At 46.2% G+C, this 67,820-nt stretch overlaps 1 protein-coding gene across 1 annotated transcript; it reads left to right on the top strand.

The window, feature by feature from the left end:
• Positions 1–10,705: 10,705 nt before the first annotated feature.
• On the top strand, positions 10,706–35,794 carry VANGL2 (VANGL planar cell polarity protein 2). Its single transcript, XM_060197671.1, has 8 exons — positions 10,706–10,937; positions 22,715–22,975; positions 23,084–23,204; positions 24,622–25,229; positions 26,230–26,366; positions 26,742–26,877; positions 31,762–31,993; positions 32,463–35,794. The coding sequence occupies exons 2-8, from the start codon at positions 22,905–22,907 to the stop codon at positions 32,721–32,723; spliced, it is 1,566 nt and encodes a 521-aa protein (XP_060053654.1). The 5' UTR covers positions 10,706–10,937; positions 22,715–22,904; the 3' UTR covers positions 32,724–35,794.
• Positions 35,795–67,820: the final 32,026 nt, after the last annotated feature.

Below are 67,820 nucleotides of genomic sequence, written 5' to 3'. Positions count from 1 at the left end.
AGCTAAGACCCTTGACTATGCCTCCAGCCCCTTGTGCTGGGTGCTGAGTCCTGTCTGTTGTAACTGTCGCCCTCTTTTCCCTTTCTCAGTACCTTACTCAGAAACAGCATTTCTTGGGGGGGGGGTGAGAATGAGAGAGGGGCTCTCATTCACTCCTCCCTGCTCCCCCCACATACAAAAACAGGCGTACACATGCACACACACACACACACACACACACACAGGAGCCTGTTGGGCATATGGTCCTTTGTGCCCACACAATGGGGGTCCCGTCTGTGCCCTTCTCCAGTCTGGGCACAAAGTGGGGTGGGGCTCCTTCTTTTATCTCATTGGCCCCCTCAGCCGTCCCCTGCAGCTCATCTCACTCGATAAGCCTTCTCCTCCATCTGGAAAGCTCTTTAACCCCCTTTCCATCTCTCTGCCCCTTGCTTTTTTCTTTCTTTTCTGAGCCCCTGAAACCTAAGGGGGAGGGGGAGACAGAAGCAGGAGAAAGAAGCAGGGTCATAGCCTGCCAATGTCAGTTCAGAGGAGCAGAGAGAGGTGGGGTGAGGGGGTCATCAGCTGCTGCAGCAACCACTATGTGACAGAGAGGAGACACTCCATGTGGAAGCCTCACCTTGCATCCTAGCTGTAGCATCTCTGCTCCTTGTGCCCTTGTGTCCTCTCCTGGGCTTCTTAGCTGTGAGACAGAAGGCCTGCTCATAGGTCAGAAGTATCAGATGGACAGCTGAATAACCTGTGCACTGTCCCTGTGTCATGTGGCATCCAGCACTGGCCCTGTCAACCAGTCAAGATGCCTGAACCCCCAACATGCCCTGAGTTCTAGTCCCTCACATGGACTCTATAGCAGGTGGAAGGAGTCAAGGGCCTTGGCCACTCAGAAACAAGAGAGAACAGGGCTGGGGAAAAAGAGTCTGTGGGGGAAATTCTATGATTATCTTCTCTGGAGAGTTAGGTACAGCCAGACTAGGAAGTCTATTCTGAGGGTGTTAAGAGGAGGGCTGTCCCCATCTGTCCTCATGATTCAGATCACTGCTGGATGGATGTCTCCCCCTGCTGGTCATAAGTACACATGCATCAAGTTTCCTTTGGAGAAGCCACAGGGAGATATGGGAATCAGGTGGAAGCAGTGGGGGCTAGAGGAAGGGGATTTACCCACCAGAGTTCTGTTCTTGCTGGAGGTCAAGATCAGTAGGGTCAATTGCTGGCTGGGGATAAGTAGAGTTTGGAATTAATTTTGGTTTTATTTACCTGTATTAATGTTACAATCTTCTTTCTGAAGTCGCTTCTTGGCTTCTTCTTTCACCATTAATTACCTTGCATTGTGTTAATTTAGTTTCCAGGTATTTGGAGACTTTCACGTAGAGTTCTGTTATGGCTACATAATGGAATACTACTGTGGTTAAAAAATATATTTTTCATTCCATTCAATTTTATCAAGACTTTGTCAGGGATGTGGCTCAGTGGTAGAGTGATGCTTCCTATGGATTTATTACCTGCCACCAAAAACAATGAGGAAGACTATTAAAATAAATATTTGTTTGTGCCAGAGAGTTAGTATAACATCTGTGCAAAAAACAGTTTCACGACTGAGGTTCTGAGGTACCAGGTTCAATCCCCAGCACCAGCATAAGCCCTGGCCAAGCAGTACTCTGGTTTAAATATATGTATATGTATGTGTATGTGTATATATATGTGTACGTGTATATGTATATGTGTAAAAGAGATAGATAGATAGATAGATAAATAGATAGAGAAAATGACCAGAACCTCACTCCAGCATATGTAGTGTGGGGATGGGGAGCTTGGCTTTTTTTTTTTTAAGGTTTTATTTATTCATGAAGATAGAAGGAGAGAGAAAGAACCAGATATCACTCTGGTACATGTGCTGCCGGGGATTGAACTCAGGACCTCATGCTTGAGAATCCAATGCTTTATCCACTGCGCCACCTCCCAGACCACGGAGCTTGGCATCTTACTCATACATGTTTACCTTCTCACTCATCTCCCTGGATGTTCAAGACTTCATTTTTTTTGTTTGTTTAGAAGATGATATTTACTATTCTTTTAAATTTACAATTGCCATCAACTTAACAGCTTGACTTCTATGAAAATTAAATATTTTTAGACCTATTGAGTGGGTGACTATGGGAAATACAGATAATTTACCACCCTGAATCAAAATTAAAATATCTTGGTCAATTATTCCAAAGATCCTCATAAAGCTTTGTGAAATTCTTCACTGGAAGTCATTACATCTGCAGTTGTTGAGGCAGATTTAGTTATATGGTTCAGCTTAAGGCAGAAACTTAGGTTTTATTTTATTAGTGTCTACATGCAACACTTAAAAAATTTTTATTTATAAAAAGGAAACACTGACGAAAAACAAAGGATAAGAGGGGTACAACTCCACACAATTCCCACCACCAGAACTCCATATCCTCCCTCCTCCCCTGATAGCTTTCCTATTCTCTATCCCTCTGGGAGCATGGACCCAGGGTCACTGTGGGATGCAGAAGGTGGAAGGTCTGGCTTCTGTAATTGCTTCCCCACTGAACATGGGCATTGATAGGTCGATCCATACTCCCAGCCTGTCTCTCTCTTTCCCTAGTGGGGCAGGGCTCCAAGACACGTTGTTGGGGTTGTCTTCCCAGGAAAGTCCTGCTGGCATCATGTTAGCATCTGGAACCTGGTGGCTGAAAAAAGAGTTAACATATAAAGCCAAACAAATTGTTGACCAATCATGAGCCTAAAGGCTGGAATAGTTCAGATGATGAGTTGGGAGAGACTCCATTTTGTAAATAATTAGTAGGCATATTTTAGTTATATTCCAAAGGGACTATGACTATACTAGGGTTTTTTTTTTTTTTTTTTTTTTTTTCTGAGCCTGACATCTGATATGCATGTGGATCCAAGTTATTGTCTGGGAAGATGATGCCATGCTGGAAAAAGGACCAGAAAGCTGAATCAGGGAAAAGAGTAGCTCTAAAATATGGGAAAGCTGAATAAATATTGTTGACTGTAAACCCCATCAATTTGATATCTGATCTGGGGCCCATATTCAGCTTAGGAGCCTATGTGATCTCTGCATCCATGTAGATCTGAGCTCACATTCTGTGGTCATGAGTAGGAACGTTCCAAGCTGCCTCAGTTTCAGGACCCATCTTCCTCAGGTGTAGCATAGAATATTTGTCCAGCCTCCCTTCAGAGGATAGAACATTCTTTGCTGTTGTTGATCCACATTGAGGGCAAGGTCACATGGGGGCCCACAAAGGAGTTTTTATTGTGTTGTTCCTGATAGAGATGACAATGGAGAGAGGGATCTATTCAAGGTCTAAGCCCATCATATCTATTTGGGATTCTCAGGATTCCCCGACTAGGGCCCTAGCTGATTGGGTGGCCTTATAATGACTTAAAGTATGCCAGTCTCTTGCCCTTATTCAGATTTTGCAGCCCTTACTTTGATAAGGTTAGCTTTGGAGTGACTGAGAGAGATATAATAGGAAGTAGGTAAGAAGGGTATCTAAGTCTTTTTTTTTTTTTTTTAATCTGTTGGATAGAGACAGTCAGAATTTGAGAGGGAAGAGGTGACAGAGAGGGAGAGAGACAGAGAGACACCTGCAGTACTGCTTCACCACTTGTGAAGCTTTCCCTCTGCAGGTGGGGACCAGAGGCTTGAACCTGGGTCCTTGCGCACTGTAACATGTGCGCTCAACCAGTTGTGCCACCACCTGGCCCCCGGTATCTAAGTCTTAAGTAGACACTATTTCATTAGAAACTTTATGATGTCTTTTTATATCTTTCTACTTGCTTGCTGCATATATTGACTCACTGAAAACTGTTGTGTACTTTTGCTTTCAGGTATATATTTTGCCCTAATTTATGGATATATGTGAACATATGCCCTATCTCATGGGACCTGGTCTATATTTAGATTTTGGGACTTTGTTAGGAAGTGAACCACCTGAAATGAAATTAGAGAATCCTATGAAAGGAAAGGTCTTACCTGAGTAATGGGGCTGAAGGTTTGACATTCCATGCCTGACGTCTCAGGACATAGTCTGAAGTGAAGCATGCTGAGGTGGTACTCATTGCACTGATTAGGTTGGGATCAGCAGAGGTGATATCATTTGGTATGAAGTGAGAGAAGCATGCTGGAAAGTGAGCCCCACCCTAGAGGTTCCAGGACTGGGGGAAATATAGGCTCTATAGAGGAAGCAGGTGGTTCCTGCTGTTGTAGGGTTTAAGAAGGCAATAGATAGTTATTGCTGTAGTCAAATTATCTGGCAATTGGGTTAACTTTGAAAATCCTTTTTTTAGGATTTTCTGTATCATACACAACATCACCATAACTTATGTCTTTTGAGATTATTTGTATATAGCTGTGTCTTATAAAGTAATGCCACTGGTTGCTTCTGTTTTCCCTGTTCTAAGGTTTTTTTTTTATTAAAATTTTTTTTTAATATTTTATTTTTATTTATTTATTCCCTTTTGCTGCCCTTGTTGTTTTATTGTTGTAGTTATTATTGTTGTTGTCGTCGTTGTTGGATAGGACAGAGAGAAATGGAGAGAGGAGGGGAAGACAGAGAGGGGGAGAGAAAGATAGACACCTGTAGACCTGCTTCACCGCCTGTGAAGCGACTCCCCTGCAGGTGGGGAGCCGGGGTTCGAACCGGGATCCTTATGCCCGTCCTTGTGCTTTGCGCCACCTGCGCTTAACCCGCTGCGCTACAGCCCGACTCCCATAAAATATTTTTTAAAAAGAAAAAAAATCATGATTAAAAAAAGTATTCATTTTAATGAGAGAGAGAAATACCAAAGTATCACATCAGCATTCGTGCTGCCGAGGACTGAACCTGAGACTTCATGCTTAAAAGTCCAATGCTGGGGGTCGGGTGGTAGCGCAGCAGGTTAAGCACAAAGACCAGCTTAAGGATCCTGGTTTGAGCCACCCGAAGGGAAATCGATTCACAAGGGACCAGGGGCTTGAACCTGGGACCTTGTGCATTGTAACATTGTAACTTGTGCTCAACAAGTGTGCCACCTCCCAGCCCCCAGTCATTAGTTCTCTGTTCCCTGCTGAAAATGAATATGAGATTAATGCATTTCTTTGGGAGAGCCCGTAGCTCTCATCAAACTCTCACAAACGCTAGAAGAAAATCAAAGTCTCAAAGAAAGCAATACAGTGGGTTGGGGGTAGATAGCATAATGGTTATGCAAACAGACTCTCATGCCTGAGGCTCCAAAGTCCCAGGTTCAATCTCCCACACCACCATCAGCCAGAGCTGAGCAGTGTTCTGGTAAAAAAAAAAAAAAAAAAAAAAAAAAGCAATACAGTGAACACAAAACCATAAAAAAACATAAAGCAAACAGCCACCATCCTATACCTTGATTTTCAAGGGAACAATTACCCCAAGGAACAGACTACTGGGCAAGTTGGGAGCCCTAGGTGCTATTCCAGTGCTGCTTCTAAGTAGCTCATTGATTTGGCTGGTGAGTTACTTGCCTTATACTTGCTTCTTTGTGTGGAAAACAGAGAAAGATACAGCCTGGGATGTGGTGCAGTGGCAAGACCACTGGACTCTCAAGTGTAAGGTCCTGAGTTTGATACCTGGCATCTCCCCCTCCCACTCTCTCATTAATAAATAAATCTTAAAAAAAAAAAAAACAGAAAAATGTCTTTCTCTAGACATGATCATTTTACTCTTGAAGCAGAATCCTTAAACATCAGATATTGTGCAGCTAATCATTCCTAGTCTCTTTTCTGTCCTGTTTTGTTAGATGAAATCTCCCTCTCTCTTTCTCTTTCTCTATCTCTCTTTTTCCCTCTCCCCCTTCCTGTCATTCTCTGGGTGAAGTTCTGTGTGTCAAAGGCTAGATACAGTGCATCCCTCCCACCCAGGAAGTCCAATGGCCAGCTGGGCAGACAGATGCAGTGTGGAGGAAAGTGTTTGATTTTGTTTCGTCTGCCAGGGATGGTGAGTGGAGCAGGGAATAGACACAAGAGGGATGGGATAAGGAGGGAGGTGGGAAAGGACATCTGGAGGGATAATCCCAAACATCACTGGGTGGGAGGAGGGGAGTTTTCTGCCAAGAAAGGAAGAAGAAGGAGGAGGAGGAGGAGGAGGAGAAGAAGAAGAAGAAAGTTTTCTCCAGTGGCTTTCACAGTAGAATCACTGAGCTAACCAGAAAAAAAAAAAAAAAAAGCAAACAAACAAACCAAAAAACAAATAAACTTCTCTGGGTCACACACCCCAGAATTTGCTGACTTAATTAGTCTGGGATGGGTCCTGGGCAGCTTTCAAAACTTCCCAGGTGATTAGAATCTGCAGCCCAGGTTGAGAACTTGGAGTTTAATTGAAGGTGACTTTTTAGATTGGTGATAATGGAACTGGACTCAGGGAAATGACACTGGATAAATGCTGGAGGCAAGGGAGTTGAAGGTGAAGGTGGAGAGAGATGAAGAATCAGAGAAACTGGGAAAGAATCAGGAAGGGAAGGGGTTGATGCTCACCTAATGACTTTATACTCCAGGAGGCTCCTTCTTGTTCTGAGAGATCAAAGTTTGTGTGCAGAGACCTCTAACATCCCTAGAGTCAAAGTTCTTTACCAGTTCACCATTTAGGTCTAGCTTATGCTGATGCTAGGGATTGAACCTGGGGCCTCAGAGCCTCAGAGCCTCAGGCATGAAAGTCTTTGATAAAAACCACTCAGCTATCTCCCTGACTCAAAGCCAGAGTTCTTAACCAGCTGGAGAGTGTTTGTTGTTGTTTTGTTTCCTTTTTTAAAAATTAATTATTTATTCCCTTTTGTTGCTTTTGTTGTTTTATTATTGTAGTTGTTATTGATGTCATTGTTGGATAGGACAGAGAGAAATGGAGAGAGAAGGGGAAGACAGAAAGGGGGAGAGAAAGACAGATACCTGTAGACCTGCTTCACTGCTTGTGAAGTGACTCCTCTGCAGGTGGGGAACTGGGGGCTCGAACCGGGATCCTTACGCCAGTCCTTGCGCTTTGCACCACCTGTGCTTAACCCACTGAGCTACCACCCTCTACAGTCTAGCCTGGTCTCGAAATACCTTCCTAAGCAGAGGTCAGCCTTGTTAGGACATCAGCTGAGTGTATGGTGGGGAAGAGTTCTGATTCTCCAAGGAAGACATCCCTGTCTTCATTTTACCAATCCAGATGCACAAAGATGGTGGTCTGGCCTGGAGTGTGGGTCCTGGGGTCCCCTGTTCCCAGGAGGTGATTGGAATGACTAATCAACCAGAAATGCTTGGATGGTCAGCTTGATTGGGGGCTTGGGGGTGTACATAAGAGTCCCCTTTCTCAGCAACAGTGCAGAAAAAGTTCCTCCCTTTATTTATTTATTTATTTAAAAGCTTACTTTGATAAGAGAAACCAGAGCACCATATAGCTCTGGCATGTGTGGTGCTAAGGATAGAACTACAGGCCTCATGCAAGCAAGTTCTGTGCTCTCTGCTGAGCTACCTCCTTGCCCCTAGAAAACAAAACAAAACTCTCTGCTTGTTATTATTATCATTGTCATTTCAGCTATAGCATGGCTCAGTTCTAGCTTATGGTGGTATGGGGTCTTGAATCTGGGACTTTGGAGCCTCAAGAAAAAAAGTCTTTTTGCATAACCATTGTGCTGTCTCCTCAGTCCCCAAATCCTTCTGTTGACCAGAGCAATACCTGACTTGAACCACAGAAATGTTCCTACTTTGGGTATTAGCAGGATTCACCCAGAAGGAGGTAATGGTCCTGATGGGACCGGCTCTTGGTGTGTCCAGGGCACCATCCTGAGCAGACCTGACTCCTGAGAAGACCCCAGTTAACAAACTCCCTGCTGCCTGCTGCCTGGCCCCTGAGCTAGGGTAGAGCTGAAGGGGTTTTACCAAGGTCCTGGCTTTGGTGGTACTCTCCACCCTTAAGCAAGTTTCCTGAGAGCACTTGGGGGTGGGGGGCAGGTGAGGGTGGCCAGGGAGGTGACAGAGAGACGTTCCACTAGAAACTCGCTGTGTCCAGTGACTGTGCGACTGTGCAGCTGTGTAGAGCAGGTGTCTTCATTTGCCAGCTACATCAGATAGAACAGGAATTGAGAAACTAGCAAACTAGCCCAGGGGCCAGGGAGTGGCACATGCTTGATAACCCCCATTCAAGTTCCTGGTCTCTACCTGCCAGGGGTGGTGGTGGGGAAGCTTCATGTGTGGTGGAGCAGTGCTAGTGATACAGGGGTCTCTCTTCTCTTCTCTTCTCTTCTCTTCTCTTCTCTTCTCTTCTCTTCTCTTCTCTTCCTTCTCCTCTCCTCTCCTCTCCTCTCCTCTCCCCTCCCTTCCCCTCTTCTCCTCTTCTCTTCTCTTCTCTTCCTTTTCTCCTCTCCTCTTCTCTCCTCTCCTCTCCTCTCCCCTCCCTTCCCCTCTTCTCTTCTCCTCTTCTCTTCTCTTCCTTTTCTCCTCTCCTCTCCTCTCCCCTCCCTTCCCCTCTTCTCTTCTCCTCTTCTCTTCTCTTCCCTTCCCTTCTCTCTCTCTCTCTCTCTCTCTCTCTCTCCATTTTCTATCAAAAGAAAATGAAAACAAACAGATCTGGGGGGGGCAGTGGAGTCTTCATGTAGCGCTGAGCTGCAGGGATAATAACACTGATGGAAAAAAAGAAAAGGGGAAACCAGCCCACATTTCAAAGCCAGAAGCTATCCTCTGAAGCTCATTGTCACCCCATCTTTCTGGAGTCTGACACCTCCCCCTTTCGTCCCAGCTTGGCCCTTTGGGAAAATTCTGGTTGGAGGTCACCCCAGGAGACTTAGGTACGTGGGCTCCCAGGAGGTTCCCTTTGCTCACTGAGGATGAAGGAGCCTGAGTAGCTCTGCACTAGTCAGATCTGATGTCAGGTCTGGTTCCCCAAAACCTCTGTCTCCCCGACAGAGCCACCGAAAAGTCCACTCTCGCCCTTGGAGACAAGGAGATTCCATATCCTCTGCTAATCCTGAAACCTCCGATGGAGCTTTATGTGGGGGCAGAACTAGTGAAGGCTCTAAATCCTGGCGTCAGAAGCTGTGTCCCCTCTTTGGATCACTGGAGGCCTATGACACAAGCTCACAGCAAACCTGCCGTGTGGTCAATGGGCAGCCCAGAGCCACCACATAAATGACAACGGCAAATTCAGTGTCTCTCGCTGGGGTAGGGGTTGGGGTCCCGGTAGGGGGTGAAAGGACGCAGAGGGTCAGGGACATGGGGGAGAGGCAAGGGTTTAGGTCAAGGAGGTGGAAATGTTTCTGAAGCTTCACCACCATCTAGTGATGTATGTCATCTAGTGATGTATGTCTCCTCTGGCACTCTGGGGTGGACAGTGCCAGCCCAGGGGACGAGGCTAGGTCTCTGTGGAAAGCCCTCATCAGGGAGGAGCAAACTCCCCAAACAAGCAGGAACAGAGGCAGGGTGGGGTGGGCGGTGCCAGAATGGGAGTTGGAGGAAGTTGGGGGTGGGGGGGGGTGTTGCTGCCCGCGAGAGGGGAGGGGAGTAGGGGCTGTGGCACAGTTGGAACACAACTCCCGGGGTAGGCATTGATGGAAGCTTGGGTGGAGCCACTCTCTGGGGGGCTCAACCCTCATCCCAAGTCAGGAACCCTAGCTGACTTCCGGGCCTGCTGCAAGGCAAACGCCCTAATTACGAGGGTATTTTTTGCCATAGCCTGCAATCTCTGAGTACTGGCTTCAAATCTGAGGGATCCGAATCCCTCACCCCAGGCTGGAGTTAGGCGTCCGACAGGCCCGGGCTGTCTTCCTCTGGACCGTTCTGTAGAGAAGGGCCCCTCTCCCGCCAGACTGTTTCCGTCTCTCCCCCTCTCCCGTCTGTTTCCCCAAGGGCTGGGCTCCCTTTGTAATTAATCCGACGCCCAAACCAGGGGGGAGGAAAACGTGCTAATGAGGGCGCCCCAGGCGGATGGTAGAGCACCGAGTAATTAAATTATTTGGGAGGGGGGCGTGGGGTGATGGTGTCAGGGAAATCCCCGTAAGCAGGGGGAGGGGAGCCCCCCCCACTAATCACAATCACGGTTCACTCCCTCCTTTTAGGCCTGGGGGAGTTGGGGGGACTTCTTCCTTGTCCTGTCTGCTTTCCGTAGGATTTCGGGTGACCGAGGCTATGTCCTGAAGACCAGACCTCAAGCTCCTCTCACAGAGGGGTCAAGGAAAGCAGTCCCCTCCATAACCAACGTGACCAAGGCGGGAATGGGGCGTCCCAGAGTCGCAGGGGTCGCAGCTTGCAGATTTTCAGGACTTGAAGTGGGTGGTGGAGTGGGATATGTGTGTGCAGAATGTGAGAGATGGGTTATGCTGGGGGCAGGGGTGTGACAGTCTGAGGGTGGGCATCTAGAGGGAGACCTATTCTCAAGACCTGGGAGGAGGGGGGTCAGAGGCTGGGGAACCACAGGAGATACTAGTGGGTGTCTGGACTGTGCGGGTGTGGAAGCAGGGGGTGGTCAGGAGGATGTTAGAGGTTTGGGGGGCGCGGGCATGCGGGGAGAAAGACAGCAGCGGAGTACTGGCTGGGGGGACCGATCTTCCAGGGGGGAGGCAGGGGGGTGCGGGCCTCTGGGGGCTTGCGGGGGGCGGCTCTGGGAAGAGCAGCTCAGACAATGGCCGCGGCGGGGGCGTGGCTGCGGGAACAGCCGGGGGGCGGTGCCCCGGAGGCCCGCCCCGCCCCCCGCGCCCCTTCCCGCCCCTCCCCCCCGACCGGGTCTGACTCCCGGTTCCCGATTCCCGGTTCGGTCCCGCCATGGGAGTCTGAGCGCCCCCGCCGGCCCCCAGCCCCCGGGGCCCTGAGGGGCAGAGGCTGCGTGTGGGACGAGGGGGCGCACACTCCAGGCCCCCTCCTTTCCTGCCGTCCGGCCGTCCGAGCGCGGGTGGTATACAAAGGCGCGGCACCCGGACCCGCAGCGGCGGTGAGTCGGCCGGGGGGCGCCGGCCAAGTTTGCAGAAAGGAGGGTCGCGCGGGGTGGGGGATCGTGCAGGCCAGGGGGCGCCGGCCGGGGCGCAGGGCGGCTGCTGGGAGCCGGGGGCTTGGGCAGCCCCCTTCCGGTGTGTCCCGGACCCGGCGGGGCGCCCCCTGACTTTGGGGAGGGGGCGGAGCTGGGCCTGGAGAGCCGGGGACTTTCCTGGGCCCGGGCGGGCGGGGGCCTTGCGGATCCCGGGGGAACAGGCAGCAGAGACCGGGGTTTGCGGGCGGGGGGCGGCAGGAGCACTGGAGTCCGGAAGACTGGAGGCCAGGGCTCAGGGGTGCGTGCCCCCGTCTGCACGCGGGGAAGGTCGCGCAGGTATGTGTCTGCGGGGAGCTGCGATCTGGGGAGCCGGCCGGGAGCGCAGGGGTTGTGAACTGGAGGCCGGGCAGGCGGGCGGGGACAGGCACCGGCATCCGCTCCCCTTGCTCGCGTGGATCACGGCGGGCTACGGCCCCGCACCGGTGAGTTTGCAGGCGGCGCGGAAGACCCGGGTGCGTGATTCTTTGTTTTTTTGTGCCTGTGCGCCTGGACGTGGCGTGTTCCGGCAGGTGGGCCTGGGGCTGGAGGTGTGGCGTGTAGAGCTTGACTGTGTGTGTGTGCCCAGGGACAACCGAGCCCGCGGTAGGTTTGCGTGTGTATACCGCCAGGGAAGGTGTGTGTGTGCCCATGTCCTGGGAGTGGGCCCCAGGGGAAGAGGTGTGCAGGAGCGGTGCAGGGGCCTACCTGGATAGGTGTGTGCACCTGCGGTGGCAAGGCTGTGCTGTGACTCAGTTCTCCCGTGTGCAGCGCGAGTTGATAGGTAGGGTACCACTATGTGTAAACCCCCCCCCCCCATGCTGTGTGTGTTGGGGGCACCAGCACTTGCCTCTGTAGGCAGATTTTCCTGGCGGGGAGCCCAAGGGCGGCTGGTTGGAGGGGCTAGGCTTCTTGGCTAGCTCTGCCTGGGCTCTCTCCAGGGAAGTGGGTGCTTGCAGATCTGGACCTCTGGGGTAGGGGCAAGGGGGTGCCTTAGGAAGTGCCTATTTGGGTGGTGGGTTTTTCTAGAAAAGGATGTGCATTGCAGGCAGTGGAAATAGTGGCTTGGGACATAGTCCTAGAGGACCTGGGGAGCTGGAAAAAGGGAAAAAGTATCAGGTTGAGTTCTGGTGGTCAGGTTCCCTCTTCCAAGTTCAGCTGATGGACACAGTTGTCCAGGGGTTGGCTGATTCAACCCTAAGACTCACACTGCTAGGCTGCCAGGGGACTAGAAGTTCTAGGAGAGTCTTGGGATTTGGGTGTGGAATGGAGGCCCAAGAAAGGAGTGTATGGGGATAGGGGCCCAGTGTCCAGTGGAGGAGGGACCCGGTGCTTGAGGACAACTTGGATGGGAAAGGTGGTGTGGACCCCTGGGGAGGACAGAAGCATTTCTTTGGAAGTTCCTGCCTTCCTGTGTGTCTGATTGCTATGGATCTGAGACTGGGTCTGGTCTGAGGGTCGGCTGGGGGTGAGCTGGAGAGGTCAGAGGTCCTGAGGTGGGGTGGGCCCCAGGAGTTGGACCTGCAGGTCATCCCTCTCATCACAGCCAGCCTCTGGGAAGTCGCTTGCATGTTAGAAAGTGGGTGGCTGCAGCTCCTCCTGGGCCCTTCCAATTTGGGGTCCTCTCCTATAACACCCTTCAGCCACATCCTTCTTGCCGCCAGAGGTGAGATGGAGGCCCTTAGCTTTGGCACTGGAGGTCATGATCACACGTGCCCACTTGGGTCTTCTCCATGGAATTGCATTTGGGATGGTCAGAATCCCTTCTTCTTCTTCTTCTAGCGTTTGCCATCAGAATCCCTAATCTCTGTGCAATTGGAATGTCCCCCTCCTTTGCCTGTGGACTCCCCGTCATTCCCAGGGAGGTAGGAGTAGAGGCAGAGTTAAAAAATGGATTTATTTATTGCATAGAAACGGAGAAATTGAGAGGGGAGAGGGAGATAGGAAAAAAGAGAGACACCTGAAGCACTGCTTCATGCTTAGGAAGCTTCCCTCCTGCAGGTGGGGCCTTGGGGGCTTGAACCTTGGTCCTTGCACACTGTAGCAAATGCACTCAACCAGGCACACCACTGCCTGTCCCAGCCTGCACTTACATATTTTGAATCTGATTGCTTTAACCTGGCACCTTCCAAGGTGTAAGACCTATGGCGGGTGCCCCCTATAGAATGGTGTGCGTGGCACTCGCTTTCTAGGGTGACTGGGCTCCTTGCACTCTCATTGTGTGCATGGTGCACCATGTCTGTGGGGTGCTCTTCCGGGCAGGAGGCTTTCGGGCAGATAAAGGCAGTGCTTCCTCAGAAGCAACTTGTAGACTGGAACCCTGTGTCTGTAGTCCTGCTCTTTGTGTGAAGCTCCTGCCTTCTGTTTCATCCAGGTTGACTTCCATCTGCCCTTGCTGTCTCCTGTTCCTCCCCAGGCCCTGGAGCAGCCTGTTCAGTCTGAGGTCAGAGAACCAGGCAGGAACAGAACTGGAATTCCTCCATCTGCTCATTGGGTTTCTACAACACCCTTCCAGCTTGAGGGGCATAAGCTGGACTCACAGTTGTGGGGGGCCTAGGGATGGAATCTGGGACAACCCTCCTTGTCTTTGAGTTTCAGGGCCTCCAGGCTCCTCCTTTTACTTATTCTTCTTTTAAAACTCAGTATATGGGAGAGCATGGGGGCAGTATGGACAGAACAGGAGTTAGCACCTGGTGGATTGATGCAGGGCAAGTTCTTTAGCCCTTTGGGGCCTCTCCACAAAGAGCCCAGGTACCTCCACACTCTGGCGGCCCCAGGCTCCAACCTGCTCTGAATTCTGCTGCCTGGTTTTATGTCTTTAGACAGAATCGATAACTTTCTGAAGCCTCACCTATAAATCAGGAGTTAATGATAGACCCCGCAGGGGTTTATGAGGATGAAATGAAGCATTGTGGAGGGTACTTCCAGGGTGCCCCAATAAGTGTTGGTAAGTGCATGGGATTCTGCTGTGGGGAGAACCAGGGGATGTGAGCTGAGTTGGGCTGATTCTGTCCCTCCGCTGAGCCATGCTGGTCACACACTCCTGTATGCTTGATGCTGGAATTCCTGGGATGTACAGGGATGGAGGTCCGGGTCAGCCGGCTCCCACGGGGTGGCATGTGGGAACACGCTCACTCTCTAGCCCTGTGGGTGTTCTGCGGAGGTGGGCTTTGGGAGGCTCTGGAGTGAGGAGCAGAGTACCTGGCCTTGGATGGGTCTCTGGCAGGCCATGTGTCCCCTTGGCTGAGTTTTTTAAAATCTAGGGGAAATTGACATACTATCAGCTTCAGTGTGGTGTGACCATTTCTGCCTAAAAACACTGTTACTACCCTAAGAAGAATCCTGCACCCATATAGAGTGGTTGCTCCCCAGCCCCCAGCACCCACTCTTTTCTTTGCCTTCCCTTTTCCTGGATCTGCCTGCATGTTTCATGTGAATGGAATTAAACAGCCTTCTGTATTGGCTTCCCTTACTCAACATCATATTTTGAGGCTCCTCCACCCCCACTTACCCTAAAAAGTAAAGCACCCAGGGGCTGGGCATTGGTGCATCTGGTTAAGTGTACACATTATCATGCGCAAGGACCTGCGGTTCAAGCCCCTCTCCCTATCTGCATGGGGGATTCTTCAGGAGCGGTGAAGCAGGTTTGCTTCACCCTTTCTCCCACTCTATCTCCACCGCCCCTTTCATTTTTTCTCTGTTCTATCAAATAAATAGAGGGGAAAAAATAAAAAGGAAAAAATGGCTGCCGGGAGTGTTAGATTCACATTGCCTGCACTGAACCCCAGCCATAACCCTGGTGGCAATTAAAAAACAAAACAAACAACAACAAAACCCAAAGCTCTTGAAGTTGGGAAAGTGGCTCAACTGGCGGAGCACTGGACTTATGTACCTGAGGCTCCTGGTTCGATTCCCAGTACTAACATGGTACTCTGGATTTTTTTCTCACTTTCTGCCTCATCTAAAACATAAGTCTTAAAAAAAATAAAAAGAAGAAGCTGGACTCCCACCCCAGATCTTGATGGGCTGTGGGAAACAGGAGCTCTGGAGACATTGAGGGTCTATAGGATGTTGCTATTGGGTGATGGAAACTCAAGGTCCCCCCAATCACATGTATACTCCAAAATGTGGTATCTGTGCCCTGCCTTTGCTGGGTCAGATTTCACATGTGACTTGGACATGTCTAGAGTTGATGAGTTAGGGAACAGGAAGGGGACAAGGAAGATGCTGTGTCTCGGCTGTAGGGTCAGTGTGAATGAACCACTCGCAGCTGGGTACCACTGGATCTTAAGGATAAGCCCTCTGCCTCATTTTCCCTGTCTGTGGCCAGAACTGCATTGTGGTTGGTGGGGATGCAGTTATCAGGCTTAGAGAGGAAAGTATTGGTGCCACCTCCCAGGGTGGGGACTGTGGGTTTTTGAACTTGTTCTTTCCTCATGTGTCAGCTACACTCATCCCTACCCACCCATCCTCAATTCTCCTCTGTCTGAATTAAGTGGACATGCCACTCCCACCCCCACATCCTTTGCAAGTGGGTAACCTTGTTGGGGAGGGAGAGATTTGGAGAGCAGAGGGGAGGAATGGCCAGGCATTGGGTCCTACCCACCTCCTAGGCCACCCTGTCTCCTGGTGATCCCCTTGTATGCGGTGATCTGAGGAGAGATGGGGTGGCCCAAAGATAATCTTTCTGCCCCTTTGTTCCACCCTGCCTGGGGTGCTGTGGGAAGTAGGCGGGGGCATCATAAGGGGCCCTTTGGAAATGAGGTGTGGTACTGGTCTGATGCCTCTGGTGAGGCTGGTAATTACAGATGTGACAGCTGGGGAGAAGGGGCTTGGATCAGCAGGACCAAGGATATCCCAGAAGTCAAGGTGGGGCCTTGAGAGAGGGGGGCGGCACAGAGGGTAGAGGATGGGGGCAGGGCTGGAGGTGTGGGAGGGTGGCCTTCCACTGTCACTGTGGAAGGAAGAGAGGAAGAGAGGAAGAGGCTGGGGAACCCAGGAGCCCTAGAGACAGAGGCTGGACGGGAAGAGGGTTGGGATGCCTGCTAGGCGGTATGGCCTGAGTTAGGGAGGAGCTATCTTTGGGGTTGTGGAATCTCCCCACAAGCTAGGGGAAAGCCAAGTGTAGGGGTGGGCTGCATACCCCCACCCCCACCAAAATGAGGCAGAGTTGGGGGCTAGCATTTTATGAGTTATGCACATTGTTGGGAACTCTCAACCTTACCTAGTGACTCCTAGCACCCCAATTTTACAGGTGTCAGGGAGGGGACCATCTCTCCAGGCTCTATCTCTTTCATCTCTCCTGCCGCCTTTTCCTGTTAGATCTGAGTTTGATTTATTATTACTATTGCCTTTAATCTTGAACTTGAGTAATTTCTCTAAGTCCTGAGTCAAGATTTCAGAGGAGATCAAGTCATAGGCCTGGGCTACCTGTTGGGCCACCTTTCCTGTGGCATCTTCATCCCTGGGGCACTGTGCAGCTCATGGCATCTTCTTGTGACCCAAGGGGCCTTGAGTTTCTTGCACCTCCTATAATATCCCTCGTATTCCTGCTTTCCTCAGAACTCCTACATCCACACCCCCAACCAGAGAGAGAGAGAGAGAGGGAGAGAGAGAGAGAGAGAAGGTATGTTTGTGTGTGGGCCTGGGGAGGGGGCCCTGTTTTTTTCTGGGTGAGTAGGGGTGACATTGCACAGGAACAGGTGCTGAGCCTGAGGTGTGAACACAGACACTCAGAAACAGCCAGGTGTGAAAAGAACTCTGGGTTTGTCCCCATTTGCCTCCAGGGATGGAGGTGAAATTGTTCAGGAAGGATGTGGGGTCCCGCAGGTGGAGAGGGCAGGGTGGAAGTGGGTCTGAAGATTCTAGGGCCTTTTGGTGACTCAGTTTCCCTTGGTGAGCCTGGGCTGATTGGCTCTGTGGAGGCCTGACCCAAGTAGGGAGCGGATTAGGGGCCTAGGAGCCCAGGACTGCCACTGCACCCTAGTTGTTCTGCATTTCACCTCCATTAGCTCATTGCCCTGCCTCCCACAAGGCAGCTTCCATTTGGGGGTGGGGGCTCCCCATCTCCCTCCTGGAGGGTGGCTTCTCCCCTTCCAGGCCCACCCTGTAATGTTTCCTGGGTCAGGCACAACTGGGATCTCCTATGGAAGCAGGATATGAAGAGGGGGGGGTGCTTGGATTCTGGAGGGTGTCGGTGTGTGGGCACAGGGGTTATTGCATCCATCTGGCTGACCACCTTCATGGCCACCTTTGACTCTGAGGGCCACCTGAGCTGCTTATTTCCTTCCTGGCTCCTGGGTCCCTGTTCACCTGGGGGGCCAGCCGAGTAGGCAAATCCTGCACCCGATGAGCCTAGTGGGTGGAAGTGTGGTCTTGCACAGTGATGAAAACAAAGTGGGCATCTGGACAGTCTTCTCATTGCTCCCACTTGGACCCATGCTAAGGTGCTGACTCATGCTTCCACTGTGCCCTCTTACACCCCCCCCCCCCAAAGTGTACCTTCCAGATGAGCTGGGAGTGGGTTTTGGGGAGGCTGGAGCATGAGCTGCCGGCATGCGTGTGTGCACTTGTGTGTGGCGTGGGGGGCAGGGACTTCTGGGGAGCTGGTGGGGGTGGGGTGGCAAAGACAGGGGAGCAGGTCTCTGCAGAGCCTGCCTGCCAGCCTGGTGCCTCCGGGTGGGGCAGCGGGCACAGCTCTACATTTTAGGGGGAGGGCAAGTGTGGCAATGCACATGTGTGTGTCTGCTCAAGCGTGTTTGGAGGGGACCCAGCCTTACCCCTGCCTGAGAAGGCGCGAAGTGCAGGAAATGGGTGTCAGGGACTGGCTGGGGCATCTCAACTCCTTTTCAGCTGGAGTGAGATCTCAGGTGTCCTGGCTTGGAGCCCATGCCTTAACTGCCTGAGGTGCTCTTAGCCTGGGGCTCTGCAGCCTGGGGATCTGATAGTTTGGGGGTGAGCCACTGACCAGGAGGTGAAAACTGGGTTCTGGGTCCAGCTCTCCTTCCCTTCCTTGGGGCCCTGCGGTAGAGGAGCCCTCACCTGCCCTGGGGGCTGGTGAGCTCATGTCTCCTGTCTGGCCTGTCGAGGATGAGGCCTAGCAGGGTGAGGGCGGGGCTCTGGCGCCAGCTCCTTTCCAACCGACCGCCCACTGAATGCACAGGGCTGGGGCAAGAACTAGGACAGCGGCAGGGGCAGGGTAGGCCTACTATGTGCCTCCAGGCTTTCCAGGGCTGGGAACAGTGGCCTAGGCTCCTGGAGTTGAGGGTGGGTGGGTATCTTAGTGTCAGTGGTGGTGACCTGCGGTGGGAACCACTTCCTGTGCCCTTGTCACTGGTGGATTAGAGAATCCCTTGGTCCTGCACTGGGCCTGGGCCTTGGCCACTCTAGAAGCAGGTGCCACTTTCTGGGATCCTAGGTGTGGTGGCTTCTGCTCCACCTTCTCTCCTTCTCTCCTGGCCCTGCCCTCTCTTGTACCATTTGAAATACCTGAAGGCTCTTTCAGCTGGTCAGGAACTGGGTAGTGTGTGTGTGTGTGTGTGTGTGTGTGTATGTTTGTGTGTGTGTGTATATGTGTGTGTGTGTGTGAAGGGGGAGTAGCAGGTGGGGGGTGTGGTCCTCCAGGGCACCCTGATGCACATCCCTATACCCCATACTGGTGTCTTTCACTCACGGTTGTCTGCAGGGTACTGTGGATTAGACATTCTGGGTTAGAAACAGTGGAGCTGTGTGGTCAGGAGGACAGGGGACCTCACCTACCTCCCATGGTCTAGTAATGTCAGGGTGCCCTGTACGAGAGGGACATGTGTTGTACATAGAGTGGAACTGACTTAGCGCCTTGTGGGAGGGGCTCACACCCAACAGGGGAGGAAGGGGTGCCCAGGCTATACGGTGGGCCCTTGTGTGGAACGGACAGGGGATGTTCAGGACTTCCCCAGTGGCCAGGCTAGGCTACTGTCTTCTCCAAGGTAGACCTATGGGAGATCTGCTTGGGCAGAAGGTAACTCTGGGGTCTTCCCCTCCCACCTAGATTTTATCTATTAATGAGAGAGACAGGGGTACAGAGAGGAAGAGGATCAGATCATCACATATGATGCTAGGGATTGAACTCAGAATCTCATGCTTGAGAGCTCAGTGCTTTATCCGTGCACCACCTCCCAAACCAAGAGCTGTGGGGTCTTCTTTTCTTTTTAAAAAGATTTTATTTATTTATTATTATTATTAAAAATATTTTATTTCTGAGAGAAATGCAGAGAGAGAGACACACACAGAGAAATACCAGAGCACTGCTCAGCTCTGGCTTATAGTGGTGCAGGGGATTGAACTGGGGATTTAGGAGCCTCAGGCATGACAGTCTGTTTTCATAACCATTATGCTATCTCCCCCACCCTATTTATTTATTTATGAGGAAGACCGGAAGAGAGGAAGAACCAGACATCACTCTGGTACATGTGCTGCCAGGGATTGAACTCACAACTTCATACTTGAGAGGCCAGTGCCTTATCTACTGCACCATCTCATGAACCACAAGCTGTGGGGTCTTTACCTACTTCACATTCCTTTCCCTCACTGTCTAGAAGTCCAATTTTTCCCCCCAGATTTATTTATTTATTAGAGGGATGGGGAGAGAGGGAGAGAACATCAGAGCATCACTTCGGAACATGTGCTGGGGATTGAACTCAGGACTTCACATGCCAGTCCTGTACTTGACCTACTGAGCCACCTTTCCAATAGTTAGAACCCCCTTCGAGAGTCCTCAGATGTCTTGTCACCTTGCTTCCTCCTCCACACACCACTTTTTGGCTCCCATGGGACCAGGAGAGGTGGGGGGGGCGGGGTCCTGTGCCCACATAGTCTCTCATCCACCTGAGCTGCCCTTCCTAGTGGCCATGGGAAGGAGCCAGTTTTGTTTTACATTTTGGCCAATTCCCTGCAACCCCATGATCCCCATCCCATGGCTGTGCCCCCTCTGCCTGTTGCCAGGTTCCCAGTGTATTTTCCAGAGGCCTCCCAATTGTTTCCTGGAGAAACCCGATCCCAGTGCTCAGACAAAAGCTGGGGCCTCCAGAGCAGAGCCCCATTCTCTCTAACCCCCAACCTCCACAACTTCCTCGCTGTGGATGCTGGGTATGGGTTCCAGGACCTGGCTGCCATCACCTAGGCAACAGGGGGCTCTGGTTGCCATGGTGATCAATATGGGAGAAGCTGGGCAGCCAGGGACAAAAGCCCCCATGTCCCCCCAGCCCTCCCCTCCTGCCCCCTTGGGATGATACTGAGACACATTCCATTAATTTTATTTCTGAAAGGCTTTTGGCGGGGGAGAAGGGGCTCCTTTTTGTGCTGGCCTCCTTCTCTCTCTCCTGTCTAGCAGCCTTTTAACCCCAGATAATCCACGCTTGGTTTGAGCAAGGGTTCCCACTGAGGGTGTGTCTTGGGGTAGTGAGGTGAAAAGCCTTGCAGCTTTGCACCCCCCAAAGCAGGGCACCCCTTGTGCTGCTCCCAGTCTGCCTTTCCATTTCCACTTGTTGATCCCATCCAGTGGTCATCTCTTTCCCCACGTGCACTTCCTGAGAACTGTGTCCCTCAGGGCAGGGGCCCTTGAAGCCCCAGCCTGAGATGACCTTATCACTTTCACCTCCCACCTCCCTCAACACTCAATGCAGCAGGCTAGGGTCTCCAAATTTGGGTTGATCTTGGATCCCTCATTCATTGCTACTTTTGGGGCACCCTGAGTTGAGTTGGAGGGGGTGGGGGTGGGAGGAGTGGCCAAGGGCAGCAGACCTTATATTGGGTTGTAGTAGCTGGGGAGGGGGAGGTCTAGGTTGAGCTGCTTGGTACAGGGCTGCAGGCACCTTGTCTGGTTTGAAATTCCTCTGTAGGAGACACAGGTGTATTGGCTGCCCTCCTGGATGTGGGCATGTGTGTGGAAGCACATGTATGCGTCTCTCTGTGCATACCTGTATGTGTATATGCGTTACATATCTGCACACACATGCACATGGAAATATTACATTTGTGCATGTGAGTGTGTACAGGTGTGCATGCTTGTGTGATTTTAAAAATATTTAAAATATTTATTTTGGATAGAGACAAATTGATAAGGGAGGGAGAAATACAGAGGGAGAGACAAGAGAGACACCTGCACTGTTTGACAAGCCTCCTTCCTGCAGGTGGTGATCTAAGGTTTGAACCCAAGTCCTTGTATACTGTAATATGTGTGCTCAACCAAGTGTGCCACTTCTTTATTTAGTCCTACAAGCAGCAGGATGCCTTTATACCTGCCATTTCTCCAGTCTCATAGGAAGTGCGGGGTTGGAGCCAGAGAGCATGGCTGACTGAGCTAGTAATTGTGAGTCACTAGCTGATCAACCCAGAAAAGTGTTTCTTTTACCCACTGCCTTATCCCCTCCCCAGCTCAGACACTTGGCTGTTTCTGCTCTTGAGTTGTGAAGTCCCCTCTGCCCATGGCCTTCCCCTGTGAGTCTCTTCCCTATGGCGATGCCTCACTTCTGCTCTCCATCCTCAGACTATTCAGAATCCTGCAGTTGAAAGCAGCCTTCCCCTGGCCCCATCCCCTATGTCTATCTTTCCTGGTTTGCTGTCTTCTCTCTGCTCCGTCCTGGCTGTCCACAGCTGTGTGTGACCCAGACTCTTCTTCTGGGGACAGAGCACAAGGGGCTTGGCAGTCAGAGTGGTGATAGAATGTGTAGCATGCAGGCCTGGGGGTGGATTTGGGGGAGTTGGTCAAAGAGGGAGAAAGCGATGGGGGAGTTGTTTCTGAAGAGGTGAGGACTCCCATGGGGGACCTTGAAGGAGCAAGATTCAGGTGTGAGTTGGGTTAGAGGGAAGGAAGAAAGCTGCTCTGCAGACTTAGGTGAGGGGTATGAAAAAGGCTGCCTCACTGCCTGTGGACAGCTGGATAATCTGAAAGGTGTGGCTAGAATGTTCCAGACAGACTACCAGAACACTCTAGACATGTAGCTAGAAAGCTCCAGACAGCCAGGAAACTATCAACACACAGTTCCAGATACATAGCTAGAATGTTCCAGACAGAAAGAAACCTCCAGACTCACAGTCAGAAAGCTCCAGAGAAAATGTCCACATTACCATTTCAGGATGTCAGACTTAGAGAACAGTTTCCAGTCACATTTTCCTCCTGTCCTGTCACAGCTTCTGTCCTCCCACACCCTGACTTAGTGTGAAGCACCCACACCCACCCATTCACATCTCTCCAGGTACACACAGGGATCCACTCACACATGATACAGTTGAACTCACAACCCACTCACACTTGCACACACATTCACACTCAACTCTCTCACACCCAGATTCAGCCCTGAGGGGGACCCGAGACAAGATAGTGCCCAGGACATTGTAGGTGGGGAGAGGACTCTGGCAGAGCCGTTGCCTCCTGATCGCCTGGGTATCTCAGGCCAATGGTTAGACCTGCCCTCTCCGCCTGGGTTGCCACACACAAGAATCCTCAGGTGTTCATGGCTGGGTCATTCTGATTGGCCTCTGAGGCCATGCTTCCCTTACCCTGAGCCTTTAGCACTATTTGGGATATTGTTGCAGGATATTGGGTTCAAGGAACTAGGCCCCTTAGACCCTGACCATCACCCCAATCTTAGATTCTCAGCCTGTGCACCCTGCTTCAGAGGAATCTTACCTATTGGGTTCCCCAAGATCCCTCTCCTTTTCCTCAGGAGCGTCGCTTGATTTTCTCTGAGTTGAGCCCACCCGTCCAGCAAAATAGAGTCCCTCAGGGTGACGGTGGATTTCCTGAAGGTGCCCCTTGGCCTGAAGAAGCCGCCGCTGAAGGAGGTGGTAGTGGGGCCCCCCAAAAGGCCCCCACCTGCGGCCCTGGAACGCTACAAGGCACGGCGTTCAGACGCCATGGACACCGAGTCTCAGTACTCGGGCTACTCCTACAAGTCGGGTCACTCCCGCAGCTCCCGCAAGCACAGGTGGGCCCTGGGCTGGGCTTGGTGCTTGAGGGGTGGGTGATTGGAGGGGGGGGGTGTCTGTTGAATCCCTCTCTTCCTCATGACTATCTCCCCTATTTGCTCTTCCAGGGATCGCCGGGACCGCCACCGATCCAAGAGCCGGGATGGAAGCCGTGGGGACAAGTCAGTGACAATCCAGGCTCCAGGGGAGCCCCTGCTGGACAATGAATCCACTCGAGGGGATGAGCGGGTGAGCACTGGGGGTGGAGACTCATCAGAGAGAGTAGGCTCTGAGACTGGGACTGAGCCCTTGAGACAGAGGCAAGTGTGTGTGTGTTGTCCCCCTCGCTATACTGGGTGTCCCAAGGAAGGAGCATCCTTCAGTTGCATTTGGGGAATTTTGGCTGAGATCCTTGTGGAAACAGCTCTCTCTCCTTATTGGGGAGGGGAGGCATGTAGGGGGTTGGGCTGGGTGTGTTGTGGGAATTCCTGGGGAATCGAGTGGGGACCAATAGGCTGGCGTCTTGGGTACTGCAGGCCCCTCTGGTATCAGTCTGGAGTTGGCACAGCCTGGGTCTAAGGGAAAGGAGGTGCAGGGAGAGGAAACATGAAATGGTGGTGGTGGGGTGGTGAAGAGTGGAAGGGAGGAGATTCTCTAGGACACAGCAAATCCGAGGTTTTGTCTCAAATGCTGTGACTCATTGGTTTCTAGTAGAGCAGCTCGAAGCCTGGACTAGACAGAAAGGACTTTGGGGATGGCCGCATCTCAAGCCCATGGGCCTCCAGGGAGCATCTTGGTGCCTTTTTTTTTTTTTTTCAGATGAAATCTTATGGCTGTGGGTGTGAACAGTCCCTCTAGGAGGGTTGTTAAGTGTAGGTCTGGTTCATGCTGGAGCTTGAGAATCTGCACTTACTTACATGCTCCCAAGATGTCTATGGTCATGCTTTGGAGTAGCAGGGCCTCAGGCCCTACTGATTAGACTTAAGTCTGCTGGTTCTCCATCTGGGGTAAACCTTATAAGCATCTGGAGAGCATTTTATAAAGCTTGACTCCCTTTTGGGCGGTAGCACAGCGGGTTAAGCACAGGTGGCACAAAGTGCAAGGACCAGAGTAAGGATCCCGGTTGGTTCAAGCCCCCAGCTCCCCACCTGCAGGGGAGTCACTTGACAGGCGGTGAAGCAGGTCTGCAGGTGTCTATCTTTCTCTCCCCCCCTCTGTCTTCCCCTCCTCTCTCCATTTCTCTCTGTCCTACCCAACAATGACAACATCAATAATAACAACAATAATAACTACAACAATAAAACAACAAGGGCAACAAAAGGGAATAAATAAATAAATATTAAAAAAAAGCTTGACTTCTGGCTTCATTTCCCAGTTCTCCTCAGTGATCATGGTGTGTGCAGCTGGGCTGTAACCACTGATCCTGCCACATTGGTTCATCTGTCCCTGCCCTCTTAGGCCCTGCAGTCTAGACATCTGAGCATCTGAACACATTTCTCTACCTCTACCAGTAGCCCCCCCCCCCCCAACCTCCACGGGACCCTGGCAGCCTATGTACTCCACAGAAGCCAGATTTGCATGTCTTGGCCAGTGTCCACTGATCACCTGCCCTCCTTCTTTTCCACATCCTGTTTCCCTCCCCGGACACGATGGCCCTTGGCGGCAGGATGACAACTGGGGGGAGACTACCACGGTGGTGACAGGCACCTCGGAGCACAGCATCTCCCACGATGACCTCACCCGCATCGCCAAGGACATGGAGGATAGCGTGCCGCTGGACTGCTCACGCCACCTGGGAGTGGCTGCAGGGGCCACGCTGGCACTGCTGTCCTTCCTCACGCCGCTGGCCTTCCTGCTGCTGCCGCCGCTGCTGTGGCGCGAGGAGCTGGAGCCGTGCGGTGCGGCCTGCGAGGGCCTCTTTATCTCGGTGGCCTTCAAGCTGCTCATCCTGCTGCTGGGCAGCTGGGCGCTCTTCTTCCGGCGCCCCAAGGCGGCGCTGCCGCGTGTCTTCGTGCTGCGCTCTCTGCTCATGGTGCTGGTCTTCCTGCTCGTGGTGTCCTACTGGCTCTTCTACGGTGTGCGCATCCTGGACGCACGCGAGCGCAGCTACCAGGGCATCGTGCAGTTCGCTGTGTCGCTGGTGGACGCCTTGCTCTTCGTGCACTACCTGGCCGTCGTGCTGCTTGAGCTGCGCCAGCTGCAGCCGCAGTTCACGCTCAAGGTTGTGCGCTCCACCGACGGTGCCAGCCGCTTCTACAACGTGGGACACCTCAGGTGCGGTGGGCTGGCTGGGAACAAGGTCCGGGTGGAGGGGCGGGGCCGTAGGGAAGGGCTGGCGGTGAAGGGGCGGGGCCAAGGGCTTGGAGGCGGGGCCCCGGTTATAGAGAAGGAAGACAGGTGGGGTCATGGAGGAGGTGGTTCTATGAGGGTGAGGCTGGGGACAGTTGGGGTCCAGCGGTAGAGAGGATGGGTAGAGGAGTGGACCTGCGGGCTGTTAAACAGGTATGGTGACGGGATAGAGAGTTGGGGGTGAGCCAGAAAGGGACAGAGATGGGACAGGCTTGGGGACCACCATGACTGGGAACAGTGGGAGCAGGGTCAGGGAGAACTGCGGTTCGAGCAGGGGGGAGAGTCTGAGGGGACTGACAACAGGCACACGGTTAGGGACATCTGGCAGGAAGGGCCAGAAAGATTGGGGTTCCCGAAGTGCAGACAGTGTGGGGTGGACTGGAGGGATGGAATTTGAGGGGAAGGTGTGAGAGTCCTTAGCACACAGCAGGCTGTCAGTAATTAGCTGTTGTTTCTTGTGATCTGTCTGCAATCTGGGCATGATTGGGGCTGGAGTTGGCAGCTGGTAGCCAGCAGATGAGAGGGCATCTCAGAGGCAGGGAACAGGGAAGAAAGAGTGGTGACCAGGCAGAGGTTTTTTTTTCTAGCTCTTAGGAAGACACAGCCTCTGAGCAGCAGGAAGGGGTCTCTTAGAGGAGCTGCACGGGGTGGGGGGAATGATTTTTTTCAGCCATCTAACTGAAGGATTTCCCCCTACACTCCGGTGTTAGTGGTACCTCTAGGTCCTTTAAGGGTATAATTAAAGGGGTGAGATCCCTCCTTTTTTTTGGGGGGGGGGGAGCAAGGGACTCGACCCCGAGAGGGACTTGGGAAGCAGGCTTCTTGGAGGTAGCTTGTCCCTGTCCCGTGTCCTCTCCTGCCCTGCCGACCTGCCCTGATGTGTCCTTCCCTTGGCCCGTCTGTACCCTCACCGTCTTCCCCGCAGCATCCAACGTGTGGCAGTGTGGATCCTGGAGAAGTATTACCATGACTTCCCCGTCTACAACCCCGCCCTCCTCAACCTGCCCAAGTCCGTCCTGGCCAAGAAAGTGTCTGGTTTCAAGGTGTACTCCCTCGGAGAGGGTGAGCGGCCCCAGAGCCCGCCCACCTCGCCCCCACCCCCTGCCACGTCCCTCTCCCCCACCTCGTTCTCTCCACCCTAGGTCTTTTTATGCTTTGTTGTGTCCTCCCCTTTCTCTGACTTCTTTGTTCTGTCCGGCAGCCCTAGTCCCAAGCCCTCAGTCTTTGAGCTTCGGAACCTCTCGGAAGGAACCCAAGCAAAGCTCTGCCCAGGGAGGAGGGGTGCGGGGGGCTTGTCCTCCAGTGCAGAGGTATCTCTCTCCACCTGGCCATGAGAGCCTGGACTGGAGGGATCTGGGTGGTGGACGCAGCCTCCTCAGCCATGCTAGGTTATCGTCGTGATCCGGAGTGACGCCTCCTCTGTCTCGCTCTGTGCAGAGAACAGCACCAACAACTCCACTGGCCAGTCTAGGGCGGTGATCGCGGCTGCGGCTCGGAGGCGGGACAACAGCCACAATGAGTACTACTACGAGGAGGCGGAGCATGAGCGCCGAGTGCGCAAGCGCAGGGCCAGGTGCGGGCTGCGGGCGGGGCTGGGGCGAGATGGGGTGGGCAGAAGGGCTGCAGGGTATGGGCGTGGCGGGGAGAAACTGCGGGAGGAGGAGCTCGCTGCATAGGGGCTGCTGGCTGCGAGGAAGATCCCGGTTTCTGTGATCATGTAGTGTGATGACAGCCCTAGTTCCTGTACCTTTCTGAGCTTCCCTGACGCTCATTCATTCAGTTTCTGTAGGCTGGAGGGCCCTGTGCTCAGGTCACTGAAGTCAGAATGACTCTCCTCCAAAGCCTGGGTATTAGCATGTCACCAAGCCCCATAGGTAGGTCACACTGCCTGTCGAATAGGGCTCTTTGCCTTTTGTTTGAATGGGCTTCTGCTATGACTGCCTTGGAGACTATCTTACGGAGTTAGCTGAGGTGGTGCTTAATTACATGTTGGAACCGCACAGAAGCTGCTGAAAACCTAAGGCATGGGAAGGTGGAGGCCCAGGGCAGAACGCTTTGATTTCTTCCTGGCATGAGGGGATCCAGCCTAAAGAAGGGGACTCTTCTGAGGTTGCAGAGAGGGGCTGCATAAGAGTTGCCACAGATCTTGCAGCCTGCTGGTTAGAGGGCTCCCTAACCCCTGCAGAAATGAAGTACAAGTACCACTACTTTTTAATTTAAATTAATTGATTTATTATTGGTTAGAGATAGAAGTTGAGAGGAGAGGGGGAGTTAGAGAGGGAAAGAGACCGAGAGACACCTGTAGCCTTGCTTCACCACTCATGAAGTTTTCACCCGGTAGATGGGGACCAGGGACTTCAACCCTAGTCCTTGTGCACTGTAGTGTGTGTGCTTAACCTGGCCCCTTCACCACTTTGTTCTCAGGTGCTGCCTTGCTCCCCCTTGTCCTGGACAGCCTACTCTGTGATATAAGTTATGATTGAGAGTCTGGCTTGGTGTGTTTTCTGGGTTGCCAAGGCTTCTCATGGGGAGGGAGTGAGGCCCCAGATACTGTCACTCCTTCTGATTTAGGAGCTTCCAAGGAGGAAGAGGCCTTCCTCATCTTTACAGAAGCCTAGTGCCCCCTGTAGTAGACCAGAGCCACAAAGGTTACTAGGAATCATTCTAGCATACCTCCACCTCAGAAATGACCTCCTTGGGATGAAACCAGAGGTGTGCTCCCCCTTTTACCTTATCCTTGGCCTGAGTCTTCATTCTCAAACTGCCACCACCACTCTAGGCCCATGGAGGAGCCAGGAGAAGATTTATTTCTCCTGAGACAAAAGGAACTTTTTAAAAATATTTATTTTCCCTTTTGCTGCCCTTGTCTTTTATTGTTGTTGTTGATGTCCTTGTTAGACAGGACAGAAAGAAATGGAGAGAGGAGGGGAAGACAGAGAGGGGAGAGAAAGATAGACACCTAAAAACCGGCTTCACTGCTTGTGAAGCGACTCCGCTGTAGGTAGGGAGCCAGGGGCTCGAACCGGGATCCATACGCAGGTCCTTGTGCTTTGAAGCAAGTGCACTTAACCCGCTGTGCTACCACCCAACTCCCACAAAAGGAACTTTTTGAAAAAATAATTATTTATTCCCTTTTGTTGTCCTTATTGTTTTATTGTAGTATTTATTATTGTTGTTGTCGTTGGATAGGACTGAGAGAAATGGAGAGAGGAGGGGAAGATGGGGAGAGAAAGATAGACACCTGCAGACCTGCCTCACACTTATGAAGTGACTCCCCTGCAGGTGGGGAGCTGGGGGCTTGAACCGGGATCCTTACACCAGTCCTGCGCTTTGCGTCACCTGCGCTTAACCCACTGTGCTACCTACCGCCTGACTCCCAAAAGAAACTTTTAACAGGACCCTCAGAAGAGGAAAACACCAGCAGAACTGTAGACACACCTTTTCTGCATATATTTACTGCCAGAATCTTTCCAGTACTTGCACCTCCTGTGTCCTCAAGCTTATGATTTCTCCTGTTAATTATTTTTTTAAGTTCCTCTTCCCCCTATACCCTTCCCCCACCATCTGTATTTTATTTATTTGTCTATTTATTTTTACTTTTATTGCAGTATTCAGGATCAAACCTAGGGCCTTACTCATGTGCTCTGCTACTGAGCTAGCCCCCCTCCCCTCAGCCCAATTTCATTTTATTTTGTTGGGAGAGAGTATGCATAAAGCACTGCTCCATCATTTATGGAGTTTCTTTGATACTGTGCGTGGTGTTCCTTTGTGGTACCTGGGAACAAACACAGGGTTTCAAGTACAGAAGATATGTGCTTTACCTGCTGAGCTTCCTCCCTGTGTTATAGAGAGAGAGGAGGGGGAGGGCGAGAGATCAGAACACCATTTCACTATCTATGGAACTCCTTTGCAGTCTGTAATCTCCCATGTGGTGCTGGGGATTGAGCCTGGAGCTTTGTGTCTGGAAGGCTTGTGCTGTATCTGCTGAACTATCTGCCCATCCCCAACCTCTGACCATCCTATCCCGTTTCAGGCACCACTTCTGTGTGTTCACTTTCCTGGCCTAGGTTTGGCTGGTCTGTATGTATTGGCTTCTAGTGTTCCGCCATAACACCATGTCTGAAGTTTTTGACCCCATCTGGTCCTTCATTGCCCAGTCAGTGTCTGGACTGCGGTCTTTCCTGTCTGTTCACTTCCCCCCCACCCACCTTGTTCACTTTAAAAAAAATTTTTTTTTCTTTTTTTAAATTTTTAAAAATATTTTATTTAGTCCCTTTTATTGTCCTTGTTGTTTTATTGTTGTAGTTATTATTGCTGTCATTGTTGTTGGATAGGACAGAGAGAAATGGAGAGAGGAGGGGAAGACAGAGTGGGGGAGAGAAAGATATCTGCAGACCTGCTTCACCGCCTGTGAAGTGACTCCCCTGCAGGTGGGGAGCCGGGGGTTCGAACCGGGATCCTTACACTGGTCCTTGCGCTTTGTGCCATGTGTAGTTAATCCGCTGCGCTACCGCCTGACTCCCAAATGTTTTGTTTTTTAAATATATATTTTATTACTATTATTTTGCCTCCATAGTTATCACTGGGGCTCAGTGCCTGCGCTATGAATCCACTGCTCCTGGAGGCCATTTTTTCCCCTTTTGTTGCCCTTGTTGTTGTTTTTAGTATTGTTGTTATTGCTGTCGTTGTTGTTGGATAGGATAGAGAGAAATTGAGAGAGGATGGAGGGTAAGACAGAAAGGAGGAGAGAAAGATAGACACCTGCAGACCTGTTTTATCACTTGTGAAGTGACCCTCTTGCAGCTGGGGAGCCAGGTGCTTGAACCGGGATCCTTAGGCTGATCCTTGTGCTTTGCGCCATGTGCGTTCAACCTGATGTGCTACCACCCAGCCTCCGTCTGTTCACTTTTTTTTTTAAATTTTTTTTTTAATATTTATTTTTATTTATTTTTTCCCTTTTGTTGCCCTTGTTGTTTTATTGTTGTAGTTATTATTGTTGTTGTCGTTGTTGGATAGGACAGAGAGAAATGGAGAGAGGAGGGGAAGACAGAGAGGAGGAGAGAAAGATAGACACCTGCAGACCTGCTTCACCGTCTGTGAAGCAACTCCCCTGCAGGTGGGGAGCCGGGGTTCGAACCGGGATCCTTATGCCGGTCTTTGTGCTTTGTGCCACCTGCGCTTAACCCGCTGCACTACAGCCCGACTCCCCGTCTGTTCACTTTTAAGGATAGGTAGCATCTTACTGACATTTAGGGGCTGTGACTATCAGATGTGCTGACTTCATGTACACTCAGCCTTTCTGGCTCCTGGGAATTGCTGGTTCACTTCCTTTGTCCATTTGCTCTATGCTGTTCTTACCTTCCCTCTGTGACTTGTAGCAAATTTCTTACATGCCCCTGGTGTTAGTTGCCCATGTTATTGTGGTGAATAGCTGCCCATCATCTTGATGAAGTTCAGCCTATTTAGTTTCCACTTGTGCAATGTGACTTGAACTTCTGGGGTTGATGCAGCAGGGTTCCCTATAGTTCAAGTCCATGCAGCTTCCTGCTTTGATCTGTGTCATCCTCCTGTGTCCTTGAACTGATCTCTTCTTGGTCAGAGTATGTGTGAGACTCTCTCTCCCAACAATCACACTCTTACACACATATACATACATAACCTCTCATATAGCAATGTGCATAGACACATGCCCAACACACTTATATGCGCACATACACATTTAACAGTGCATGCACTCACCACGTGCACGCACACATTCATGTGCACACATACATGCCCACATACTTGTACACATACATACACACACATCCCCTCACCCTTGCCTTGGCTCTGTTGGGTGTGAGTTGCATTAGGAGAGTGTGATATTAGGGGAGTCGGGTGGTAGTGCAGCGGGCTAAGCACACGTGGTGCAAAGCACAAGGACCAGCATACGGATCCCGGCTCCTCACCTGCAGGGGCGTCCCTTCACAGGCAGGTCTGCAGGTGTCTATCTTTCCCCTCTCTCTCTTCCCCTCCTCTCTCCATTACTCTCTGTCCTATCCGACAACAATAATAACTACAACAATAAAACAACAATGGCAACAAAAGGGAATAAATAAATTTAAAATAAAAAAGGTTAAAAAAAAGGAGAGTGTGATGTTCTTTTTTTATTGTTGTATTATTATTATTGATGTCGTCATTGTTGGATAGGACAGAGAGAAATGGCGAGAGAAGGGGAAGACAGACAGGGAGAGAGAAAGATAGACACCTGCAGACCTGCTTCACTCCTTGTGAAGCAACTCTCCTGCAGGTGGGGAGCCAGGGGCTCGAACCGGGATCCTTCTGCCAGTCCTTGTACTTTGTGCCACCTGTGCTTAACCCACTGCACTACTGCCCGACTCCCCTAGAGAGTGTGATGTTCTAACCAAAGTTGGGGAAGGTCACAGGCTGCATCTGGTCCCTGCTTCTCTGTCCCCAGGCTGGTGGTGGCTGTGGAGGAGGCCTTCACCCACATTAAGCGGCTACAGGAAGAGGAGCAGAAGAACCCCAGAGAGGTGATGGACCCCCGGGAGGCTGCACAGGCCATCTTCGCATCCATGGCTCGGGCCATGCAGAAGTACCTGCGTACCACCAAGCAGCAGCCGTACCACACCATGGAGAGCATCCTGCAGCACCTGGAATTCTGCATCACACATGACATGACACCCAAGGTGGGCTCTGGGGCTGCCTGCCTGCCTCCAGCCTGTCTGTCACTCCTACTCACTGTCCAAGGGGGAGTGGAAGGGGAGATTGGCAAAAAGCTGAGACATGTCAGGGATCTGGCATTTCCAGAACAAATCCTGCCTTTGCCCCTCTTTTCCCAGAGGGCCTTTGCCCTTTGCTTCAGGGACTCTACCCAATCCTCAGTGCTGTTGTCCAATTCCTGGAATTGCTTTCTGTAGCCACCTTGGTGAGCAGGAGCCAGAGGTGTCACACCTGGATCCTGGCACCTTAGGCTGGTGTAGGTAGACTTCAGGGCATTGTGAGCTATGGGGGAGGAGGGGTGAATGAAGCCTGCTGTGGCTCAGAGGCTGTAGGAGAGGAGCTGGTATGTGTGTGTGCATGAATGCCCTGTCCCCCCTTCTCATGGGCTGGTAGTGCTGATGGCCATGCTGGTTCTCACACCGCCCTGTCCTTCAGGCCTTCCTGGAGCGCTACCTGGCTGCTGGGCCCACCATCCAGTACCACAAGGAGCGTTGGCTGGCCAAGCAGTGGACGCTGGTGAGCGAGGAGCCAGTGACCAACGGGCTCAAAGATGGCATGGTGTTCCTCTTGAAGCGCCATGACTTCAGCCTGGTGGTCAGCACAAAGAAGGTCCCATTCTTCAAACTCTCTGAGGAGTTCGTGGACCCCAAATCACACAAGTTTGTCATGAGGCTGCAGTCGGAGACTTCTGTGTGACTGTGGCACCAGGTACCCACTGGGGGCCTGGGAAGCCTGGGGATTGGAGGGGGGAGGCTCCCCAGGTAGTAGGGGCCTCCTCCTCCTGTTGCCTCTTCCATTTGCTCCTGTTTTTTTTTTTTTTTCTTTTACTTGAATTAGGCACCCCCTCCCTTGTTTGCCCCTGCTCGACAGAGATGTCCCTACCCTGTCCTGTTACTCTGTACCTCCAGGCCCTAGAGGGATCAGTGTCTCCCTTTCCCCTCCCTGGGACAGCCTGTCCTAAAAGGGGCCCTTCTCCATCCCAGGTTCTCTGCAGCTGACCCCCACTGTGTGTCTCTGGGAGCACAGATACGACCAGAGACCCCTGTGCCATACTCCTCAGGACAGAGCTGCCTGCACTTCTTGGGGTCTCTTCTTGTAACCTTGCCCCTCAATACCCCGAGTTCTTGGGGCAAGGACCCCTGCCACCTTTGTCTTGAGTTGGGGTGAACTGGTCAGGGGTGTTTGTGTCCAACTGTTAGAGCCCCCTCCATCCACATGCATTCAGAGCAAGATGGAACTCACCCTGTATCCTAAAACCTCACCTTCCATTTCAGACTTCTGTGGCCACACATCACCATATACAAATTGAGGCAAGAGTCTTCTGGGACATTTTTCCCAGGCCTGGGGACAGTCCCTTTCAATCTTAGGTAGCCCCTGAGGAGTGGGACTTCTCAACTCAACGAGCTCTCCAAAAGGAGGGGAGCAGGTCCCTTTCTCAAGAATGGATGGCTTGAGGTCTCTTCCTTAGACATATTCAGTTGCACAGACCTCTCTTACCCCCTCCCAGATCTTCAACAAGGATTTACTTATCTTCCGTTCTCTCTCCTCATGCCTTCCTCTACTTTCTGTCCTGCAGTCTCTAATTCAGCTGGAGACCTGTAGTCTCGTCTCTTTGAGGGGGCAACCACTGCTCCCCAGACCCTGCCTTAAGCCCACTTTGCCTCAGGAGTCTCCTCCCCAAGCTACACAGTTACCTACTCTCCTGGCTGGCTTCTGGCTCTGGTTCCCTCCGTATCAGGGTGAGGGGCTTGTGTGACTGCCATTTGCAGGTACTTAACCCCTCCCTGCTTAGCTTCCATGGTCTTTGCACCTCATCTAAATTGTGGAGACTTTCTGCCTCCCTTTGAGCAAAATTTACTGACTTTCAAATACGTATTTTTCAGTGTTAATCTGAGCCTTTAAAGCAGACACCTCTAATCGGTGTATTTTATCCAAGAGCACAGACTAGGAAGCACCAAGTCCCTCCAGCAGTGCTGGGCTCAGGTCTCCAAATATCGCCTTTGCCCCTTCAGTCTCATGGGCTGCCTTCTGCTAGGCCCCTCACTACTCTCACTGGAGTGCTTGCTCCCTGGACTGATCCCCCACTGCTTCCTATGAGTCTCTCTATAGGGGCAGCCCTGGATGTGAGGGAGCCTGTGACAGACCCTCTGCTAGCCTTTTCCAAATAGCATCCTATCCACACCACTTAGAGAGAAAGACCCTTCGGTATTCTTGACCAGGTCCCCAGATGGACTAGTAGTAGATGGGCTAGGTGGGGCTCAGGGCTCAGTGTCAGGTTAGGGCTGTGAGTTTTAGACCAATTTAAGTGAATATTCTCTTGGGTTCTTAGGATTCTGGGGTCTCAGATGTCCCGAGTGTCCCTGGGATTTGGAAATTCTGGAGGGTCCTAATGATTGTGGGTTGTCTGTGATCTGGGAGTGCTTAGAGGTCCTGGGATCCTGGGGTCTTGAGGGTCCTGAGAATTCTTGGAGTCCTAGGGATGATTCCCAGGTAGACAGATGTCTCTTTTTCTCTTCTAAGACCCTATTTCAGAGGCATACCCTGGGCCTTGTTTTTAAATACCTCACTATCCTGGCAAAGGGCTTGGGGGTACTGGGGGTGGCTGGTGGAGGACTGGGCTTTGGGGAGAGGGCAGGCTTCTGAGCTGTCTTAGTTGCTGCCCAGGGTGGGGCTGAAGCGCTTATTTTAAGAACCTGCCATGTTTTTAATCACTGTGACTTTTTCATTCCTTTTCCCCTAAAACAATAGACACCCTGCACCCCCACCCCACCCCTACCCCAAGCACTAAGGGCTGTGAGTGAGAGTAGCATTTGGTTCTTTGCGTCAGAACTGTGGTCTCTCTGTCATTGATGAAGCTGATGATTTTTACAGTGTGGGATGCGTGGTCCAGTGTGTGTTGTGTGAACTGTCTCCTCTGTGGGGCTTGTCTTCATGCTGTGAACAGGGGCACCCTGACTTGGTCCCCTAAGCCCCTGCCCCATGACCTTTCTCAGGCGCTGGGGTCCTCATTCCTTCCTGGGGTGCACCCCTCTTCCCATGTCACTCTGGTGTGCTCTTTTCTGTGACTGTAGCACCAGTTTGTCTCTTTGCTCACCTGGAACCTTCCCCACCCTGTCCTGCTAGGAAGCTGCTTCACCCTCACCTACCTCGACACCCTGCCATTCCCACTGGTCCCTTCTCCTAAATGACCCCCTAGTCTGGTTTGTTTCCCTCTTATATTTTCTTCCACCTTCATTTCCTGCCCCCACTCACTTTCTCTGTTGCAATGCTGAGGTTTGTGCACCCTGGAACCTTCTGTCTGACACCTGTACCCTACTTTGTGCTTCTCATTTTTTCATGGGTTGTGTGACCTCCCCACCCACCTTGTGTCAGTCTGTCTCCTCTTTCCTTGTTCTCCCCACCCCACAGGGTGGCATCTGCTAATAAACCAGCCCCAGCTGGTGTGTGACTGTCGTGTTTTGTCCTCTTGTGTGTGGAAATAGGGGTGCTCTTTGCAGCTCCCCCCAGTGAGATTGGATATGTAGAGTTTTCCACTGTTGGGTCTAGAATTTTCCCCTCCCCCTTTTTTTGGTTCCAGAGCTGAGACTTTGTGCATGCATGTAGAAAATTGTAAAATGTAAATTGTTTTTAATATATAAAAAGCTTGTTTTTACAGTTTGCAGTGGAGCTAAACCTTATGGCAACTTTAGGGATTTTTTTTTTCTTAAACATAGGAACTAAACTGTACAAATTTTTTTTTATATATAAAATAAAGACATTTGACTTTTGTGGGGGCATCCTATTGTTTTTCTTTCTCATGGGAACCAATGTCTGAAACAGAGTGCTCCCATTGGGGTGCTGGCCAGCAGGGGGCAGACTGAAATCATCTTTGTTCCTCAACTCTTGTGGAGGAAAAAGGAGCTTGATAACCTCAAGCCTGTTCCTGAGAAGAGCAAGAGAGTGTCCTCCACTCAGTGACTCCCTGAGGGTGCTTGTCAGGATGGGGAGGAAGGAAAGATAACTTTCTGGGGAAGACTCGGGAATTTCAGGGGATAGTGGATACGATGTATATCAGTAGTGACAATTTGTCACATTTCTCACTTTCTTATTTCAACCATTATCTCTCTGGCCTTTCACATACTACACAAGGGTCCATTCCAGCATTATCTAGCTGTTCATGAACCTGAAGAGTTCAGTGGTGCTGGGTTTGCCACATGGCAGATTCTCCAGGAGCAGGTCTTCTTGTGACCTGGGATCAAACACTCAGCACTCAGAGCCTTCTGATGTTAGCAACCAAGAAACATCACCAAATGTACTTGCCACATTTGCCGCTTTAGGCTCCTGCCCCTGCTCCTGTGCTTTGCAGGTTCTGAGGATGCAGAGATATTTCAGTCCTGGTTTTGAAGGGATTCTGGTCTAGTCTGCAGGAGGGGGCAGACCCAGAGCCTAGAAGGCTTCAGGTCATATCCCCGGGCAGAAGCACTCAGTGGATTCCTTCTAGAAATAGTTTAAGAATCAAGGGAGGAACATATATCTTTGAGGGGAGGGGTTTTATTGCTCTGCTCATCTGTGAATTTCTATCTAGTTCTTATGTCCTCATGTGTTTCAGGCATGCAATTAAAATGATCATCGGATGAGTAGTGACTTTAAAATAATTGCGGTAGCGCAGAGGGTTAAGCGCATGTAGCGCGAAGTGCAAGGAATGTAAGGATCCCCGTTTGAGCCCCCGGCTCCCCACCTGCAGGGGAGTTGCTTCACAGGCAGTGAAGCAGGTCTGTGGGTGTCTATCTTTCTCTCCTCCTGTCTTCCCCCCTTGATTTCTCTCTGTCCTATCTAACGACAGCAGCAACAACAACATTACGGGGAGATAAGAAGAGAGAAAAAAGAAATGCCAGTAGCCCTGCTTCACTGTTCATAAAATTTCCCCCCTGCAGGTGGGGACTGGGCCCTTGAACTCAGGTCCTTACACACTGTAATGTGTGTGCTCAACTGGGTGCACCACTACCTGGCCTTTGACAGTGAATTTTAAAAATAATTAGCAAATACAACATGATATGGATCATGTAGTTACTTTTCTTTTTATTTATATTTTACTGTTTAAAAATACTTTATTTATTATGTGAGAGATAAGAAAGTAGGAGAACCAGAGCATCACTGGCACATGTGCTACCAGGGGTCAAACTCAGGATGCCATGTCTCAGAGTCCAGTACTTTATGCACTGTGACTCCTCCAAGACCAGTATCTTCTTCCTTTAAAACTGCACTCAATAGAAGACCAAACTGTAGCTTAAGGGCTTATGCCTTAATATGGGAGGTCCTGCGTTCAAGCCCTGGCACCACATGGGAGCACCATGGATGGCACTGAAGGGGTTTCTTTGATGACAGAGAAGTGCTGTATCTCTCTTTGTCTCATCCTTTTTTTCTTACTCTTTCTGCCAAATAAAGAATCAGACATTTGACTCAGGGATGCTGCAGAGCAGTGGCATTATACATACATCAAGCAAACAAACATTGGGGGCTGGGTCGTGGTGCACCTTGTTGAGTGCACACATTACCATGCACAAGGACCAGAGTTCAAGCCCCCACTCCCTGCTTGCAGGAGAGATGCTTCATGAGCCATGAGGCAGTTCTAGAAATATCTGTTTCCTCATTCTATTTCTCCTTCCCTTCTCATTTTCTCTCTGTCCTAGCAAATAAAATAGAAAAACAACAACTAACATCTAAAAAACATTGAGCTGGGGAGTCAGGCGGTAGCGCAAGCAGGTTAAGCGCAGGTGGCGCAAAGCTCAAGGACTGGCCTAAGGATCCTGGTTCGAGCCCCTGGCTCCCTACCTGCAGGGGAGTCGCTTAACAGGTGGTGAAGCAGGTCTGCAGGTATTTGTCTTTCTTTCCCCCTCTCTGTCTTCCCCTCCTCTCTCCATTTCTCTCTGTCTTACCTAACAACAATGACATCATCAACAACAATAATAACTACAACAATAAAACAAGGGCAACAAAAGGCAATAAATAAATAAAATATTTAAAAAAGTTGAGCTGGGTGGGAGTTGATAGCATAATGGTTATGCAAAGAGACTCTTGTGCCTGAGGCTCCGAAGTCCCAGGTTCAATCCCCACACCACCATAAGCCAGAACTGAGCAGTGCTCTGGTAAAAAAAAAAAAAAAAAAAAAATTGAGCAGCCTGGGAGGTGGTGCAGTGGACAAAGCATTGGACATTCAAGTGTGAGGTCCTAAGTTAGATCTTCAGCATCGAATATGCCAGAATGATACTTTCGTGCTCTCTTTTATAAATAAATAAATAATAGAGAAATTAAAAAATTAAACATTGATGTCATGTTCTTGCGCCCCCCCCCCCCCCCAGTTATGTGATGGAACCCAGGGAAGGGAATCTCTCCCCAGTATGATTCCACTTACTATGTGGTACCTAGAAACCTCTGCTATGTGGCATAGATACTAGATTCCAAACAGCCAGCAATTTTCTTTCTTTTTTAAATATATTTTTAAAATTTATTTATTCCCTTTTGTTGCCCTTGTTGTTTTATTGTTGTAGTTATTATTGTGTTGTCGTTGTTGGATAGGACAGAGAGAAATGGAGAGAGGAGGAGATGACAGAGAGAGGGAGAAAAAGACAGACACCTGCAGACCTGCTTCACCACTTATGAAGTGACTCCCCTGCAGGTGGGGAGCCAGGGGCTTGAACCGGGATCCTTACGCTGGTCCTTGCACTTTGCGCCACCTGCATTTAATGCGCTGCGCTACCACCCAGCCAGCAATTTTCTAAATATTACACCCCTCTTACTCTGCTCTACAAGCTTCAGTACAAGGAGAAAAACTGCAAATCACTTTTCAGAAAAAGCCCTCCCATCTGGGAACTGTAGCACAGTCACCTGCACTCGTTTAGTGTCATTTAGAGTCATTCTTGTGATTCAGTGCCTTTGTTCCTTTATGAATGCGTGGTAACTGACTAACTGGAAATCTGTTATATAAATATTTTCTTATGTGGAAAAAAATTAAACATTAAAACTAAGAAGGCATATATTAAAAAACAAAACAAAACAACAAAAACAAACAAGAGTGGAATGATAACTCACCTGCATAGTATACCTTCTTTGTCATGGGCATGACCCAGGTTCAAGCCTGGCGACCACCACATTGGAGGAAGCTTCAGTGCTGTGGTATCTCTCTATCAGAAAAAGTTGGTTTGGAGTGGTGAAGTCTCAGCATGGCAAACAAACAAACCAGGGTTAAAGCCATAGCTCAACAGGTAGGATGCATGTCTTGCTATGCATGCAACATCCTATGGAAGTGCCACCACATCAGGGGACACTGGTGTGGTAGTCTCTTTCCTTCCCTTTGGATGAAAAAAGCTGGTCTAGGAGCAGTGAAATTACACACATGCAAGGCCTAGACTCTAGTCTTATTTTCATTAATTTCGTTTGTTTGCTTATGTTAGTTCAGTGGTTCTATTACTAACTAGACTAGCTGGCTGTGTTCTTTGCCTTTTGCTGCTAGAAGAAATTCAAGCATAAGCCAACAGGGGGAAAAGAAAAAAAAAGAAAGAAAAAGAAAAGAAAACAGAACTGTACTGAAGTCTTTGCTGGGAAAAACACAAATTAAATTCTTCCTTGTGATTGATTGCATTGTCTTTTCTCATGGTTCCATCCTGTTTATGATGAGCCCTCAGAGTTTCACTTGTTATTTTTGGTTTACCCCAAAGCCAACATTTGACTCATTACCGTGTTCATAGCCTACTATGACATAGAAATTATTCTTACTCTCCATGGTCAGAGACTTAATTGTGTGTTTTCTAAACCTTTTTTTTTTTTTTTTCTTATGGAGACAGATAAATTGAGAGGGAAAGAGGAGATAGAGAGGGAGGGAGAGGGAGAGAGAAACCACTTGTAAATGAGTATAGACTTATTCAGGGGAAAAGAAAAGTACATACATCCCAGAGCGTGAGCTGCTCTCAGGTGAGAAGCCCAGCTCCAATTTTTTATTTATTTTTTTTTAGTTTTTATTTATAAAAAGGAAACTGACAAAAACCACAGGATAAGAGGGGTACAACTCCACACAATTCCCACCACCAGAACTCTGCATCCCATTCCCTCTCCTGATAGCTTTCCTATTCTTTAACCCTCTGGGAGTATGGGCCCAGGGTCATTTTGGAGTGCAGAAGATGGAAGGTCTGGCTTCTGTAATTGCTTCCCCTCTGAACATGGGTGTTGGCAGGTCGATCCATACTCCCAGCCTGCCTCTCTCTTTCCCTAGTGGGGCAGGGTTCTGGGGAAAAGTGGAGCTCCAGGACACATTGGTGGAGTAGTCTGCACAGGGAAGTCCGGTTGGTATCATGTTAGCATATGGAACTAGGTGGCTGAAAAAAGAGTTAACATATAAAGCCAAACAAATTGTTGAACAATTATGAACCTAAAGGCTGGAATAGTTCGGATGAAGAGCTGGGGGGACTCTGTTTTGTAGCTAGTTAGTAGGTATATTTTAGTTATTTATATTCCAAAAGGACCATGACTATACTATTTTTTTTTTGAACCTGCAGTTTTATCTGGGTGAGCTGGGATGGAAGATTAGACTTGGGGGGCTTGGGAAAGGTTTCTTTCACTTGAGCCCTGCCAGTTTGGGGGCTCAAATCTGTTTTATGGTGGCATACTCAGTTACAAGAGGCAGCACTCTTTGACTTCATGGGACTTTGACTGGTAAGCAGGGAAACTTTGTTTTGCTGTCATCCACTGGATACTACCCTTGGAAAATCCCTGGGGGTGTAGGGACCACTCACAGGACTGAACTCAGTAAGCAAATTATTTGGTGGCAGCCACTCAAAAACAGCTGACAAATTTAGGTGACAATAATAACTACAACAACAATAAAAACAACAAGAGCAACAACAGGGAAAATAAATATAAAAGATAAAAACAATAAAATTATTGTTATTTTAGAAGGAGACAGAAAGATAGAGTGAGAATGAAAGAAATCATAGCATTGAAACTTCTTTCAGTGCAGTAGGGAGGGATTGGTCTCTCACCTGGGTTGGGCACATACCAAAGCAGTGAACCTGACATCTGTCAAGTGATGGATGTGTGAACTTGACTGCTATCAACACTTCACAAAGTGTAGAGATGTCAAACCTTTTTCCATTTAATTTTTAAAAAATATTTATTCCCTTTTGTTGCCCTTGTTGTTTTATTGTTGAAGTTATTATTGTTGTTATTGATGTCATCGTTGTTGGATAGGACAGAGAGAAATGGAGAGAGGAGGGGAAGACAGAGGGGGAGAGAAAGATAGATACCTGCAGGCCTGCTTCATTGCCTGTGAAGCGACTATCCTGCAGGTGGGGAGCCGGGGGCTCGAACCGGGATCCTTATTCCAGTCCTTATGCTTTGCACCACGTGTGCCTAACCTGCTGCGCTACCGCCCAACTCCCTTTCCATTTAATTTTTAAACTCGAGGAGCTCCAGCTTGCCAAGCCAATTATCTACTTGAGTGCTATCTTTTGACTGGTTTCTATTTAATTAAAAAAATATATATATCCAGAGCACTGCTCAGCTCTGAGTTGTGGTGGTACAGGGGATGAACCTGGGACCTGGGGGACCTCAGGCATCAGAGTCTGCATTACCATTATGCTATCTCTCCCACCCCATTTCATTTTTTTTTTTTTTTATCAGAGTACTGCTCAACTCTAGGTTATGGGGATTGGACCTGGAACCTTAGAGCTCAGTCATGAAAAGTCTTTTTGCATAGACATTATGCTGTCTTGCCAGCCCCTTCTGTTTAATTTTTGCATAATCATTATGCTGTCTCTGGCTTAACCCATTTAATTTTTATATGGACCTCCCACCAAAGAAAATTATAGAAAAGAAAGGGTGTAATAGCTTAAAAAACAGCTGAGGGGCCAGGCAGTGGCACATCTGGTTAAGTTTACACATCACAGTGCATAAGGACCTAGGTTCAAGGCCCTGGTCCCCACCTGCAGGGGGAAAGCTTCATGAGTGGTGAAACAGTGCTGTACGTGTCTGTTTCTCTCCCTTTCTATCTCCCCTTCCCTCTCAATTTCTCTCTGTCTCTATCCACTAAGAAGTAAAATTAAAAAAAAAAAAAACAGCTGAGTTGGGAAGCTTGATGGTAAGCTTCAAAGAAGTAGTAGGGATCTGGTTATATATTCAGCATGGTAAGGATGACATATTAGTCAATACATATTTAGGAATTTTTTGGGAAAATCATGCCCACTTATGAAGAGGAAAGATGAGTATGCTTGGCAGGGAACATGTAATGATATCATAGTACATGTACAGAAAGTGGTGGAGAAAGAAAGTCATGTGGTGTGTATACCAGAACTATCAGAGGACTCCATTCTGCAGCCTTTTGGTCAGCCTGGCACAGGGCCTGGGATCCTTATCAATAAGGCACTGTCTTGGACCAATGAAAGGCAAGGGAATATAACCATTTGTTCCCAGTTGAGAGGTTGTACATCTTTCAAACTACAAACCTCAGACTTCTTCTCTTTTCTCTTCTTTCTTTTAAAAAATATTTATTCCCTTTTTCTGCCTTTGCTGTTTTATTGTTGTAGTTATTATTGTTGATGTTGGATAGGACAGAGAGAAATGGAGAGAGGATGGGAAGACAGAGAGGGGGAGAGAAAGACCTGCAGACCTGTTTCACCCTTGGGAAGTGACTCCCCTGCAGGTGGGGACCGGAGGGCTTGAACTGGGATCCTTATGCTGGTCCTTGCCCTTTGTGCTTAAGATGCTGTGCTACCGCCCAATTTTTTTCTTCTCTTCTCTTCTCTTCTCTTCTCTTCTCTTCTCTTCTCTTCTCTTCTCTTCTCTTCTCTTCTCTTCTCTTCTCTTCTCTTCTCTTCTCTTCTCTTCTCTTCTCTTCCCTTCCCTTCCCTTCCCTTCCCTTCCCTTCCCTTCCCTTCCCTTCCCTTTCCTTCCCTTCCTCCCTTCCTTTCCTTTTCCTCTTCTCTTTTTTTCTTTTCTTTTCACCTCAGTGAGTACAATCAGTTTCATTCAGGAAAAGAAGGATTGAAAAGTGACAAAAACTTTCGACAAACCTAAAACTGTTACAAAAACAAGATCTAGTTGGCGGCACAAAGCACAAGGACCGACTCAAGGATCCAGATTCGAGCCCTTGGCTCCCCACCTACAGGGGTGTCCCTTCACAAGCGGTGAAGCCAGTCTGCAGGTGTCTGTCTTTCTCTTCCCCTCTCTATCTTCCCCTCCTCTCTCCATTTCTCTCTGTCCTAACAATGATGACATCAATAACAACAACAATAATAACTACAATAATAAAAAAGCAAAGGCAACAAATAAATAAATATTAAAAAATAAAAATAAGATCTGATTAACAGGCACAGACTCTCAGTTATAAAGAGGATACATGCTGAGGATGTATCAATAAGTAATAGAAAACACAAGAAGAGAGTAACTCCTAAAATTTCTTGCTACAGGTGAAAAAAAAGCATCTTTCTTTCCTTCCCCCCCCCTCCTGCTCTTTTTCTCTCTTTCTTTCTTCTTCCTTGAACTATAGTTGTGATGAAGTTAACTAAATGACTGGAGTAATTTTCACAGCATTAGTAAGTCAAGTTGTGATGCTTTGCACCTGAAACTGTGTGTTATATACCAATTGCACCATAATAAAATCAGAAGAGAAGAAATTCAAAGCTATTAAAACCAAACCAAATTAACCCAAGAACTGACCCTTGCTTATTTCCAGACACAGATCTAGTAATAAAAGTAATAGTACAGACATCTATGAATCAGAAACAAAAAGTGAAAGTGTGCATTTGTTCCTGGGCCCCATAGCATGTCACTGGGAAACTTGGAAATTAGATATAGCTAATGCATAGAGGATCTGCTAGTCCACCAACACTGGATCAGCAGAAAATCTGCACGAACAGATTTAACCAGGTATCAGGAGACATGTGATTTAACACAGTTGTGGTTTTCTTGCTCCTTTAGAGTTTCTGTTACTGTTATTCTTTCACTGTGAATGTGTGATGTTAGGGTGAGGTTGATAAGGGTAGGCTTTGCTGCAATTAAAAGCAGTTGTGGAAGGGCACAGGCCTCCTGCTATGATTAAGTTCTGGTGGTCACCATGTTAGCAATTCAGTGTACGCACTTGAACTTGAGAAAACTTTAGCGTCCCTACTCCCACACATCTATGTAAGGTAATGGATGTATGAACTTGACTGTGATTAACACTTCACATAGTATGGAGATGTCAAACCATCATGCGGTACACTTGAAATGTATAAAGTATAGCTCTAAGCCAGTTTTCGTTGTGTAGTGGCTGTAGTATAGTGGTTATCACCTTTGCCTAAAATGTGGCAAATTATATTGCAGCAAAGCTGGGGGCGGGGAGAGAGAGAGAGAGAGAAAGAAATCTTGGATGGACTGCTTGTCTTCTGCCTGCTTATTTATACCCTGACATGGTACCTCTGACCTTATTTTTCATACCCTGACAATGGTACCTTGAAGAAGTCCTGTGAGAAGAGAAACAGGAAGGCCCTGAAGATTTTACAGACTAATCAGCAGTTTGGTACTTCTGGTTTGGAGTCTACCGAAGAATTTGACAACTTACTTCCTGGGGTTGAAATGTTCAGGTGGCTTTTAATTCATATTGAATTAGGACCCTCCAAATAGAATCTCTTAAACTTTAATTGTAACTACAACAAGTATGAAAATCACTCAAACATCTTAGAAAATGGCAGATTCTAATTTAGCAGGGACAGGATCAGAGATATCTTTTTTTTTTTTCTTTTTTTCCTTTTTAAAACTATTTTTATTATTTATTTATTTATTATTGGACAGAAACAGAGAGAAATTGAGATGGGGGAGATAAAGAGGCAGAGAGATACCTGCAGCCCTACTTCACCACTTGTGAAGCTCCCCCCTACACCCATAGGGGACCGGGGGTTTGAATCTGGGTCCTTTTACACTATAAATGTGCACTTAACCAGGTGTGCCACCTCCTGCCCGCCCCCCTTTTTATGGTTTATGGTGGTAGTGGAGGGGATTGAACCTGGGACTTGGAGTCTCAGGCATGAGAGTCTGTTTGCATAACCATTAAGCTATCTACCCTTGCCTAGGATCTGAGATTTCGAACAAGTTTCCAATTGTCTTAGCTCAGATTGCCATAAAAATATCAACAACAGGATTTTTGATGGTACAATTATACAGAATAAACATCAGAGATCAAGTGGCAAATGGTCGGATTCTGCCAAGGGCTGTTTTCCTGACTTACAGATCGTATCCTATTTGCTGTTTTTTTCTTTCTTTCTTTTTTTTTTTTTAATTTCTTTGTTGGAGAATTGGTGTATTATTCAACAGTAAATACAATAGTTTGTACATGCATAACATTTCCCAGTTTTCCATATAACAGTACAACCCTGACTAGGTCCTCTATCATCCTTTTCGGACTTGTATTCTCCTCCCCCCTCCACTCCAGAGTCTTTTATTTTGGTAAATACACCAATTCCAGTTCAGGTTCTACTTGTGTTTTCCAATCTTGTTTTTCAACTTCGGCCTGAGAGTGAGATCATCCCATATTCATCCTTCTGTTTCTGACTTATTTCACTTAACATGAATTTTTCAAGGTCCATCCAAGGTCAGCTGAAAACAGTGAAGTCACCATTTTTTATAGCTGAGTAGTATTCCAATATACATACATATATATATACCACAGCTTGCTCAGCCACTCATCTGCTGTTGGACACCTGGGTTGCTTCCAGGTTTTGGCTATTTCAGATTGTGCTGCCGAGAACATATGTGTACATAGATCTTTTTAGATGGGTGTGTTGGGTTCCTTAGGATATATCCCTAGGAGAGGAATTGCAGGATCATAGGGTAGGTCCATTTTTAGCCTTCTGAGAGTCCTCTAGACTGTTCTCCACAGAGTTGGACCAATTTACATTCCCACCAGCAGTGCAGGAGGGTTCTGTTGACCTCACAACCAATAAATACACAATAAATGGAATACTTCTCTTCAGCTCCACCTCAGAGTCTGCTAATATGGAAACTAAGTTCCAACATGACTGCTTCCAAGCTGCCATGGTCACCTAAAAGTATTCAGTTGCAACTCCTGCATGGTTTATAGTTTTTATTTCCTGTTTTCTGTGATTATAAAGTTGTAGACACAGCATTGCAAAAGGATTTGGGTGACAGGATCTCAGTTCAGCTGGACTTGCCTGATTAAGGTTCTGTGTCCTATGTATGTTTTCTTGACTGTGACTTATTATCTTGTGGAGGTGACACAGAACAATGCAGTACAACAGAATGACTTTTTAATCTTGTGTCCTCACTTAGCTTTGTTGTGGAAGTATTTCTGAAAGCCAATCTTATTTCCACAAATGTTGTGACTTTGCTGTTGCAGAGGTGAAAGAAAACAAACCGTTTGGGTTGTTGATCTGCCACTCTCTCAAACTTAAGTCCTACTGATTCTGTGGGTTTTATTTAGCACAAGTGAGTCTACCTGGGGCCTGTTGTCTATTTTCACAAATCACAAAATCCTGGTTTGTGGACAGGCCCATTAATGTGGTGACATTTGCATAAAGATAATCTCTGTGACAGATTATTTACTTACACAAGTACAATGGATATGAATGATCTCAACAGTAAAGAGAGGTAAAGTACACAGTACTATGTGATGCAGTAGGAGCACTCACAAATATAATGTATTTGAATGCAAGTTTTTATAATTTAGTTTTTTCCTAGTGGAGGTTACATAGAATGAGATCTCTTACTTCTTTTTTATTTGTCTCCAATTCATCCTTGATCTTGCTAATTCTGTCTTCAGCCTCATTTATTCTATTCTGTCTCCCCTCTACTGTTTTCTGGAGGTCATCTATTTTGTTACCCTGTTCTGATAGAGTTTTAGCTTGTTCAGTTTTAGCTTGTTAGTTATGTCCTTAGCTCAGCTATTTCAGCTTTCAGCTCTCTAATAACCTTGAGATAATTAGTGTTTTCTTCCAGGGTCTCATTTGTTGTCTCTGCATTTCTGATGACAATTCTTTCAAACTCTTTACTCACTCCTGTGATTATCTCCTTAACTAGTGTTTGGATGTTGACCTCATGTTTTTGTGCTTCAACCCAACCTTTGGGAACTTTTAGCTGGATTCTTGTCCTGGTTCGTTTCTCCAATATTTCTTCTTGTTGGTTTGACCATTCTATAGAGTATGTTATGAGGTCCTTCTCTCAGTACTTTTCAAATTACTGATCACTCTTGTCTGGATTGACTTGTGTCTAAGTAAGGTACTTAAAGGGTTCACAGTTGTGGAAATGGACAGTTGTTTCAATACTATTTTAATTCCTGAGTTGGAGCACAGTGACTTAAAAGCCTCTTTTGTTCTTTTTCTTCCCTGTAGGATATAGGAGCCTGAGGGCTTTTAAACTATAAGTAGGCCTTTTAGCTTAATAACTCACTCCTGACCAAGAGATAAAGCAGGATGGGGCAGAAATAATCCAGTGGTTATGAAAAGAGACTCTCACAGCCCTGCCACTAGGCCACTGAGTTATAGATCTTCTCCTAAGTTTCCTGATTAGTTCTCTGTCCCCTGGTGTCAGCACAGGGCCTCCCTGCTGCTGTTCTTGCTTCTGAGGGCAGTAGCAATGGAGACTTACAGTTTTATTTGGTGAGTCTTAGGGGAGTCCTCTCCTCCCTTCAGCTGTCTTTTTGTTATTGAAACAGAATGGAGGTGGTATCTCAACTGGTAAAGTGCCTGACTGTTACCAACCACTTAATCTCTCCCTAGGCTCCTCTCTGTCCAGGAGCCACATGTGTTTGCACTCACCGGTGATTTGGTAGATTCCTGTAGTTGTTCTAGTCCTGTCTTTTTGCAGTCCCAGGTGGTCTCCTTTGGTCTTACTTGTTGACCTGGGAGAGGAGAGAAGAGGAGAGGAGAGAAACACAGCTGCTGCTACTCTGTAGCCCCGTCTCTGGAAGTCTTTGATGTTTTTCTTATGTGGTGGAGAGATAAAAAGGTCTGGCATCCCTTTCTCTCTCTTAATTAAATTATTTAACTTATTTAGTTTAGATTTTATTTATTTACATTTCTTTTTCTTGGGAACCTGGGGAGATAGCATAATGTTATGCAAATGCCTAAAAACCTGAGGCTCTGAGATCTCAGGTTCAATCCCTAGCACCACCATAAGCCAGAACTGAGCAGTGTTCTGGTCTCTTTCTCTCAGTTTCTTTCCCTCTGTATCTACTCTTTCTCATTAAAATAAAGTAAAATGAAAATATTAAAACAATTTAAAAATATTTTGATCTAATAATTATTGGATATAAACAGAGAGAAATTGAGAGGAGAGCAGGAGATATATATGGGGCTATATAGAGGTATGGTGATCACATGAACAACAAAACAGCAATAAAATGGGTAAAAGATTTGAACATTCAACTCTAAAGATGACATCCAAGGGGCTGGTTGGTGGCAGTCCTGATTGAGAGTAACATTATAGTGCACAAGGATCTGGTTTCAAGCCCCAAGTCCCTATCTGCAGGGGGAAAGCTTCACAAGTGGTGAAGCAATGTTGCAGGTATCTCTTTCTTTCTCTCCCCCTTCCCTCTAGATTTTTCTCTGTCTCTAGTAAAAATAAATAAATAAAATAAATAAAAAGTGATCAACGAATCTTAAAAAAAGAGAAGACATCCAGATGTCCCACAGACATATGAAAAAATGCTTCACATCTCTTATTAGAGAAATGCAAGTTAAGAGCATGATGAAATACCACCTCACATTTGTGATAATGACTTACATCAACCATACAGGAAATGACAATTGTTGGTGAAGATGTGGAGAAAAAGGAACTTTGCTACACTGTTGGTGAGTATATAGACTGTTATAACCCCCGTGGAAAACAGTTTGGAGAATGCTTAAACAAATAAACATGGAATTACCGTAAAACCCAGCAATACCACTCTTAGGCATATACTAAAATAATGTAGAATCACAAATTCAAAGGAATATATGTACCCATATGTTTATAGCTGTTTCATTCAAAAATAGCCAAAGTATGGAAACAACCTTGATGTTCAATGACACATGATTGGATAAAGAAGTTGTAGGATATATATGCAATAAAACACTACTCTGCTATAAAAAAAGAGATGAGATTGTATCATTTGGAACAAAATGGATGGAACTGGAGGTGATTGTGCTAAGTGAAATAAGTCAGGAAGTAAAAGACAACTACTGGATGGTTTTTTTTTGTTGTTGTTATAATTATTATTATTATTATTTTTTATTTATTTAAGAAAGGATTAATTAACAAAACCATAGGGTAGGAGGGGTACAACTCCACACAATTCCCACCGCCCAATCTCCATATCCCACCCCCTCCCCCGATAGCTTTCCCATTCTCTATCCCTCTGGGAGCATGGACCCAGGGTCATTGAGGGTTGCAGAAGGTAGAAGGTCTGGCTTCTGTAATTGCTTCCTCGCTGAACATGGGCGTTGACTGGTCGGTCCATACTCCCAGCCTGCCTCTCTCTTTCCCTAGTAGGATGGGTCTCTGGGGAAGCTGAGCTCCAGGACACATTGGTGGTGTCTTCAATCCAGGGAAGTCTGGCCGGCATACTGGATGGTTTTATTCATGTGGAATATAGATGATTAAAGTAAAGGAAGCAGTAAAAGGAGAAAGAGAGAAAGAAAGAAATAAAGGAAGAAAGAAAGAAAGAAAGGCAAAAGAAGAAATAAAGGAAGGAAGGAAGAATGGGAGGGTGGGTGGGAAGAAGGGAGGGAAGAAGGAAGAAAAGAAATAAGATAGTGAGACTATCTCTTGTAAAATGTGAGAACTCAGATAGCTGTGGGGTGGGGTGATTGGTTGGGGGCTGCACCAAACTTTGCTGGGAGTTGTAGACACTTGTATGCACCAAGTGTGTGTATGAAAATACTCCTGGAACTTGATAATTCTGTAAAACAATGTTAAATCACTAATAAAAAATTAAGAAACAGAAGCAAGCAGGTGAGACTTTATTACTAAAGACTATAGAACATTAAAGGAGCTTCTGAAAGTATGTATTATCTCTGATTACAACATTCTTGGCAATCCAGTCAATAGAACAGAGGAGTTTCAGGAGTTGTTTTTCCTCCCCAAGTCTGAAGAGTTTTAGATAAGATGCCTTACTGTACTTCAATAGTGTATTAATTACCACTAGTAATAAAAGCAGTCTTGAGATTTCAGCAATTTAGAAATACATTCTAGGGACGGTGCACCCAGTTAAGTGCACATAGTACTAAGTGAAGGATCCATGCTAGGACCAACATTTGAGTCCTGCTCCCCACCTGCAGTGGGGATGCTCAGTGAATGGTGAACAGGTCTGCAGGTATCTATATTTCTGTCTCCCTCTCTATCATACTGTCCCCTCTCAATTTCTCTCTGTTCTGTCTAATAAAATGGAAAAAAAAATGGCCACCAGGAGTGGTGAATTTGTAGTATTGGCACTGATGATCCCCAGTGATGCTGAAGGAAAAAAAAATACAAATAAAAAATAAAAAGAAGAAATACCTTCTGTAGTTTCATTTTCAAATTCACTGGCATCATCATGCAACCTTCAGGAGTGTAATAATTGCATAGATGGTGTTACTGGAAACTGCTTTGTCCAAGTCAGCATTTTCCACTCATTTAATCATTCCACAAATATTTGTCAACCCTTTCTTCTATCTGGAACTCGATGAGATTTCTGGAATGTGGACATGGATAACACAGATGTGATTTTGTTTCATAAATGTTTGGTTGTGTAATTACTTTAAAAATGATTTATTAATTTATTGGAATGATAGGGAGAGGGAGAAACAGCATGATATCAATGCTGGGGATAAGACTTGGGACCTCATGCTTAAGAGTCCAACCCTTTATCTACTACACTGTGCAAAGTGGAAGCTTAACAAACTGTAGATTGATGCTACAATCTACAGTGGTATCTCTCCTTCTCTTTCAATTTCTTTCTCAAGAAAAAAAAAATGTCAGGAGAGGGGGAATCTTGTAGGCACAAAGCCTTAGCAAAAAACCCTGGCAGCAAAGTAAAACAAACAAACAAACAAAAAAGGGGGGGCTGGGTGTTGGTGCACCTGACTGAGTGCACATGTTACAATGTGCAAGGACCTGGGTTCAAGCCCTGGGTCCCTACCTGTAGAGGGAAGATTTACAAGGGGTGAAGCAGTGCTGCAGGTGTCTCTCTGTCTCCCTTTGTATTTTCCCCACCTCACTCTCAATTTCTTTCTTTCTCTGTCCAATACATAGATAACAAAAAAGAGAAAAGTCTCTAAGAAAAATTGTCAGTCATCAGACCATAAAAAGTTGTCAATAGGTCTCCTGTGAGGACTTTTCTTAAGATGAGATGATAGTGATTAAAATGAAAATTATAGGTGAATGTTTTGTTCTAAGAATGAAACACATGGACAAGAGCCAGGGCATCTAATGTGCCTTGCTTAGAGACACATGCCTGATCAGCACTGGAGAAGGGGGACTTTGAGGAAGTCCTCATGCTCACTCCACAGAGCCCAGAAGAAACTTGATGGTCTTCAGCTGTGTGGTTCTTCTGGGAGGCAGGGACTTTCCTTTGCCAAAGCTTATCAGCAGTTGCTATAAACAGTATGGCTATTTGAGCAAAACTCCACATTAAGCATTTTCAATTCAAAGAAAAATTTTTTATTACTTATTTTCTCTTTTGTTGCCCTTGTTTTATTATTGTTGTTGTTGATATCATTGTTGTTGGATAGGACAGAGAAATGGGGAGAGGAGGGGAAGACAGAGAGAGGGGGAGACAAAGAGAGACACCTATAGATCTGCTTCACCACTGGTGAAGCAACCCCCCTGCAGGTGGGGAGCCGGAGGCTTGAACCAGGATCCTTCCCGCTGGTCCTTGCACTTCGGGCCACCTGCTCTTAACCCCCTCTGCTGCACTACTGCCCAACTCCCCTCAGTTAAAAAATGTATTCACTTTAGAGTTGTCAACAAGAAGCCACATGGAAGTATAGTGTTCCTTTCCAGAATTCTTGTCAGGGTACATGTGTCTGATGAGGAGCCAGAGGTCTGGGGCCTTGAGTAGCATCCCATTTTTAATGCAGCTTTTCTTCTGTAGTCAGCTTATCAAAGGGGAGTGGTGTTCTAGAACCTGAATTCAGGGGAGACTGGTGTTCTAGAGGGTATTAACATGAGTTCAGACATCTTCATTCTCTTTCCATACTTTTACATACTGTTCCTCTCCAGGATCTCTTTTTGCCAATCTTGACATTTTATTTTTAAAGTCATTTGATTACTATTTTGACTGCCAAATGATGTGGATGTCACACCAGGACTGTGAGAGAATAGAAGATTTGCTTGTTGGCCTCTGTCCCTGCACAGAGTTCCTAAAATTCTGGCAACTTCCAAAATGCTGAGAGGGACTCAAATCATCTTTGACTCTAATACTTGGCTTTTGACCCTGGTTCCTGACACAAGAGATTTTCTACTCCAATTTCATGTCATTACCTCCTTCACTTCAATCCCATGTCTTCTGCTTAACTGAGGGGACATTTGGTGGCTTCTGGATGAGGCTGATCATCAGGAAGAACAAGTTATGATGAGAAACTTGGAGTTTCCATTGCTGTTTCCATCCTTTGGAGAAGGAGCCTGGGGATGGAGATAATGAGAGTCATACTTACAAAAAGTTTGCAAAGTTAGGGTTTACAGAGCTCCTGAGTGGGTGAATCATTTATTTGTAGAGGGGGTTGTATGCCCCAACTCAATTCTTCTGGGGTTAGAAACTCTGGACCTTTCCCTGAGAACCTCTTCATCTAGGTGTTTATTAGTTTTCTGTTCTTTATTACATATATTTAGTATGTACACATGTATTTAAAAAATATATATATCCCAGCAAACATAAGAAGGCGTTTCTTTGAGTTTTGTGAGTAAATCAGTTGGAACTGTTGGAACCCTGATTTCTAGTCAGCTGGTCAGAAATACAGGTGGCAGTCACAGCCCTTTGTGGGCCTGAATCTTCTTAACTCATTCCAGGTCTTCACAGAGTTTGTTGTTCAGACCATGGGCCAGGACCTAATTGTATCTTCCATATTTCTGTTCAGAAACCAGTTGGGAACTTTACAATGGTGTGGGCTCTGCAAGATGGTCTACCTTATCTTCAGTGGTCTCTCTTATCTGCTTAAAGAGAATAACTGACATCTGCCTTCCTCAACACCAAGTGAGAATAGTATGCTCACCCCACATCCTTAAATGCAGTAGTGATGGGGGCCAGGCGGTGGTGCACCTGTTTAAGCACTCACGTTAACAGTGCACAAGGACCCAGGTTCAAACCTCTGGCTCCCACTTGAAAGGGCTGCAGGTGTCTCTCTGTCTCTCTTCCTTTCTATCTCCCCCTCCCTTCTCAATTTCTCTCTGCCTCTATCAAATAAATAAATAAATAAATAAATAAAATATTAAAAATGCAGTAATGGCAAAATTTAAAAAATGCAGTAGTGGCAAAGACACTTTTCTGATGTTAGTTTGAGGACTAGCAGAATATACTGGAACTTCTCAGGAATCATTGGAGATATGGTGGCAACACTGTGGGGGTGGGTAGACCTCCCGTGGAAGAAGCACATAGGTTTATTTAAATTTTTAAAAAATGTTTACTTATTTATTCCCTTTTGTTGCCCTTGTTGTTTTATTGTTGTAGTTATTGTTGTTGTTACTGATGTCGTCGTTGTTGGATAGGACAGAAAGTAGAGAGAGGAGGGGAAGAAAGAGATGGGGAGAGGGAGACACCTGTAGACCTGCTTTACTGCCTGTGAAGTGACTTCCCTGCGGGTGGGGAGCCGGGGGCTCCAACCCGGATCCTTACTCTGGTGCTTGCGTTTGGAGCCACCTGCGTTTAACCCGCTGTGCTACCCGACTAACTCCCTATTTAAACATTTTTTTTTCAAGTCTCTTAAACTTCAAAGGAGTAGGCGGAATCTCTTTGTGGTCGTAAAATGTTCTAACATTTTTTTGTTTCTTTTTTAATTGTATATATATGTATTTAATATTTGTTTATTTTCCCTTTTGTTGCCATTGTTTGTCTTTTATTGTTGTAGTTATTGTTGTTGTTATTCATGTCGTTGTTGTTGGATAGAACAGAGAGAAATGGCGAGAGGAGGTGAAGACAGAGAGGGGGAGAGAAAGATAGACACCTGCAGACCTGCTTCACCGCCTGTGAATCGACTCCTTTGCAGGTGGGAAGCCTGGCCTGGAACTGAGGTCCTTATGCAGGTCCTTGTGCTTTGCGCCACGTGCGCTTAACCAGCTGTGCTACCGACCGACTTCCTTGTTCTAACTTTTAAAATTAAATTAAATTAAAAATTTTAAAAATTATTATTATTTTTTTTACCATTGCACTGCTCAGCTCTGGCTTATGGTGGTGCATTGAACCTGGGACTCTGGAGCTTCAGGCATGAGAGTCTCTTTGGAGCTCTAGGCATGAGAGTCTCTTTGCATAACTACTATGCTATCTATCCTAACTCGTCATGAAATGTTCTAAAATAGAATTATGGTGACATGGTTGCAACTCTGTAAATTTACTGAAAGTCACTGAACTTTTTAAAAACAGTCAATTAAAATGGGTAAACTTATTGTATATGAATTGTACCCTAATAATTCTTTTAAAAGTATTTAACTTATTTATCAAAAGGATGACAGAGGACCTAGTGGGGGTTGTATTGTTATGTGGAAAACTGAGAAATATTATGCATGTACAAACTATTGTATTTGGTGTCAACTATAAAACATTAACCTCTCAATAAAAATATTTTATTTATTTATTTATTTATTGGAGAGAAAGAAAGCAAGAAGGAAGGGAAAAATAAATAGTATGAAAGAAAGACACTTGCAGAACTACTTTACTGCTTGTGAAGTTTCCATCTCCTGGTGGAGGCCTGGGGGCTTGAACTGGGGTCCTCATGCAATGTAACATGTACACTCAACCAGACGTGCCACCCAGATCCTTTGTTTTTATTTTTTAAGATATTTATTAATGAGAAAGAAAGAGAGCAAAAGCATCACTTTAGTGTGTATGGTACTGGAATTGAACTCAGGACCTTAGACTTGTAAGTCTTGTGCTTTACCTCTGTGCTACCTCTGGAGCCATGATCTGTCTGTTAGGACCACATAATGTCATGTTTTTAAAATATGTGGACTTGGGAAATGGCCCAGTGGATAAAGTGTTGGACTTGCAAACATAAGGTCCTAGATTTGATCCTTGGCATCACAAGTGTTAGAGTGATGCTCTAGTTCTCTCCCTCTTTCTCATTAATAAAAAATTTCAAAAATCTTAAAATAATTTATTTTTCATTGTACATTATAAATGATTAAAGTCCATGCTTAGCACTGTGATATTTTTCAGAGACTAGATATTGAAATAAGGGGTTAAATTTAATGCCCGGAAATGAACTAGACTTTATTAAAATGATGTAAACTTAAAAAAATGAATGCAATATGGAGCTATTGATTTAATTTTTTAAAAATCACTTAGTTTTGAATTTATGCACAATAAAATGTACTTTTTTATGGTGTCTGATTCTATGGATTTTCACTTACTCATATAGTCACCATCACTGTCAAAGATAAGGACAGTTCTGTCAGTTTAGAAACTCCCCAGTGTTACTTATTTGTCATTAATCCTCCTCCCCACCCACAAGCTCTGGAAACCATGGCTCTCCTCTCTGTCCCTTTAGTTTTTCTGTTTCAAGGGCATTGTATGACATGTACATATATATGGAAATATATTTTACATTTTACCTATTTGTAACTGTAAGTTTATACTCTTTTAAAATTTCATTATTATTTTTATGTATTTATTGGATAGAGACAGCCAGAAATCAAGAGGAAAGTGGATGGAAAGAGGGAGAGAAACAGAGAGATGTCTGCAGCACTACTTCACCCCTCTCAAAGCTTTCCCCCTGCAGATGGACGTTTATACTTTTTGAACAACTGTCAATCATTCCTCTCCTTACCTCTGCATTTTTCAATTCTTTTTTCTTTATTTCAATTTTATGTAAGTTTCACATAGAAGTGAAGCAATAGAGCATTTTTTTTTCTGTCTTATTTCTCTTAACATAATACCACCCAGGTCCATCGGGGCTGTTGAGTTTTAACGTTTGATGAATACAGTGGCTATTTTGCAGTGTGGGAATTTCCCTTCTGATGACTAGTGAAGATGTGGTGATCATACACAGTGTGAAATCAGTCTGAAAGTTTAGTTACACTTTTAGAAGAAAAACTATGGTTAGAATTAGAAGAGACCTCAGAGTCAATAACCAACACCTTTAGTATAAATGTGTAGAAAGTCAGGAACAGAAAAAAGTTAATTCAACATCTACAGGAATGTGCAGTGTTGGTCTGGAACTCAGTTCTGTCATGATCACCTTAAAAACGTGTTCAGTGACTATATGCCATGACTTTTAGTACTGGCTTTGTTTGACTCTCAGACACAGATTCTGTCTTTGCACTTTGCTATGTCCCTAATTGCTGATGGTCAAGAGAATACTTAATACACGTCTTGAATGCTGGAAAGAGGATGGTTATGAATAATTATCTTAGTAAGTTAATTGCTATTCTTGACTGTGTCATGAAGTTGCTTCTCACTTGTGAATATTTCTGATGGCTGTTCATTCATTTTTTTATTGATTTAATAATGGTGGATAAGTCCGTTGGCTAAGAGGGGTACAATTCCACACAATTCCCACCACCAGGGTTCCTCATCCTATCCCCAATCCATTGGAAGATTTCCTATTCTTTATCTCTCTGGGAGCATGGACCCAGAATCATTATGGGGTGTAGAAGATGGAAGGTCTGACTTCTGTAATTGCTTCTCCACTGGACATGGGCATTTGCAGGTCAATCTCCCAGCCCATTTCTATCTATCCCCAGTGGGGCAGGGCACTGGAAAGGTGGGGTTCCAGGGTACATTGGTGAGGTCATCTGCCCAGGGAAGTCAGGCTGGTGTCATGGTAGCATCTGGAACTTGGTAGCTAAAAAAAACATTAAGATATAAAGCAGAACAAATTGTTAAACAATCATGAACCTAAAGGTCTGAATATAGCAGATGAGATTTGGGTCCCCATTTTGGAAAAAGCTAGGAAGTTTATTCTAGTTTTATTCCACAGGACCCATGACTAACTTTTGCCTGAGCCCAACAGCTAATATGCAGGTGAACTAAAGGTATTGTCTAGGGAGATAATGTCAGAATTGGAAATAGGACTAGAAAGCTAGATCAGGGGAGAGAGTAGCTCCCAAATATGGGAAAAGTATATAAATACTGTTAACTGTAAAACTCCATTGATCTGATCTTGGGCCCATATTCAGTACTGGAGCCTGTGTAACTTCTGCTTCCCTATAGGTCTGAGCTCACACTCTGTGGTCATAGCTAGGAACATTCTAGGCTGCATTCATTTCAGGATCTGTCTTCCTGGAGTGCCAGAGTATGTTGACCCAGCCTCCCTTCAGAGGGTGGGGCAGTGTCTACTATTCTACATTGAGGGCAAGGCCCTATGGAGACCCATAAGTGGGTCCCTGATGCTGTTCCTGATGGAAATGACCAGTGATGGTGGAGGATGGCTGTTCATTCTGCTTAGATAGTGCTCAAGAGAAAACACATAATCTACACTGAATCATTGTGAATGACGAGAGCTGGAGAGCTCCCTAGAGATCATCTAAGGTTGTCTGGGATATTTTTGGGTATTTCAGGGTCCCCCTTGGGATCCCTCAGTAAAGTGGCAAGGAAAGAGGCTGTGGCCCAGGAAGTGGTACAATGGTAAATCTCTGAACTTACTATGAGGTCTTGCATTTGACACCTGGTACCACATATGCCAGAATATATACATTCTTTTTTTTTTTTCTATTGCCACCAAGATTATTGCTTGGGCTCAGTGTTGGCACTTTGAATCCACTGCTCTTGGTGGCCATTTTTTCCTTTTTTTTTTTTTTTTTTCAAATTGAATAGGACAGAAAGAAATTGAGAGGAGAGAGAAATAGATAGGGAAAGATAAAGACAGACACTTGTAGACCTGCTTCACCACTTGTGAAGTGTCCCCACTACACGTGGGGAGTACGGGTTTGAATCCAGGTCCTTGTGCGGGTCCCTGTGCTTAATACTATGTGCACTTAATTGGCTGCACCACCACCTGGCCCCAATATATATATTCACTAAAAAAAGAAAAAAAGAAAGAAAGTGCTAAGGCTAAAAGTCAAATATATAAAGAGCTCACCTAACTCAACAACCACAATGAAAAATGAAGATATGAACAGAATATTCACCAAAGAATAGAAGATCCAAAAGGCCAATAAGCATGAAAAAAATGCTCCAAGCCATTGGTTGTCAGAGAAATGCAAATAAAAACAACAAGATACCACTTCACTCCTGTGAGAATCTCATAAATCAGAAAAATTAACAGCAACAAATGCTAGAGAGGTTGTGGGGTCAAAGGAACCCTCTTGCACTGCTGCTAGGAATATAAATTGGTCCAATACCTGTGGAGAGCAGTCTGGAGTACTCTCAGAAGGCTAGAAGTGGACCTACCTTATGACCCTGCAATTCCTTTCCTGGGGATATAACCTAAGGAGCCAAACACACCTATCCAAAAAGATCTGTATGTACCTGTGTTCATAGCAGCACAATTTGTGATAGCCAAAACGTGGAAGCAACCTAGGTGTCCAACAAATGAGTAACTGAGAAAGTTGTGGCATATATACACAATGGAATACTACTCAACTATTAAAAGCAATGAATTCACCTTCTTAGCCTCATCTTGGATGGAGCCTGAAGGAATTATGATAAGTGAGATAAGCCAGAAAGAGAAGAATGACTATGGTATGATCTCACTCATAGACAAAAGTTGATAAATTATTGACCAGTCATGAACCTAAAGGCTGGAATAGTGCAGGTGAAGAGTTGGGGGGGTCTCTGGGGTTGGTGGGGTGGAGAATACAGGAACTGGAAAAGGAAGACAGAGGACCTAGTGGGGGTTGTATTGTTATATGGAAAACTGAGAAATGTTATGCATGTACAAACTATTGTATTTATTGTCAACTGTAAAACATTAATCTCCCAATTAAAAAAAAGAATTTTGATATTGACCTTTGATAAGATTCAATGAATTTCAGGTGAAATCTGCTGCTAATCTTATGGGTTTCCTTTGTAGGTGACTATTTTTTTCTTTCAGCCTTCAGAATCCTTTCTTTATCCTTATTCCTTTTCATTCTAAATATGATGTGTCTTAGTGTCTTTAAGTCTGGGTTAATTCTGTTTGGGATCCTCTGGGCTTCTTGAACCTTTATGTCTTTTATGTTGTCTAGACAAGAGAAGTTCTCAGCTATTATGTCCTGTTGAATACTTTCTTCCCCTCCCTCTCTTTCTTTCTCTGACAAGCTGAAAATGCATATATTACTTCTTTTGAAGTCATCTCATATGTCTCTGTTGTTGTTTTTCAGTATCTCTTAGTCTCCTTTTGAGATCTCTTCTTTTTTATTTTTCTCTAATTCATCCTTGATCTTGCTAATTCTATTTTCAGCCTCATTTATTCTATTCTTGCTCCCTCTGTTGTTTTCTGTAGCTCAGCTATTTGTTACCCTGTTCTGATAATGTGTTAGTTATTCAGCTAGCTGTGCTCTTAACTCACCTATTTTAGCTTTCAGCTCTCTAATTACCTCAAGATAGTTTGTGTTTTCTTTCAGAGTATTATTTGCTGTTTCTCCATTTCTGATGACATTTTTTTCAAGCTCTTTCCTCACTCCTGTGACTAGTGTCTCAATTATTGTTTGGATGTTCTCCTTTTTTTTTTTTTTTTAAAGAATTTATTTATTTATTCATGAGAAAGATAGGAGGAGAGAAAGAACCAACCATCACTCTGGCACATATGCTGCTGGGGATCAAACTCAGAACCTCATGCTTGAGAGTCTAGTACTTTAGCCACCACGCCACCTCCAGAACCACAGTTATCCTTATTCTTATGTGCTTCTATCTTTGGGGAACTTTTATCTGGGCTTTTGTCCCTGTTTATTTCTCCAATGTTCCTTCTTGGTTTAACCATTATATATAGTGTGTTATGAAGTTCCTCTCTCAGTACTTTTCAAATTCCTCATCACTCTTGCCTGGATTGACTTGTGTCTAAGTAAGGTACTTAAAGAGTTCACAGTTGTGGAAGTTAACAGTTATTTCAATGTTATCTCAATCCCTGAGTTGAAGCACAGTGGTTGTTAAAACCTCTTTTGTTCTTTTTCTTCCCTATAGGCTATGGGAGCCTGACAGCTTTTTAATTATAAGTAAGTTTTTTAGCTCAATCACTTACTCCTGACCAAGAGATAAAGCAGGGTGGGGGGGAGATATCACAGTGGTTATGCAAGGAGACTCCCACGCTCCAAGGATCCAAAGCCCAATTCAGCCACTCTGCCAGCAACCAGAACCAAACCAGGTAGCATTACTTGGCCCTGTGAGTTTCTAAACAAGTCCCATTTATAGTCTGTGGGTTCTGAGGCAATTATCCTCCATGTCCTTATCAGGAGAACAATGTGGAAAGGTTCACACCATACAGCCCCTCCTTTAGAACACTGGGGTGTAGATCTTCTCCTGAGTTTCTTGGTCAGTTCTCTGCTCACCTGCCCATGTCAGCACAGGGCCTTCCCACTAGTGCTCCAGTCTCTGAGTGGCAATAGCAATGGAGACTCATAGTTTCATTTGGTGAGCCTTAGGGAAGTCCTCTTTTCCCTTCAGCAGTCTTTTTGTTGGCAAAACAGACTGGAGATGGTGCCTCAATCAGAAAACTGATGGACTGTTACCAGCTGCTTGTGAGTAGATAAGGGTTTTAGCCTCAGGAATTTTTCCTTAGGCTCCTCTCTGTTTATGAGCCATATGTGTTTGCACTCACTGGTGACTTGGTGAGGTCCCAAAGTAGTCCTAGTATCATCTTATTGTGGTCTCAGGTGACCTTCTTTGATATTCTTAGTTGACCAGGGAGAGGAACGCAACTGCAGCTACTCTATAGCTCCACCTTGAGATGTCTCAATATCATAATTCAAAAATGTCATTGGGTAAAGTCATTCTTGTTACCTAAAACCATATACAAAACTTGGAGATCATAAAAATACAGCTAATAATACCATCGTGAACCATAGATTTTAATGTGGTTATTTTGTGCTTGTCAGATCTTGTAATCTTGGACTTATTTTTGTTTAGGAGAAAATAAGCAACTCCTGTGAACTCTAACTCCCTGAGTGCCTATCCACTGCATTATTCATTTGCATTGACTCAGTGGTACATGTCCATCCTATGTAGAGCAGAAGACATATGATGCTTAGGGTTTTTATCCAGCACATGTTAAACTTTTCTTAGGAGTCCCATATGCCCATCTACCATTTTCTTTTTGTGGAGAATTTAGAAACTGGCAGAGTAGTAGTCTGATAGGACAATATCAACAGCATAACTGACTTGTTGGGATAGTTTACATTCCTCCCATTTGATTTCAAGGAAAGCCATTATAATTTTTGTTGCCCTTTTTTAAATTTATTTTTTATTTAAGAAAGGATAAATTAACAAAACCATAGGGTAGGAGGGGTACAACTCCACACAATTCCCACCACCCAATATCCATATCACATCCCCTCCCCTGATAACTTTTCCATTCTCTATCCCTCTGGGAGCATGGACCCAGGGTCCTTGTGGGTTGTAGAAGGTGGAAGATCTGGCTTCTGTAATTGCTTCCCTGCTGAACATGGGCATTGACTGGTCGGTCCATACTCCCAGTCTGCCTCTCTCTTTCCCTAGTAGGGTGGGTCTCTGGGGAAGCGGAGCTCCAGGACACATTGGTGGGGTCTTCAGTCCAGGGAAGCCTGGCCGGCATCCTGATGGCATTTGGAACCTGGTGACTGAAAAGATAGTTAACATACAAAGCCAAACAAATTGTTGAGCAATCATGGACCCAAAGGTTGGAATAGTGGAGAGGAAGTGTTGGGGGGGGGGTACTCACTGCAAACTCTAGTGTACTTATGCTTTCAGGTATATATTTCGCACTAGTTTATGGATACGTGTGTTGTTTTTGCTGGACTGGCTTCATGACGACCAGGGACTCATGGTTGAGCTATAGGCAGTATCTCTTTATTCATGCAGGATGCAGCACAATCTAAGTCGAGCTAAGCTAAACTCAAGTACAGTACTCTAAAACTCACAATGCTGTCTTTATATATACTTCCCAAGTAGGGTGGAAACAGGATGTGACATAGAGAGGGTGGAGAGAAAAGTGACTGGTGAAAATCAGGGTGTGACAAAGAAGGGATCAGGGTGTGACAAGGAGGGGGGGTGGAGCAAAAACATATCATGAAACAGTGGGTATTGAACCAATGCCCTGGAGGGAGGTGCTTGTTAACAGCGGTTATGTAAATAGAATGAAGTGGTTATGTAAATAGAATAGTGTTAAGCAGGGGGGATTTAAACCAAATGAAACAGAAGGAGTCTCATGCATACCAACATACGTGTGAAATATGCTCTCTCTCACAGAACCTGGTCTATATCTAGGTTTTGGGACTTTGTTAGAAAGTGATCCACCTGGGATGGAATTAGAGAATACTATGAAAGGAAAGGTCTCACCTGAGTAATGAAGCTGAAGGGTTGTAATTACACACGTGAAGTCTCTGGACACAGTCTGAAGTGAAGCATGTTGAGGTGGCAATCGTTGCGTTGATTAGGTTGCGACCGGCAGATGCAATATTATTTGATATGGCTTGGGAGAAGCATAAGGGAAAGTGGGCCCTATGGTAAGGTTCCAAGACTGGGGGAAATATAGGCTCTATAGTGGAGATGTGAGGTTCCTGCTATCTTAGGGTTCAAAAAGACAATGGATAGTTAATGTTATCATCACATTATTTGGTAATTGGGTTAATTTTGAAAAGTCCTTTTGTTAGGGTTTGCTGTATAGTACCCAGTATCTTGTATAGCTGTGCCACTGGTTGCTTCTGATCTACTTTGTCTAGGCTTTTGGGAGAGTCCACATATCAAATACACAGCCTATATATTAAAAAGACTCATTCTGTGTTTTAAAAATTTTGAGACATACAATAAATTTTCCCCCTCTCATATTAATTGACTAGTGATTTATATGACTACACTTTACTAGGAGTGTACATAAACACCATTCCCACCACCAAAAGACTGTCCCATCACACCCACCCACCCTCACCCCTCACTGGCCCAGGAAGCCACATGTCCACCCGCCCCTCGCCACAGGGGTTTTACTTTGGTGCCCTACTTTCAATTTAGTCACATCCTGCTTTTAGTTTCCCTTTCAGATCTTCTTTCTCAACTTCTGTTGATGAGTGGGATCATCCCATACTTATCTTTATCTTTCTGACTTAGCTCACTGGACATAATTCCTTCTAGCTCTGTCCAAGATGGGTCAAAGAAGGTGGGTTCATTGTTCTTGATAGTTGTATAGTATTCCATTGTGTATATATACCACAGTTTCTGAGCCACTCATCTGTTGTTGGGCACCTGGGTTGCTTCCAGGTTTTAGCTATTATGAATTGTGCTGCTATAAACAGAGTACACACCTCTTTTTGGTTGGGTGTTATGGAGTCCTTGGGGTATAACCACAGGAGAGGAATTACTGGATCATACTGAAGGTCTGTGTCTAGCCTTGTGAGATTTCTCCAAATTGCTCTCCACAGAGGCTGGACCAATTTACATTCCCACCAGCAATGCGAAAGGATTCCTCTGTCCCCACAACCTCTCCAGCATTTGTTGCTGCTGTCCTTTTTGATGTATGCCATTCTTTTTATTTATTTATTTATTTATTCCCTTTTGTTGCCCTTGTTGTTTTATTGTTGTAGTTATTATTGATGTCATCATTGTTGGATAGGACAGAGAGAAATGGAGAGAGGAGGGGAAGACGGGGAGAGAAAGACAGACACCTACAGACCTACTTCACTGCCTTTGAAGTGACTCCCCTGCAGGTGGGGAGCCGGGGGCTCAAACCAGGATCCTTACGCTGGTCCTTGCACTTTGCGCCAAGTGCGCTTAACCCGCTGTGCTACCGCCCGACTCCCGATGTATGCCATTCTTACAGGAGTGAGGTGGTATCTCAATGTTGTCTAAATTTGAATTTCTCTGACAATCAGTGACCTGGAGCAGTTTTTCATATGTTTGTTAGCCTTTTGGATCTCCTCTGAGGTGAATGTTTTGTTCATATCCTCTGCCCATTTTTGGATGGGGTCATTTGCTTTTTTGGTGCAAAGTTTGCTGGGCTCTTTATGTATTTTGGTGATTAGTTTCTTGTTTGATGTATGGCATGTGAAGATCTTCTCCCATTCTGTGAGGGGTCTCTTTGTTTGTTTCATAGTTTCTTTGGATGTGCAGAAGCTTTTCAATTTGATGTAGTCCCATTGGTTTGTTTCTGCCTTAGTCTTTCTTGCAATTGGGTTTATTTAATCAAAGATGTCCTTGAGGTGTAGGAGGGAAAGTGTTTTACCAATGTTTTCCTCTAAGTATTTGATTGTTTCTGGTCTAACATCCAGGTCTTTGATCCATTTGGAGTTGATTTTTGTTTCTGGCAAGATAAAGTGGTTCAATTTCATTCTTCTGCATGTTTCAACCCAGTTTTCCCAGCACTATTTATTGAAGAGAACCTCCTTCTTCCATTTAATGCTTTGGGACCCCTTATCAAAGATTAGATGTCCATAGGTGTGGGGATTTATTTCTGGGTTTTCAATTCTGTTCTACTGGTCTTTGTGCCTATTTTTGTTCCAGTGCCATGCTTTTTGATGATGATGGCTTTTTAATATAGTTAGAGATCTGGGAGTGTGATGCCTCCATTTCTGTTACTTTTCCTCAAGATGGTTTTGTAAATTCTAGGTGTTTTCATGTTCCAGATAAATGATTGTAGTGTTTTTTCTATTCTCTTAAAGAAGCTTGGTGGAACTTTGATGGATATTGCATTAAATTTGTATATGGCTTGGGGAGAATATTCATTTTGATGATATTTATTCTTCCAATCCATGAGCATGGGATGTCTTTCCATTTCTTGGTATAATTTTCTATTTCCTTGAGTAGTGACTCATAGTTATCAGTATATAAGTCTTTCACTTCTTTGGTCAACTGTATTCCTAGGTATTTTATTGATTTTGCTGAAACAGTAAATGGGAGTGATTTCTGGATGTCTTCTTCTTCAGATATAGTGTTTGCATAAAGAAATGCCACTGATTGTTGTACATTGATTTTGTAGCCTGACACCTTGCTATATTGCCTAATAACTTCCAGTAGTTTTCTGCTGGATTCTTTAGATTTTTCTATGTATACTATCATATCATCTGCAAATAGTGAGAGCTTGACTTCTTTCTTTCCAATCTGTATTCCTTTGATTTCTTTCTCTTACCTGATTGCTATGGCAAGAACTTCCAATACTATGTTGAAGAGTAATGGTGATAATGGACAGCCCTGTCTAGTCCCTGATATGAGGGGGAATGCTTTCAGCTTCTGTCCATTGAGTATGATGTTGGCTGTAGGTTTGCTATATATGGACTCCACTATCTTGAGGAATTTCCCATCTATTCCCATTTTTTGTAGAGTTTTGAGCATGAATGGGTGTTGGATTTTGTCAAAGGCTTTCTCTGCATCTATTGAGATAATCATGTGGTTTTTGGCTTTGCTTTTATTAATGTGGTGAATGACATTGATTGACTTACGGATGTTGAACCAGCCTTGCATTCCTGGGATGAATACCACTTGGTCGTGATGAGCAATTTTTTTGATGTGCTGCTGTATCCGGTTGGCCAAGATCTTGTTTAATATTTTGGCATGTATGTTCATTAGAGATATTGATCTGTAGTTTTCCTTTTTTGTTGTGTTCCTATATGCTTTTGGTATCAGGGTGTTGTTGGCTTCATAGAAGGTGGACCGGAGCATTCCTGTTTCTTCAATCTTATGGAAAAGCTTAAGAAGTATGGGTCCTAACTGTTTCCTGAAAGTTTTGTAGAATTTGTTTGTGAAGCCATCTGGTCCAGGACTTTTGTTGTTGGGGAGATTCTTAAAAAATGGTTTCAATTTCTTTGTCTGTGATTGGTGCATTTAGGTTTTGTCATTCTTCTTGGTTCAGTGTTGGAAGGGCATATGTTTCTAGGAATTGTTCCATTTCTTCCAGATTCTCTAGCTTGGTGGCGTATAGTTTTTCGTAGAAGTTTCACATGATTTTCTGGGTTTCTGTGGTGTTGGTTGTGATATCTCCTCCATCGTTTACAATTCTATTAATTTGAGTCTTCTCTCTTTTTTGTTTGGTGAGTCTGGCTAGGGGTTTGTCAATTTTGTTTAATCTTTCAAAGAACCAACGTTTGGCTTCATTGATCTTTTGTATGGTTCTCTTATTTTCGATACTGTTTATTTCTGCTCTAATTTTAGTGATTTCTGTCCTTCTGGTTGATTTAGGGTTCCTTTGTTCCTCTTCCTCTAAGTCCTTGAGGTGTGCAGTAAGGTTGTTCATTTGAGCTTTTTTTTGTTGCTTAATATGTGATTGTATGGCTATAAGTTTCCCTCTCAATACTGCTTTAGCTGTGTCCCAAATATTTTGATAGGTTGTGTCTTCATTTTCATTTGTTTCCAGGAACATTTGAGTTTCTTGCTTGAGTGACTCTCTGACCCAGTGGTTCTTAAAGAGTATGTTGTTTAGTTTCCAAATTCTGTAACTTTTAATAATTTTCTGTTTGTTGTTAAATGTTAGTTTTACTCCACTGTGGTCTTAGAAGATAATTGGGATGATTTCAATATTCTTGAATTTATTGATGCTGTCTTTGTGGCCTAACATGTGGTCTGTCCTTGAGTATGTGTTATGTGGATTTGAAAAGAATGTGTATTCCAGTTTTTTGGGGTGAAGGGCTCTGAAAATGTCCAAGAGGTGTAGTCTGTCAATCTCTTCATTCAGTTCTCTTGTATCTTTGTTGATTCTCTGCTTTGTTGATCTGTCTAAGTGTGAGAGTGGGGTATTGAAGTCTCACACTATTATTGTATTACTATTGATGTATTTTTGAAGTTCTTTCAGTAGTTGCTTGATGTATTTAGATGGTCCCTCATTGGGTGCATAGATGTTAATAATTGTTAAGTCTTCTTTGCTGATTGATCCTCTAATAATTATGTAATGTCCTTACCTATCTTTTATTACTTTATTTAATTTAAAATCTATTGTGTCTGAGATGAGAATGGCTGTTCCTGCCTTTTTTGTGTGGTCTGTTAGCCTGTATGATAGTTTTCCATCCTTTCACTTTAAGTCTGTGTTTATCTTGTTGTGTCAGATGGGATTCTTGCAAGCAGCATATGGTTGGGTTATGTTTTCTGATCCATCCCCCCACTCTGTGCCTTTTGATGGGTGAGTTTAAGCCATTGACATTTATTGATATTATGGATTTAATGTATTGTAGTGCCGTTGTTCAAAAAAATTTTTATTTGCTCTGATATATTGCAAGTATTATAGTGATGTTCTTGTTTATAAGAGGTCTTTTAGAACCTCTTTCAGGGCCTGTTTGATGATGGTTGCCTCCTTTAACTGTTGTTTGTCTAAGAAGGTTTTGATCCCTCCATCTAGTTTGAATGAAAGTCTAGCAGGATATATTATCCTTGGTTGAAACCCTTTTTAATTTAGGGCTCAATAGATATCTTGCCATTCTCTTCTAGCTTTTAGAGTTTGAGTGGAGAAGTCTGCTGATAGTCTTATGGGTTTTCCCTTTTATGTGACTTTTTGTTTTTCTCTTGCAGCCTTTAGGATCCTTTTTTATCCTTACTTCTACTCATTGTGACTATGATGTGTTTTGGTGTCTTCAGGTCTG

The sequence above is a fragment of the Erinaceus europaeus genome, chromosome 9 (assembly GCF_950295315.1).
Source record: "Erinaceus europaeus chromosome 9, mEriEur2.1, whole genome shotgun sequence".
NCBI lineage: Eukaryota > Metazoa > Chordata > Mammalia > Eulipotyphla > Erinaceidae > Erinaceus > Erinaceus europaeus.
Note: the sequence above shows the minus strand (reverse complement) of the source record. Positions and strands in the feature narration are given on the sequence as shown.

Excerpts from the sequence above, each read along its gene's own strand:
- VANGL2 (XM_060197671.1), top strand. The coding sequence starts at position 22,905 with ATGGACACCGAGTCTCAGTACTCGGGCTACTCCTACAAGTCGGGTCAC. Across the intron at positions 23,205-24,621 it reads CCACTCGAGGGGATGAGCGG|GATGACAACTGGGGGGAGAC; the intron begins GTGAGCACTGGG and ends CCTTGGCGGCAG. Across the intron at positions 31,994-32,462 it reads CACATGACATGACACCCAAG|GCCTTCCTGGAGCGCTACCT; the intron begins GTGGGCTCTGGG and ends CCTGTCCTTCAG.